Below are 72,089 nucleotides of genomic sequence, written 5' to 3' on the forward strand. Positions count from 1 at the left end.
TTATTTAACTTTTAGTGTAGCAGGTTAGATAAAATATATTCTTCGCGCCATTCACTTTCTCATCAGTAACTAGTTTAAGCTCTCCAACCTTAAACAAAACGGCATTACAAAATGAGAAAATATTCAATGGATGAAAACAAAAAGAAATTGCAAGATCGACTGAAGAAGGAGAAATTGAAAGGTAAGAAATTTAGGATTATATGTTTCTTGCCCTACTCTCTGTATTTTTTATTTTTGTTCTTGTGTAACAATTTTTACCTATTTGGTCTCCTCTTTTTCTTTTCAAATGAAGAAACGAATCAGTTTGCCTCGCTATAATAAGAGTAATAAACTAGAAAGAAAGGTTATTATATATGTCGAAACATCAAACAATTCGAATTCTTTTGTACAGGATAAATAGATTACGTTGATGTCAGTATCAAAATGTTATTGCAGACACTAAAATTTTTGAATTTGTTTGTTATTTGGATTGTATTTTACAAGAATTTGTTTACTAAAGTTCTTTATATGTCATTGTAACAGGTAAAGATAATAATTTTTTTACACTGAGAATTCACCATGGAGGTGAACTTTTAGATGCACCAGAGAGAATTTATTTGGGAAGCAAGATAGATTATATTGACAAGTGTGATCCGTATGAATGGTCATTGCAAACCTTGAATTTGTTTGGAACAACAAAATTAGGCTACAACAATGTTCTTGATTGGCACTTCAAATTACCTATGACGGACACTGGTATGGGTTATATTCAATGTTTGACTGATGCTGATTGTGATTTAATGATAAGCACTCTTCCAGCTAACAGGGTTGCTGATGTATATATTACAAGGGCTGGCAATGTGCAAGCAGATTTAGATGCATTTGAAGATGGTGGAGGTAATAATTTTTCCAAATCTGCAGTGACAGGTATTAACTTAAATGACATTAATTTTAAAAGAGCAGAACATGATGGGGATAAAAACAACGATATTAAGCATGAATTAGAGCATTTCGAAGATGATGAATATCATATGACTGAAAGTGAAGAAGAGTTCAATTGTTTGGAGAGGGATTCAGACAGTGAATGGCTTGGTGTATGGGATAATTCTGAAAAAGATGAGGCAACTGTGCAAGTGATAGAGAAGAAAAATCTAAAAGATAGTGCAAAATGGAGGAAAACAGAGGAAAAAAATAATAAAGCGATGGAAGAATCTAAGAACACCAATTTTGCAGAGTTGCTACTGGAGGACTCACGTTCGAAAGCTGAGAATGGTAATATTTCTTCTGAAAATGATGAATCAGAGGACATGGCGAATGTTAATAGTGATGATGATCAGGTTGAGAATATTGTATTTAGGGCAGATATAGACATGGCTAATCCAATATTTAGCTTGGGAATGACATTCATTAATGCAACAAAGTTTAGAGCTGCTTTGAGAGCTTACTCCGTTAAAAATAATAGAGAAATCTCCTTGAAGAAGAATGAATTTGGTAAAATTTCTGCAAAGTGTTCCGATGGATGTCCATGGCACATATATGCCTCTAGAAAGGCACCAGATGACCCTACCATCATGATAAAAACTTTGGTTGAGAAACATTCTGAGAATTGTTTGTTTGTTTATGTCAACAAAAATGTAAAATCTAGAATGATTGCCCAAAAATACCTACATCATTTAAGAAAACATCCAGATGTATCGATAGGTGATTTTATGGAGAAAATACATGAAGAGATGAATGTTGAAATTTCAGTGAGTCAAGCATTCAGAGCAAAGAGAATAGCTAAAGAGATGATTGAAGGTCACTACAATATGCAAGATTAGAGGACTATTGTGCAGAACTCAAGAAGAAGAATCCCGGATCGACTATATTGTTAGAAACAACACTTAATGAAGAAGATGGTAAACCTATTTTTGAAAGAATTTACATATGTCTTGAGCCCTGCAAAAGAGGTTGGAAGGCAGGTTGTAGGCCACTTATTGGGATGGACGGGTGCTTTCTTAAAGGTCCATATGGTGGTCAACTTTTAACAGCAATTGGGATAGATGCTGATAACGGTATGTTCCCTATAGCCTATGCTGTAGTTGATGTTGAAGACAAGCATAATTGGAAGTGGTTTTTGAATTTGCTGGTAGATGACTTGCAAATTAGAAATCATGATAACATATGCCTCAATACAGACAAGCAAAAGGCAAGATTCTTCTTCACTTATATGGTTTTATTCTAATCGCCGGGTAGTGTCCTGTTCTTGAAGTTTTTGGGTATTGTTTATGATTTAGGGTAGATTGTTAGTGATATAATTTGGTGATAATCATATTCTTCTATTGTCCGTTATTTTTTCACTACTTTTTTAAAGAAACCAAATCGGACAAAATCTGCATAGTTGAGCGACTTCAACTTTTCTTTTTAATGACCCTGCCAAATCGGACTGCACTTTATGAGAATGTACAAGGTATGTTATTGTTGTTCAATTATCAAAAATTAATTATATTTTCCTATTTTTCACTTTTGTAGGGTTTGGAGGGAGCTATTTATGAGACTATTCCTCAAGTCGAGCATAGACATTGTGTAAGACATCTATACAATAATTTCAAGAAAGTGCATAAAGGTTTATCATTGAAGACAAGAGTTTGGAAAGCTGCTAGGGAAAATTACGTAAGCAAGTATTTATATGAAATGAACATGCTGGAAAAGGAGGACGAAGAAGCTAGAAATTGGTTCAACGACAAACCACCAAAATTCTGGAGCAAGTCACATTTTAGAACAACAACAAAGTCTGATATGCTTTTGAATAATCTTTGTGAGTCATTCAATGAGTTGAAACCAATTTTAAAAGCAAGGAGGAAACCTATACTTGGATTGCTTGGAGGAATTCGAATATACCTGATGAGAAGAATGAATCAAAAGAGGAAGGTTGTGCTCAAATACAAAGGTAATGTTAGTGTAACTTGTCTAAAATCTAAAATACTTAACATGAAATTTAACAATTTCTTACTATAATAGGAACTTTATGCCCTCGAATATGAAAACTAGTAGAAGAAAAGAAAGAACAGGCAGCTACATCAATTCCTACTAGGGCTGGACAATTGCTATTTCAGGTACAAACTATGTACGGTGAGCAGTTTAGTCTTGACTTGAATGGAAGAACCTGTTCTTGCAGGGGATGGGACCTTACAGGAATCCCATTCTCGCATGCAGTGAACTGCATCTTCCATGTTAGAGGGAATCCGGAAAATTTCACAAATGATTGTTACAACAAGGCTACTCAAATGAGAATTTATGAACCGGTGATTGCTCCAATGGATAGACCTGCTATGTGGGAACCAACTGTCCTACTTCCCGTTGAACCTCCTAATTATGAGCCGAAAAAAGGTAAATTGGACAAAAATAGAAGAAAAGAACCTGTTGAAATTGAAGCCTCCAAGAGAAAAGCCGTTGAGATAAAAAAACATAAAATAAAGAGAGAAAAAACAGCTTGCATCAAGTGAAACACATGGTGTAACCATAGATGTTACCAAATTGAGTAAGAAAGGAAGGTTGGGAAGGTGTAGCAAATGTTTACAAACTGGTCACAACAAAACAACTTGCAAGAAGAATAGTGATTCTCAGAATTCAACTACTTCATTTCATGCTCCTCAAACATCTCAAGATTGGTCCAAAAATGATACAGACCAATTCTTTTCAAGTAAGAAAATTCATTTTGAGTCCACTTTCTGGGTTGGCCATACAAATGAACCTTCCAAGCTCAACGTAAGTATAGAATCTTAAATATTAGTGATTTAATGCAGTGAGAGGCAATTACAGTTGTTTGCGTTATTTTTATTTGTAGCAAAGAAGGACAATGGAGGATAATTACTGAGTGAGCATAAATGGAAAGTTTGAATTTTGATACAGCCAAGTATTCCCTGCTATCTAGAAGATGAGAAAATAATGGTGTCTCTTATGTTTTGGTGGTGAAAGTTGAGTTCTAGCGGGCTGGTTATTCTTCTCCTCTTTACATCTACAACTGGAAATACAATCGGATGCAGCATGGAGAAACATGTTGTCTTAGCTTGATTAGAGTACATTTATGTGATGTTTGAATTTCAAGTCAAGTTCTAGAACAATCTAATGCTACTTTTTATTTTTCCATCAATTCCCAAATTTGTGTCTCAAGGCTGAACTCTTTTTAGCTTCAGCTTTGTTTCTGTTAGTTTAAATCTATAAGAAGTGTGTTGAAGTTTGTCTGAGATTGTATATTTTTCAATGGTTAGACTTGGTGGTTTAACATTAGGAAGTTTTAAAGATTCTTTAAGATGTTCCTTGATAGCCTCATCTTTCAAGCATCCCGATATGGTCAAGGAGGGCTACAGTAGTTATCTCGGATCTTGAACTGTAAGAAGTTCTGTTATGTCCTTGTTATTATCTCTGATGATGGACGTCAAGCTATTGAAATGACATTTCATCTTTGTTGCACCAACTGAAGCCCCAAAGTTTGTGCTTTCCTTACTGTATCAAGAAATTGTAGGTGATGAATGTTTAGACAAATAATGTAAGTTTTTGCATATTGAAAGGTTTGAAAGCATCTTCTGAAGCCAAAGAAACCTGCTATAACTGGTTTTGCAAAGTTGGTTCCATCCGCGAGCTGCTACCACGCATGTGAGGTCCTCAGTTCTTGCAATTGCTATCCGGTGTCGTTTGAGCTCCTTATTCTACTTCATTAATTTATCTTTAGGTGTTTGTTATTCTTACTGGGTATGGGTATGTTGTTGTTGTTGTTATTGTCTATTATCATTAACATAATGTCCTTAAGTGAGATACTGGAATGTATTACGAAGCATTACAGTTGTTGAATATTGATATATAAGGAATGGTCTTTGGATTTTTGTTCCATCCTAAAGTGATAATCGAGGTTTAGTAGTGAAAAATTGCTTTAATCTCTGTACAAGCTGGACATTATACTGTATTGCTGGCATGGGGAATTTTAAGTTTCTAGGACTTTCATTGTCATCTGGTTTGTCTATGCAACTGCTTTCATCATGACATAAAAGAAAAGTAGATTCCTCCTTCCCCTCTCAACTGGGAAAATTTAAAGTTTTGAAGAGTACTTCGACCCATTACATTCTTTCCACTTAAAATGGAAATAGGATCGCAGAATAGTGCAAAGATTTGCTTAATGTTGAAAATAGTTACTCTTCTAGCAATATGATATTAATAGGAGCAGAACAATTCTCATCTCTGAAAATGATTAACTATCAAATCATTATTATTGTTATTCCTATTTTGCCCTCATGAAAAAATGATTAAAAGAGTGGTTCTATTATTTTGTAAGGAAATAAAGAGATTAAGGTGTAAATTGTAAAAAAAAATAGGATAGGGTGTAAGTTAAAAAAAAGAGCACACATATTAGGGTGCAAAATGCAACGGACCCCACCGAATTCCCTATCCTCGTGAAATACTGTTACAAAGTTTTCTTACTACGCAAGAATGAGGAATAAATATGGTCGGAATAATATTTGGTACTATATACAAACTCTATGACATGTTTGCTTTATCTTTGGATTTCAACTCTTTCGGCGGAATTACCAAGTTATACCTTTCACGAATCAATTAGATAGATTTTGTACTTCTCTTGCTCAATACCAAACCTACAAAGATTTCCAAGTTTACTTTCCAAAAAGTGCAAAACAACAGTGCTTGAACGTAATCTTGTCGCCATTGGAATGGAATGGACTTCAAGGGATCCCCTGGATGAAGCACCTGAAATCGGGGTTTCAAATAGCTCACCGTGTTGGCCAACCATATTGCCAAAGATCCAAGGGAAAGGCAAGGGTATAAGAAGAGGACAAGTAGAAGCGGATAGGTGTGAGAATTTGGGATAACTCATATTAGCGGATAGGACAATCATAAAACTCTCGTAGAAATAAGGATAACTCTTTTTTTTTTGTGTGTGTGTGAATTTTACACTTTTTCTAATGGTTATATTTTTTTATGACTGACTGATTTTTTTGATAGACATATTAACTTTGTACATATACTTTGAAAGTAGATGTAATAAGTTTCTCTATGTGCTATTTTTTTTTTTTTAAAAAAATAGTTGTATAGTATATAACAATTAATGAGCATATACTCCATCCTCACGTCTAGTTGTACAATATATAACTAGTTTGGAATCGAGGTAAAGTTGGTTGATGGATTAATTCAAAGATGAAAATGACCCAAGTATTAACTATAGATAGTATCCTCTCACGACATGGGAACACACTGTAGATGCTAATGGGTTTTGTATCATGTTGTTTGTGATCTGCTTGCCCAGGAATGAACCTTTGTCATCAGCTGTGGATGCGTTTTTGCTTGGCATCAGAGATGTGAAACATCAGCTGCAAATATCAGATTCATATCATGATCAATATGCGCCAGGATTCAAAACTAAGCTGCATGCTCAGATTCATATCATAATTAACATGCATTGAGAAATTCAAAACTAAATCACTTGATATAGCTGGAGTCACCTTAGTTCCAACGTAAAACGTAATAAACATGCCACCAAGAGTAGGTAGTCCTGAAAAATGGAAAATTTCATCATTCTAGCAGTTAACGACTGTCCAGAAAATTTTTTATAAACCATAGAGTACCTTCTTTCTGGAGAAATTTATAGAGCAACCAATTGATCCCCGATGATCCAATGACAAAACCAACAAGATTGGCCACCTTATACTTTTTTTTTTTAAGATAATCATGGTGTCCGAGCCAACTCCTGTGCACCTCGACTAAATCCACATGATACCTGCCACCAGCAGCAGGTTACCTGTCCATCAAGGTTAGGACAAATGAGAAGAATCACCTAATGTTTTTTTTTTCTCTGTTTGGATTTGAACCCGAGATCTCAAGGTTTCAACCTACTTCATTGACCACTAGGCCACACTCTTGGGTGCAAAACCCTCCATTGTTATTAAGAAAGAAATTTAACATATTCGTCCTTTAAGTGCTTCTAATTATATCCACTAACACACAATCCAATGGACTACAAAAACAGGTGTCCCATTCAGCTGCTTTATTCTCCCACAATGGAATGGTCAATCTGAAGTTTGAATTCCCCCATCCCACTTCCCAGAAGGCAACATGCATCTTTGTTGGTATTCCATACTAGAGCTGAATGCACTCTATGCACAATAATCTTGTGATCATACACGGGCACAAGACATAAAGCGACTTAAACTGTATCTTCAGCTATTCAATTGACTGTATGCATCAAAATCCAAAAAGTTGCTCTGTTCTCTTTCTTTTATTTAGTCTATGTTGAATTATCCATTAAAAAACTTTATCATTCTGAAGCACCAAGTGTGTTTCTTTTTCTTTTCTGTCAATTATCATGTTGACCTTCGTTTAGTACTTCAGAAAAAAATTTACTATTAACGTAGTTAAATACATAAAACGATAGGATAGTATGATCATGCATGAAGATAAGCAATCATTATTTTTTTTCGCTCCTGAAATATTAGCAGCATACCATTAGACAAGTGATGGTGATAGCCCCGTCAACAGCACTAAGTTCATGGAAGTTCATGGTATAGAAACTTGCCAACAGAACTTTTCACCTAGTGAGTACAATTAGATCAGTAACATGGCATGACAAAATATAATTACTTGTTGGGAAAACTATTCAGTTAATTTTGTAAAAGGAGTGGAATTAACATTCAAATGGAAGTACCTTCAAAGTATTTGTTGTTGACTTTACAATCATTTCTGGTATAAAGACTATGCAGGTCAACCATGCCCAAGAAAGAAGTTTCCTGAAGCCAATGACCAACAAGTAGCCAAATAAAGACAAAGTTTGATATAATAGTACAAGTGGAGGTTGATGAAATTCAGGAGCAGTACCACTCCAGATCATGCCATACAGCAACAAATGTCAAGATAACCCACACATTTAGCAGCTTCGTCTGAGTACCCCCAAGAGGAATATACATATATCTAGATGTAGAGACATCACACAAGATTTTGGCGTCAGTGCCAGATCATACAGACAAAGCTAGATGAGACTGAGAAAGCACCTAACAAGCCATTTGGTAAACGAGGCATGCCAGTTTCTCCAAAAACTTTCCAAGTTGTAGCAATTATTTATACATCTAGGTATATTCTCAGGGGCCTCAATACCATTGATCTACACAAACAAACATATATTAACATACTAAGAAACCCAAACAAATAAGCATCATCCCCCAAAATGAAAGAGAAGCAAAAGGAGCATAAGCTACAGAAAGTAATAAAAGTAATGGAGAAAAAGCACAAGTTCAACAAAATTACCAGTGACCAGAAGCGAAAGTAGCGCCAAAGGAGAAAAGACTTGAGCCACATGAAGTTCAATACCTGTTTTGTCATGAAGATTATTACATCAATCGTACATCCTATCGTCTGCAAACCAGCAATCCAAAGGATCATCTTATATAGAGGAGAACACAGTCAATGGCAAAAAGTGGCATGCGTTGCCACTTTAATGGCATTACGTAAAAGATGTGTGAGATGGATGGTGTCTGAATTACAGAGACTCATTAAGTGGATAATAGTTATTCAAACAAAACGTTGAAAATAGTCAAATACAGGATCGGCACTGTAAAAGTCAATGACGCAACAGGGCACAAAGTTCATATTTAAGAGGTTATAAGCAATTATGAAAATGAACAAATGATTTGTGACTACTCAAGAGAGGAAAGATGATAACACAATTTGAGCTCTATTCAGTTGATTTTCTGAAAAGAGCAAGCAATTGAATTATAGTTATCATTACTAAGGTCTAACCTACTGGAGAACATTTCATAGAATTTGGGGCAAACAATTACCCGTGGTGCACTTGAGGAAACTCCTTGCCGAGGGCCTGTGCACCCCAGGATTAGTCGGGACCCGAAGAGTCTCGGACTCTCGAACACCCGGTGCAAGTTAAAAAAAATAATAATATAGAATTTGGGGCCGCCGAGGTGGGTTTCTAAGAGGTATAAGTTATGCTTCAAGCAAATTTGTTACTGGACAGGGATTTGGTTAATGTTTCCCAACTTAAGTTGAACTATAGTTTACAGACATTGTGGTTCTGGGAGGCTCTCATTCATAGCATCTTGCACATCCTTAATCAACCCGTTGATATAGAAGGCAATAGTTACAAAGTGTCTGTCATGGGAGATGTGTGTTGCCCTAAATTCAGTCACCTGTTTGAATCGTCAGTCTGAGCCTGTTCATGTCAAAATGGTCCTCAGTGTGATGTGGCGCTTATACCTAGTATGAGACATGCTCACTATTTTGCTAGGATAGAACAAGGCTTTTAAAATGGTTGATACGTTACAGAGATAAAGAAGTCATACTGCTCACTGGTGCATGACTAAGTGTAAAACTATGCATGTGAACGAAAGGGCTGATTGGGCTTAGTTATCGAAGGGAGTTATCTTTCTTTGAAGGTCAATGTGCTTCTGATAAATGCTGCGTTTATTGAATCCCAACTTTCTGATTCTGATATCCTTTTGTGTTATGCATAACTAGCTAGTTGAATTTTCTCATTTCTATGTCAGATTCTTGTGGAGAAAAAATGAAAGCTTTGCAATATCAAGACACTACAGGCGCTTTGATGTGTTTGTAGAAGTAGAGGCTAATAAGGCTGCTTTTAAGTTTGACAATGCTTCCATGATTTCCAGGTTGACTTCTATAAGGAAGGTCTAACTCCATATACCAGAGCTAAACTTCCTATCACGAGGGGTTAGGGTGTGATACTCATGTATCTCATCTTTCTTTACGTCTAATTAATAATTCCTCTCTATTGATCCCCGCCATTTTTTGTTTGATAAACCAATTGAGCATACTATTATGTTTGCAGATGTTACAGAGGGGTGTGTGATTGTAAAAGAGCATATTCCAATCTCCAACCTCTTTACCTGTCTTTGGTTCAATGAAGTGGACCGCTTTACTCCAAGAGACCAAATTAGCTTTGCTATTGTGAGAGACAAAATCAGGGAAAAGACAAATTGGACTTTGAATATGTTCTTAGATTGTGAACGGCGAAATTTTGTGGTCAGGTGATCTCTATGTATTTACCCTTTGGATTGAGTTGATTGGTAGTCTCATTAATAGAAAAGGCCTGCTTCCATACCTGGACTTGGTCACTTGAGATGGTATCAGTGGGAGCAAATGCAATATGCAGTTGCTATTGCTGGTCCACATCTCTGTTAAAATTTGCTGTCGTCAAGCTGGCCTTTAGTTCTTTCTGTCTGAAAGGGCGACTTCCAGCACGGGTGATTAGGAATCCCTGGCAATGCTTGTTTCAGAATCGACTGACTAACTGATCAAAGTAATTTCTGCAGGGTTATCATAGAGACGTTCTTGAGCGCTGGCCTTCCCCACCTCCACCTGGTGCTATTGCGGTTGTTCATCCCCCACCGCCTGTAATTGTTGCAGCTCAGCCCAATGTCTCAACATCAAGTTTTGTTACTAGTCCAGTCAAAAAGATACCCACAAAGCGTGGGCGAGAAAGGAGATCGAAACGTCATAGGAAAGTTATTCCGGGTAGTAAAGATAGCTTCAGATAAATATTTCTTTAGTCAAATTCTTATTCTTTCCTTCCCCGAAGTCTTAGGATATCGATTGTGGGGTTAGGAACTGTACAAGATGAGTGTTATAGCTGTTGTTTACAAGAAAGGTGGTATCAAAATTTTCCATCATTTTTTTCAGAAAGGTGATCCAAAAAATTATTTTTTGTTGTATATATTTGGGAGTCTAAAAAAGTTATCACATTACATCCCATCATATATATTGGACATAGATTAAGCTTCATGTACTTTCTTCCCTTAGAACTGAGAAACGAAGATATTCATTTTATGGTGACTAAATCTTGATTAATAGTGAGTGATGTTTGCACCAAGCAATTCAGTGGTAGACATTTGTCATGCATAAAAGCTTTTACTACTCAACCATTGTCAAGTGATTTATAATCTGTCTTTAATTTGCGACATTATAGTTAATTTACTTGATTTGACGTAAACATGACTATTCTACGAGGACCAAAGACAGCATTTTGATATGCAAAATGCACTTGATGTGGAGTGGTTGGCCGTTCATGTAAAGCTTGTGACAAGAATTTCCAGTATACTCATCAGTCACCAAGAATCGATCAAACACATGGCTTATTAACGAAAAACTGACAGAGAAAATTTTTTTCTTAGTATATTTTCGTGGTACAAGACGATGAATGAGAAAATTTATAGCATGAATTTCGTTATAAATTAATTCTCCATCAAGTTATAAGTCATTAACCAAAAGCTGACACAAACATTAACTAGCTATATTTTTCATGACAAAATGGTGCACATTAGTCACTATAAAGAGTAGTCTTCTGTAAAATAATAGAAGGTCGGAGATCAAATTTTAACAACTTGCTTTAGTGATAAATAATGGGTATCCGATGAAATAATTAAAGTAAATGTAAGCTAATCGAAAGGTTTAGCTTGAAACTTAATCAACACTGTACCTAAAATGATACATAAAAGTTTTTATTACTCTTTTCATTCTTTATTTTAAAAATATTTATCGTTCTTATTAAAAATATCAATCTCAAATATTAACTAAGTATTATTTTAAAAGTTGAAGAATGAATATATTTTAGCCTACATCGATTTTTTGTTTTCAAAACCCCCACTACCCCAACTCATCTTCCCAGTCAATGAGAAGGAACTGATACACACCCCCAACCCCCACGCCACCCACCTCACTCTTAAACCCTAGATTTTCAGTAGTCCCCGTCACTCTCAATAAGCTGAATAGCTCAGCTAAACAATGGCGAATCGCCGATGCCTTCAAACCCTAAGCCGCCATTTATCATATCTTCTCTCTCCATCTCCACATTCCCTCAATTCCATTTCCCCTCAAACCCTAACCCCAAAACTACTCTATTCCCTAACTTCCTCTCCCAAATGCCGTCAAATTAACAATAAATTCTCATATTTGCACCGGCAGTTCTGTTCGAATCGAACGAACAACAGCGAAGAGGAGGAAGAGGATGAAAGTGAAGGCGAAACTGATTGTGATGATGACGACGATGACGTGGAGGGTTTGGAGTCGAGTAGTCAGCCCAGTAGAGAGTATACTCCCGAGGAGAAAGAAAAGGAAGCAGCAGAGATTGGGTATAAGGTGATCGGCCCACTTCAGAAATCCGACCGGGTTTTCAAACCATATGAACCCGTTTTTGCTGTTATTCAGGTTCTCATCTTACTATCCCTTTATGGTTTTCTATAATTCGTAAAGTTGTTGCCATGTGAACACGAGGTTACGGGTTTAGAAATGCAGGATAAGTAGCTTTAGTGCACCAGGCTGTCCTAAATATACCACAATCCTAAACTAGTTGGGGTTGGCTGCGTCAATCCGCAATATCCCTTATGATGCATTTGAATGTTTCTCTTTAAGTTATAGGTTATCTAAATTTCCTGACTGATATGCACTGCTAAATCACTGGTCTCGAGCCAGCTTAAAAGGCATGGCCAAGTCCAAATCCAAGTCCAGTACCATATCTTAGCACGGAGGAAAATGTAGTGACAACGCGGATGGTATTACACGTGTTGCGATTAAATGAAGTTGCTGTAGCTGTATGTGGATTGAAGATTTTTTTTTTGTGTGTGTGTAATGTAGATTGGTTCCCACCAGTTTAAAGTGAGCAATGGCGATTCCATATTTGTGGAGAAACTGAAGTTCTGTGAAGTCAATGACAAGGTGAGTTTGGTTTAAACTTTCTGAATGTTGTGTAGAAGGTTGATGTCTTTCTGTAATAAACACTGTTAACCGAGGCAGATCTTTTGAACCGAGGGTCGATGGAAACAATCTATTCCTCCCTCTTTCAAAGAAAAAAAATGTTGAAAACCAACCAAATATTCTGTCATTGACTTATTCTTTGAATCTTCAGTTTTCTTTTAAAGGTAAAATATAAATGCATGTTACAGCGTCCATCTAATTTTATTATACTGATTACAAATTCTTGTAAGTGTTTTTTATTCTGAAGACCCGTTATATCATATCAGCTAATCAGATTCTTTAGAAGAAGAGTCTACAAGATGTAATATATAGGTGTGATCACATCGGGAGGGTTCATAAGACTATTTGTTCCAATGGAGAAGAATTAAGAAGTTTTTATTATCAAAAGAGGGTTTTATGCATTTTTCCCCTGTGGTACAGAAAGAAAAAGGAGACTTGCATTCTATCGTTGAAAATGAACATCTTTTAAGATGGGCATGCTTATAGGTCTTGTTTTCCTTGTGGAACTACTAATTGTTTCTTAAATCGTAAGAATTTGTGGTTTCTTGTTGAAACTAATACTTCTGATATCATTCTATTCTAAGGCCCATTTTTTCCGCTTTCAAATTCTGTTAGAAATAACTGCTATCATATTCAAGCTTTACAAAAAAAAATCATATCAGTTTTAACAAAAGTAAGTGAGGAACAACTTTATCACCAATAAGTATAATGTGGTTCATGTTTTCTTGAGAGAATATAGTTCTAGTACAAGCTGAAGGAAAGGTCTAATGTTCGGAAATGATGCAAGATCAAAAGCTAATTTCACTATTTGGTTACATCTGCAAGACAAACTCCTGACTACTGACAGGTTCATCAAATGGGGAATCAATGTTGATCCATCTTGTGTTTTCTGCCGTAGTCACTGCAAAACAAGGGATCATTTGTTTGTTGACTGCGCTGAACGGCTGATACTTGAGAGTTATGGAACATATCGTTGCTTAAGCTATTTATCACACACATGTGATAATCCCTTGTAGTGGACTATTCAGAATGCCAAAGGATACTTGCAAGCAGCTCATATTTTTAAGTTGTTGTATGCTAAAACTGTTCATGCTATCTGGATAGTGAGAAATCACAGTGTTTTAGAAGAAAGCAAGAGACTTGGGAAAGTATTGGTAGGGAGATAGTCACCATATTCAATATCAGGGCAACTCTTAAAAATTAAGCGTACTGCAGTCTTTTCTTTTGTAGTTTATTTGTCTAGGTGTTGAATTGGTATGTGTCTTAGGTTTTTGTGTCTGCTTAAGGACTGGAAGATACTCTCCCTAGGAGGTGGGCTCCAAACCCTTGAGTAGAGACATACTTCTTGTTTGTTTGTTAGAGCCTGTTTGGATGGGCGTATACCTATTGGTTCATAAGCAAAGGCCATAAGTTAGGAGTTCTAACTTATGGCTTTTGACTTATTTTTGTCGTAAAATCAAGTGCTTAAAAACACTTGTTTATTTTACCTAAACACTATCAGAATGCTTAAAAAACTATTTTGACTTGGAAAGCACTTAAAATAAGGCAATCCAAACAGTCTCTTAGACTGTCCTGGACAGCTAAATGAGTTGGACTTAGCCGTGGTGTTCGTAAATATTTACTTTGGTAAGTAATAAAGAAGTTGAATTACCCCAAAAAAAGAGAGAGAGAGAAACAGGGTATAAGATACATGATGTAGGATCATATTGCCTATGCTACGATAATCCAGATGAAGCTTACTCTGTGGTTTCCTTTATCTACTTCTTTAGTTTGTGCCTGCCTTCTACTTGTGATAAAATGCTTGTAATTGGAATATCTGTTGTGTGAATACATTTTTGTCCCCTGAAAAACTCTGTTGTCTGAATACATAATTTATCCTGTTATTGTTCTGCGTTTAGTTGATTCTAAACAAGGTTCTGCTGCTGGGATCAAAGACACAGACAATCATTGGCAGGCCCATATTGCCCGATGCATCTGTTCATGCTGTTGTTGAGGAACATGTAAGATAGTTGTGTCAGGACTCTCTACCTTTTTTTATTGCAGCCTTCTACATGTTGATTTGTGGGTTTTCTGATCCTTTCTGACTAGTGTACTGTCATTCTCTTCTGCCTAAGCTTTGGTGGTCAGAGCTTAGCAGTACTTCTGTGATTAGTAGGTAGCAGGTACCCAATAAAATAGTTGAGATGCGCGCAAGCTGGCCCGGACACCATTGGCATTAAAAATAATTATACTCTCATTTTCATTAAGTTTGAGAAGTTGGATACAAAAATTCCTCAAACCACTCTTTGAATATAATTTTCCCCAACTTTAAAGAATCTATTTTTCATCACTCTTTCAAAGGCATCCAGTGAATTGAGGAAAGACTAGACACATGATTTTAAGATGAGTACGTATTTTTGGTATCTAGTGCACTTCTTCTTGCTTGTTGCAAGATTACTTCAATGTTGAATTTATACTGCTCTACCATCTCAGTTGATGAACAGCAAAAAAGCAAAAAAAATGCAAGCTTGGCAGAATGACAGTAGAAGGTCTTCAGTAGATAGATTATTACTGATATTAGAGGAACTAATAATAGAGCACTTGTTAACATGAAATAATTCTGCACCCTGCAGTTCTACTAAAGAACCATGGTCTAGATCTTAAAGTTCTATCCCAGTTGTTTATGACAGCTAGTTCTGTTGTCCCTTTGGGGGTTGTGACAATACAGAGAAGATTAGCATGAGCCTATGAATGGATGACACGAGAAGTCGGGGTACGGTTCCAATCTCAGTTTTAGTTTCTGTGGGTGGGAGGAAATACGTGTGCCGATGCATCAGCTTTCTGTCCTTAACAATGTTGGAAACATAGAGCAAGCGATAGCATATTCACCTGGAGTCCTGGAGGAGGATATCACTACTTTATTTTGTTTTGTTTTTTATTTGTTGACAGATACCGATATGCTTTGGGGTGTATTGCATAAATTACTTTTTAACTTGCCATATATGATAACCAGGTTAGCTTTTGTAATGCATTGATACATTGTTAGGGGTTACTGTGATTAACAAAATCTTCGTTTCTCAGTAGTTGTAACTCTATTTTTTGATGATATTACTTTTGGTGCTTGCTGAGCTGATTCCTTTTGTAGTGAAATACCTACATAGGTGTGAAACTAGATTCAGATCTTCAGGGTCTGTGCTTGGCTGTTTGGATGACCTAGTTTCCTTAAAATAAAATATCTATATGTACAAGCTTATCTCAATTCAGATTGATTAAGAAATTTAATCTGTCCTTATCTTGGTCCAGGCATTAGATGCCAAGGTACTGATATTCAAGAAGAAGAGACGGAAGAATTACCGACGAACCCGAGGGCATCGACAAGTTAGTCATCTATTCATCGATAAGAAGGTTAAATAAATATAAAATTTACTTTTAACTTGTCATCCTCTTTTCCTTCATTTTTAGGAATTAACAAAGTTGAGGATTACGGATATTCAAGGAGTTGAAAAACCTGAAGTGGTACCAATTCTCAAGACAGAGAAGAAAGGTGCAAAGAAGGTAGCCGTAACAGCTTAATAAAGATGATAAGACGGAAAAAGGAAGATGCTTGAGTAGGGGATTTTTGGCATATACAGCTGACACAACTCAGCTTTTTTCATTCGCGTTTTCTGTTATAAATCTTATGTTAGAACTCAGATGCCACATATGGTCCGATGTTAATCCGGCATGAGATGGATGGAAGGGAATGAATTTGTTGTAGGCTTAAGCTTAACATAGTCATATCTTGAGGATGTGTATTTGTTTATGAGAAGCTCATAAAGAATAATCCTTTCTAGTATTTCCTACTAATGCAAATGCTGAGGCCTGAGTTTTTTGCATCTCTTATGTAGTAGCTGGACAGTAAATACCTACCCATACTGGGCACTTACACTAAACCATGTTAACTTTGGTTTCTGCCTTACTTGTATAAACATTAGCATTGTTTCGTTCCAATTTTATCGGATGTTCTCAATGGGACACAACATGACCATGGTTTAGCTTCAAAACTACTGAAGTTACCCCCTCCATCCGCAGAAAAGCAATACTGAAGTGCCAAAGGAAGAGCTGGGTGAGGAACTAATTGTGCCAGTCAAGTATCAGTATAAATAAAGATCTATAACTAGGTTTGGGTCTTGGGCAAAGTTCTCGAAATACTACTGGTGCCTCTGTGGGTGACAAGTATTGAAGATTTAGGTCACTGCAAACTTGAAAAACGTTTTACTTATGTAGCTTAATGGATATGGACAGAAAACAGTATATATCCATATGATAGCTGCATTACAGACATCAAGTATCAATTAGTATATTGCTTTATAGTATATCCAGACAGTATTTTTCAACACATGTGGCATTATAGAATATCTGATTGTACAACTTGGATAAACAGAGATTCAAACAGTAGCCACCATAAACACTTTCCAACTCTACTCACTGCCCCACTTTTTGATAGAGAAGATCTTGGGTGTATGCAAAACCTAGCTTGCAGGTTTATCTTCTTAGTTGACTCCAAAACAATACTTAGGATTAGGATGAACTTCTCTCTCTCCACTTTTTGTCACCACCATGTTATATTAAGTTCATTTTCATTTTTCTTTTGCTGCACTTAAAAGCTTTGCCCTACCATTTTTTATTTTTTTTTAAATAAAGCATCCAACTTTAACTTTAACCCATGCATTTTTTTTTTTTCATTTTTCTTTGTTTGAATAATGGTGGTGTTCGAGCTAGTTTATGCACGCTTCAATTCTTACATCGGTTACTTCCAATTAACAAAGGTACCACGTAACGTTATCCATCAAAAATTACATCACCATACATGAGGAAAAAAGAAAGACAATCTCCTATCTTTTTTTCTTTTGTTTGTACTAAGATGCATTGATATGATAAGATTTTATGTACTAAACAAGTTCATTAAACATCCCTTTCTAATCTTTGTAATCATATTTATTTCCTCTTTAGAAACTCAAACTCATACAAAATCTTCTCTTCTACACCACTCTTTTTGCTCTTGTTTGAGTTGTGTTCTTTTAGAGCCAATGATTAAGCTTTTGGGATATAGCTCCCCTTATAATACAAAAGTACTCCAAGTGAACATTGCTTTATTTATTTTTTTCCTTTTAAAAAAACAGAAACAAGTGGATATCATTAGAATTGCGCACCTATTAACCTAAGTACTATTATTGATGAACAAATTAAAGCTGGAAAAGGAATACTAGGACCTCGCAGTGCTCCAATTTGTATTTAATTTTTTTTTTTAAAAAAACTAATAATGGAATCCTTTGTGTCAAAAATATAAAATAGTCCCTTCCACTAACGACGACTCTATTAGCCTCCCACTCCACTCACAAAACTTCATTTTCATTAACATGTGGACTGCTTCTACTTTATACTTTAGGCTTTTATAATTATCTCACAAATAAAGAGTATAAACATATTTTAGAGGAAATAGACACAATTAATATATTAGTCGATATGTTAATGTGTGATCTGAATTATTCGAGTTGATAAATACCAAACACCAGACGATTTTACTTCAAATTTAATATTTGTTAATTGAAGAAGAAACAACTTTGCAACCATGAAGTTCAAAAGAAAAACTTACACTTATTAAGGATGAATGAAAACTTTATTTTTATATTATCAAATTTTTACAACCACTAAATAGAAAGATAAACTCTAACTCCCTTTATCCAAAGCGTAATTGTTGGGTACGATGTGGTTTTGATGATTGACAAGCTGATAAAGTGATATGAAACATGTAGCTAAAACTTGTAACAAATCATCGATGATTAAAGACAAGGATGGAAGAAATCAAGAACCAGATGAGTGGTTAATTCTGATAAACTTAAGGAAATAAACATGTGTTAATTTGTAGAAGTTGAATTTGATTCAAACACTTGATGATAAGGGAAAGCAAAGTTGTGTTGAAAAAGGAGTCTTATGGAAAAAACTTAAGGAAATAAACATGTGTTAATTTGTAGAAGTTGAATTTGATTCAAACACTTGATGATAAAGGAAAGCAAAGTTGAGTTGAAAAAGGAGTCCTATGGAAAGAAGAAGTTTCACTTGTGAGCATATCCTGAAGAGTCATATGTGTAGAATGAGAAAGATTCTGCAGATTGAAGAAGTCTACACAAGATAGGAAACATACAAATTGAAGAACTCTTTGTTGGATCAATGAAGTTTTTGATGACTGACACATGAATGGGCCATGTTACTTGAGCTGGTCCAAGCATAGGAAGACAGGTTTCAAGTTTCACATGCAGACAAAGATTGCTTCAAGTCAGGAATAAATGAGCAAGCCTAATTCTTATATACTCAAGTTACTGATCACCTGAGAAATTAAAGAAGTTGTGGTTGAGTAAAATACTTGAAGATAAGCTGATTTAAAGAGTTGAAGTTTGACTACAACACTAAGGAGACAAGAGTTGGAATTGAAGAAGAAGTCTCACTTGAAGTAGAACTCTATGTAATGAGAGTTCTAATTAAAGGGGGAGTTTGAAATAAAGAATGACTCTTTGAAGAGCTGTACTTAAATAGAAGATGCATCAGTCAGAATAACTTATGCACTTACAAAGCAGAAAAGCACAATCGATAGATTGACTTCACGAAGTACTACTTTATCACTGAATAAACACATTGAAGAACCTGGTCCTAAGTATAGAATCCAGCTAAGAGTTTTAGCATTGATTTTTAGAGTTGTTCATTGTGTTTGAACTATTGATGTAATATTAGTTTCAGTGTGTTATAAACTGATCTAAGAGCTAGTTTCGAGTTGGGGAAAACTCAGAGACTTTGGAAACGCATACCTTGGGAGGTGTGTGTAGTTAGTAATTAGAGTTTATAATTCCTATTTGTTGGTTACAAGAGTTTTGTAATCAGTCGTTGTTGAGGCTCAGAGTTATTTAGTAAAATTGGGGTTAAATCCTGTAGAGGTGCAGGTCGTGTTTTTTCACACATTTTGAGCCGGGTGTTTTCCACGTAAAAACGTTGTGTTCTTTACTTTCTGTTTTACTGCTTCCTTGGAATACGTCAGACAACCCGTTTCATCGATAGGCAACAGTTTGGCGAACATAAGATAATCAGTAGGGCACGAATTCTTAACAATACTATTGTCTGTTAATGCTATAAACATAATACTCCCTCCCTCCTTCTTATTTTATCTCTTTTCTTTTTTAAAATCAAACGATACAAACTTTGCTCTCTTTTCTTTTTTTAAATCAAATAATACAAATTTTGATTCATTATATTAAAATATATTTTAAAATTAATTATTTTTTTTATATAATTTATAGTACTTTTCATATAGCTTTTAAATATCTAAATTTTAATTCTAAAAAAATTAAATTAATCTAATTTAATTTTAAAATTTAGTCAAATTGATTTACGAAAAATGAAGAGAGCAAATAAAAAGATATGGAGGGAGTAAATATACCCTAGTTCGCATGGTTATAGTTATATCTTTTCCTTAAAAGTAAATGTATTTCAAAATTCTCCATGACAATTCGAAAGACCAAAACAATGACAATAACAAGCATGTAAAATTTCTAAGTGGGGGATATTCCACCTTCACTAATTCACTACTTAAATTTGTTTCCACTTTTAAGTATTCCTTCCTTGAGGTTTCCTACTCAAGATTTGTATATTATCATAATAATGTATATATGTGTGTGTCCTTTTGAGTTGTGGCTATTACTCTATTTGGTTCCATTAGCTACCATCGCTTATTGAAGTCACAGAATATTTTGTGAAAGGAGCAAAAATCTTGAAAAATTGACCAGTTTAATAATATTCTACCAAAAAGACACGTGGCATGAGCACTTTTGCATCTCTTCTTTCTGAATTAAGAAAGATTTTTTTAAAAAAAAAAAAATCAAAAAAATCTACAACGTTACTTCAACAAATAATAATGTTATAGGATGAGAGTGTTTTTCTTTAACCTCAAGGGCCATATCAATGTTAAATTAATTGTCAGGGAGTGAGAACCGGTAAAATTAACCCATAAAAATAACATAAATATCAATTCTTTTTTGAAAATAATTACACTCTCTCCCATTTTTTATATTACTTTACTCTTTCTCCCTATTAATATACATAACATATACATAGCATTCTGTGTATATGTTGCAATTTTTGTAATATATTTAGGGAGTTAAAATTTTTTATAATATTAAAAATATAAGTTGTATATTTATATAATTTTTAGAAAATATAATCCGTTCAACCCATTCAAGTTCGGCTATGAACCAACTCAAGTATTTTTACTTCTCCTTATTTTGACTACCAAAAGAATTATATCTTATTTGGGTTATTATTATATTGAAAATTTGTTTTGTTACACAAAATCAATTACGTTTGGAGTTTGGTTTGATTATCCGTTGATGGTTGAATGAGTCTTTTTTGCTTTTCGGTGATTAGATTATTATCTGCCATTTTAGGTCAACTTAATATGATGGATTAAAAAACTGTTATGACAAAGAATTTCATGACCACTTTCACTTGTTATATATAGACACACACCAGATTTCTTTATTCTTAGTTCAAAGCGCACACACCGCCTAATATAAACGTGCAATAATCTATTGCCTAATCTAATACTAGTACTAGTTAATATGAAACTAGAAGACAAAATAATTTGGTAATGAGTAATGACGTAGTTATAAATCTTAAGGATATCCAAATCTTTTTTATTATGCATTTAGGATATGTTTGCAATAAATTTTATACTGCTAGAAAAACAATTTTCAATCACAAATAAAATATAAAGAAATAAATTTTTTATTGATAAATGATGTAGGTACAATTTTGTTGTTTGTTTGATTCTTCTTTTTGAAATTTTTTACGTGATTCAAGAGTCGTTAGTAGCGTATTTCTCGTACAGGATGATCTCTTTGTGAACATCCCATCATGATTTGTGGGCTATTCGAGATGGTTGATCTTTTCATGAATATCTTGTGAATTTGTGAGATATCAGAGATGCCTTTTTAAGGAAATATTTGTCCCTTTACATACGCATAATTCAAGGTTTAGAGTAAAGGAGTCACCAAGCTAGGTTTAGGGTGTAATAGTTGGAAACTCTAACAGAAAATGAATTCATTTTTATAGAATCCACAAAATTTTGATACCTACAAACGCCCCCTAATTCAAGGCTTGTCAGAGTGTAGACTTGATGAAATTCAAAGACAAGTCTTGAAGTACCCGTAGAATTTTCATCTTTATGATCTTGCGGCTACAAATTTGCATATCTGATTTATGAGAAAAGAGATGAAGGACAAATTTCATCCCAATGGGCGTGCCAGACTTTGTTAGAGAATAAATTTTTTATGAAGAAACAAATAACATATGAAAAAACAAGAATTTTAATTGCAATGAACATGTGGTACAAATTTGTTGCTCCCTTGATTCTTCTTTCTTGACTTTCTCTGTAATTCGAGGACCGTTAAAAGCATATTTCTCGAACGTAGGAAGATTTGGATATGGATTTACTCCGTAATTCGAGAGCCGTCGGTGATGTATTTCTCGAATGTAGGAATATTTGATTTTGCTCCATTTGCATTTTGATATTCCATGGGTTTATGAAATTATCGATTGTTGATCTCTTTATGAATATTCCGTGAACTTGTGAGATATTGGAGATGTTCTTTAAAGAAATATTTTACCGTTTAAATAGGTATGAATTAGGGTTTAAAGTAGAATAACCACCAAGTTAGATTTAGGGAATAATAGCCTCCAAAAACTTCAAAAAAAAAAAAAAATTCTTGTAGTAAAATTTCGATGTCATAATTTTTTGAGGAAAAATATGGAACACCCTTGATATTACTTAGCTATGGCAGTGGAGCTGCCAATGACTGAGGTGAATAACACGCGTTTGGAACTATTTACTCAATCGAAATGAGAAGTTTTTTCTTTTTTAATACTTTTTATATGTAAATGTATCTCTAACAAAAAGGTGTTTAATCATGTCTGCAATTCAGATTTAATTGGTGATTAGTGATTGGTGGTCCCTGCATGCGCATAATTAAGAACTAAGTACACAACCAAATGCAAATACACAAACCAAAAAAAATAAAAAAAAAATTGGATTAATTCAAGAGGAAAAAGACACAATCATGTAAAGTGCTGGACCTTTGAATTTGAAACCCACCAAAAACCAAAATAAAAATAAAATAAACAAAGAATTGTGGAAATCTTGATATGAGTCAATAGTTGGCTTAGACTTATTAGTGAAGTGGAAAGGGATTGAAAGTTAGGAAAATGTCATTTTCACTCCCCAAAAACATTCCACTTTGTTTAAAATGTCTTTCCAACAAATATTAGTGCATAATACTGTTGTTACCTTTGGACCTAATTCCAATATTGCATTTGCACCTGCAAAAAGAATTATCCATCTTTACTTCAACATATTTTATAAACAAATAATTAAATGAATGACGCAAAACATAAATCAAACAACTTTCTAATCACTTCGTATTTGGAAAGAGTCAAGTAAGCAAATGACAGTGAATAAATGACTTGTTAAAGTTAAACAAGTTGGCCTTTATGGATTATTCATATACTACATATATCTTGAATATCTCTCTCCATAGAATATTCCTATTGATGGTGTGTTTATTGTTTGTCTCAAAACCATTTCACATATTCAATGGAGAATAAACCAAAGGTTCTAATTTGCATGTGCTCCATCACAATATGGCAATTACCAAGTTATATACACTTTCTTCTTTAATTTATACTTTTATATTGTAACCACAAAAGTTGGGGAAAAATAATTTTCGCCCCCCTTAATAATATATTTGTTTAAATTGTAGTATATGTGGATAAATTAGTTTACCTATGAGGCAAGAGATTGATTGGTGCATCTCAAGAAGTTACAGATTGTGAAGATAGCATAAGATGTTGCCAACTAGGCAAAGATTTACGTTGTATATATGGACTTGTAAGTGTGAACAACAGAGCATCACGTGCAACATTTGCATATGAGGCAAAATTTGTTATCAATTGAACAGGTTTTATCGAAATATCACAAACTATTTCTCATATATGAAACTACGGACAATCAAGATCATGTTTTAGGTGGACCAAGAACTCAAGACCAATCTCATGGGGCCATTCTTGCAAATTAAATCACCCCTAACTACTTCCACCAAATTAATATGAGTGAATAAGCTAGTGTTATTACGTACTACATTATGGATTTCCCTTTTTGCCTGATAGATATAATAAGGAATTAACTTATTAGGCAAGACAAAGGAGGCATGTGCTTCTAATATTATGAAACAAAAATCTGCCAAAGAATATCCTTGGAAGATTCTTCTGACATTGGCAATTTGACACATGGATATATATATAGTTGTTAGAAGCTTGAGGGAAAAACCTAGGATGTTTTTTTTAGTTCTTACATTACCTAATAAGTATATAACGACAACTTTTGCTTGGTTGATAATGTGGTGGAAAATGTTGTAACCCAACATTGAATAATTATCAGCTATCTATCACCAAAGTTCTTCAAGAAAAGTGTTACTACTAATTAAGTTAATAAACAAAATAATGACTAGGCAAAAAGTAACACAAAAAGTGATTGCTTTTTGAATAATATCGACTCTTGGTAATGCTGAACAGTTGGAAGAGTTGCTAAATATATTTATTGGCCTCCATTTACCACTGCATTGAAAATTTTTCTTATATAATTAATTGATTGGATTATTTAACCGTCTTACGTAAAGAACATTCATTTATGCACTATATTGTTTTCTTTTTGGATATCAACCTTGTCATTTTAGGTATTGAGTCATAAATCTATTAGGATTTTTGTCCTAATTTTCTTATCAAATTTAAATTTTACTTTTCTTAAAAGAAAAATATAAAACTTTTCCATGTTTGACAAACTTCTTTTTTGGAGGAAAAATTTTGAAACTTTATAAATAGAAGACTCCATCTCATAACATAACATGATAGCATCCTCAATGTAGTCATTAAAAGAGTCAATTTAGGAGAGATTTCTCTCCTTTTTCAAAAAATAGTTTTTAATATGTAGATCTCATGATTTGCAAACTTTAAGGTATATTACAAATTAATGTTTATGCATGTATAGTTAATTGCGTACTGAATTGATTTTGTTTTGCACGAGTTATGAGAGAGGTAAAACGCATGAAAATAATTAACTAAAAATTACACAAATACAAAACTTATTTTTTTAATATTACAAAAAATCTCAACTCTCTAAACATATTACAAAAATCTCAACATATACACAAAATGCTACTATATGTCGACTATGTTATGTATATTAATAAGGAGAGATAGTAAAGTAATTAAAAAGGTGGAAGAGAATGTAATTACTTACCAAAGGGTTGTTATTTATGTTATTTATACAAAAATTAATAGTCTCCATTTCGGGGGTGGGGCCCGCACATTTTTGTTGTTTTGGCTCAATTTGTATAGAGCGACGCTATTCGCTAGTGGCGGACCTAGGATTTAAGAATAGTGGGTGCTTAAAAAATTAAAAAGCTGAAAAAAAATAAAAAATTACCTCAACAAAGTTTAAACCCGGGACGTCCCTTCAGTGAAGAATCAGCTTAAATGTCAGTGCACCTAACCAACTTTTATTTTAGTGGGTGCTTTTATATATTCTATACCTATTTTTATATATTTTCTATGTAATTATAATCATTCTGCGTCGAATTTACTTGATGTTGGAGCACCCCAAAAATATACTTAGGTCCGCCCCTGAACAACGCGGCGATAGAAGTTACATGCACGTCATATATATTTAGTTGTTTTAGCTCAAATTCTGATCTAGAACGCTAGTAATAAAAAAGAATTGTAATTAAAAAGTTAAAGTTGATAAATGTAAAATCTTGAATCCACAATCGAATCTGAGCTTGTCCCGCTTGCTTGTTTAGAGAAACTGTCTTTGGCACTAGCAGTATATGGAGGCAATTTACAACTAACCAACAAAAAAAGAGAAGAAGAGGTAACTTGAGTTTTTAAATTCTATTACTCCATTTAGTGTGATTATGTGACCTCTAGATTTGAAGTTCATTTCAAAATATATAAGTACTTGTTTATCGAAAAATTAGTTATTTTGAATAAAAATTAAATTTGTAAAAATGGAGTTAAAGACAAGTAAATCATGGTGGATCAAATTTCTTTTGACGGATGAATCAATAAAATATGAATGCATATTTCTGAAAAAAAAAAAAACACTCCCCAAATATAATGAAAATGACATGAGAAAAGTTTTAAAGGACTTTTGTGTTTTTATCCATACTAATGCATGCATTAAAGTACCTTGCATTGCTAATACTATGATTTTTCATATATTAGTAATACATAGCATAGCACTAAATATATTGCATAAATTAAAAAAATATATAATGCATGCATTATTTTTTCCAAAGTATATTACCAAAATGCATTACTCTTTGTTTTTTCCTTTTGTTTGTAAAAACATACCACTATAGCTACTCGAATAAGTATCGTATGAAAAAATTAATTAACCTGTATGTCATCACATCCATTATTCAAAGCCCACATGTTCCATTGACTTGTGTCCACCAGGAAAAAGTTGTTGTCCACCCAAAACCTTTTTTCCTGGCTTGCTGAGTTAATATAATTATGATATTCTAGCTAGGAGAATATTCAAGAACAAGAGACTAGTATTAGCTTTTATTAAAGTAAAAAAAAAAAAAAAAATCTTGAAAACGAAAGAAACAAAAATAAAATGCTTATCTCCTTGGGATCTCACTATTATATAAATTAAACTTAATTTAATTCAATTCATACCAAAAGAAATATTATTTTGACTCATACAAAGTTTTTGGTTTTGGCTTAGTTTCTCACAAAAAAAAAAAAGAGGGTGTTTTCAGCAATATAATTGCGAAAATCGTGTGTTAAGATAATATTTTGAGAAATTTACGTTTGAATAATTTTTATCTTAATGTTGTAAAAACTTAACAACGAACATTTTTTTCTCAATACTTCCACCATTCGCTTCTCACTAATATCCCAATTAGATTTCTACTTTTATTTGTCATTTTTGATCTATCAAGAAAAAATAATTTTTTTTTCTTTTTTTAACCTTAACATTGATTGTTTTTTCTATAAATTAATTTCAAAATACAATGTAAACATCATTTAATAGGATTACTATGGTAGTTGGTATGCCACATTAAAATATGACAAGTAAAGTCGAATGAAGGAAATATATTTGGAAAAAGGCATCGTTTCCACCCTAAACTATATCCAAAAAGTTTAAGTCACACCTAAACTATACTAGTGATCTATTACACACCTTAACTATAAAAAAGTGATTCTATTACCTCCCCGCAACCCCCATTCTAAGGCACGTGTGTTACACTTATTTTAACCGCGTTCAGCCTATTAAATAACAAAAGTAAACGGCTAAAAACATTAAGGGAAAAGTCATCGTTTCCACCCCAAACTATAGTCGAAAAGTCGAATCCACACCTAAACTATATGAGTGACCTATTACACACCGTAACTATAAAAAAAGTGATACTTCTTACTGACGTGGTGTTGACTTGGCAGCGCGTGTAAAACACTACACCACATGCAAGTGGTGGTAGCCTCGACTTTTCGGGTATAATTTGAAGTGAAAACGATGTCTTTTCCCAATAAATTTTGTTTAAGAACGGACGTTTTTCTCAAAAATTTTGATAGCCTTTTTCCAGATCAGACTTTCAAATGGATATATTTTACTTGCCATGTATCACACCTTTTCATATGGAAACTTAATTTTGTTAGATTTGTTAGAATATTCGAAAATTAGACTAAGGTTATTACTTAAGCTATGTTGGAATATTCGGAAGTAATCAGTGTGTTTGTGCTATTTTTTTTTTTTTTTCTTTTCAATATATGTGCGCTACTTTAATGGAAACTTTTGTGAAGTGTTTATAGAGAATTGCATTATTATAGACTTTATTAATCACGAAAAACCCTTTCTTGTAGTGCCATTTGTCAAGCCTTTGCAAATAAAGACAGATTTCTCACTCTGTCACCAAAGCAAATCCCACTTTGATATCTATTTTAAGAGAGTACAAAATGTTAGTGGATGCGGACTATAATACAGCAACAAAAAAATCCATTATATTTCCATATTGGGGAGGGTAGAATGTATGTAGTTCATACACTATTTTCGAAGAAGTAGAGAGGTTGTTTTCGAAAGATCCCGGCTCAAGATAGATGTGGACTATATAATATATTTGAAAAATAATACTACAACTTTCATCTCAATCTACGTGATATTATTTGAGTTAACGTAAAATTTAAGAAAATAATAAAAAAATTTATAATATATAGTCTAAAATAAATTTTAATTATTTTTTTAATCATTTCATAACAAATATATTTTTCTAATTAAAAAAATGATATTCATTTTAGAAATTGAAAGAAAGGAAGTAATTTTATTATACAAAAATAGACGACAAACGTAAGTTGATCCTTTTCACTACACTCATTTTCAATAATAATGACAATGACAAAAATGAATGTCATGGATATAGAGAAAACCAGACACTTATGACAAACTTTTATGCGTATTTGGATAAAATCACTTAACCAGATATGCCTAGTTCATATATGTCCATATCATGGAAGTTTAAATCAAAAATGATGTTGAATTAGAAACAACAATAACAAACCCAGTATATTTTCACCTCGTGGAGTTTGGGGAGGGTAGAATGTACGCAGTCCATACCACTACCGCTAAAGAAGTAGAGAGGTTGTTTCCAATTGACCCCGACACAAATGATGTTGAATGAGAAACTTCAATAAATTAATTTATTTTTTTTTTTCAGATTTTTAATAATCAAATTGTGATAGCGCACGAAAATGAAGCTTTCAGTGTGCAATTTTTACTCTACCAAATGAAGCTAAGATTCTAGCACCACTTTTGGAGCTATTACTCTTTACTTAAGGGCATTTTCGTAATTTGATTGAAGATGTATTGTCAAAATGAGCCTTTTAAGACATGGAAAAATTGTTTCTCTTTATTCCATCAATTCAAAGAAAGACAGATTTTTGAATAATAAAATTATATTGAACGTACATTCAACATAATAAGCCGTTCTTCAAAATGTAAAAGATACATGGAAGGCTTATGACTATCAAAGCATCATCTCTTCGGTGTAAATATATTTAACAAATTATCTGTTTTTTTGTATCAAAAGTCTATTTATTATATTTATTCGCCATTCACCACTATTTTAATCCAAAATTCTTTAAAACTACATAATTTCTTTGCCTTCCATTTTTTTTTACAGGACACAAAATGGAAATTATAGAATCATCACCTATAGGAATTAAGATATGTTAAAACAGCACTATCTTTTTCAAAAGAACAAAAGTGATAAATTAATTAACAGAACTCATCAAGTTGGATGAATGTGACAATTGATTATTACAGCCAGAGAGGGTTAGTTCTGGAAAATTGTGATGGTGACTGTTGGCTTGTACGGCAGAAAAAGAGTATATAGCAGCATACATACAAAAGAGAACGGGAGATACTATGGTATATTCTTCTTAATAAAAAAAAGTATATATGGGGTTTTAATAACCCCCTCTACCTATTTGACTATGTGAAAAAATAGTACACAGCACTAATCAAGAATCTTCCATTTAACATTCAAGAACTCATTTGTATTCACACATAGTATAAGATAGTTGATTAGAGAAAAAGGGGTTGGTGATTTTTGCTACTTTAATGCTGCCATGTTTGTGATAGTTGAATATGAGTGGATTATGGGAATTTAGGGAGGTGATTTGCCTCTCTGAATTCCCTTAATTGTTCTTTTTTCTTGGCTGAGGTGAGGTGAGGTGATCACTGTTTGTTTGGGAGGAAAAAGAAAGTTTTTTTTTTTTTTATGTGGGAAGTGAAGGAAACTGCTAGAAAAGTAAAGGAATTTGGTGTGTTTGTCAAAGGCTCTCTTCTGGGGTTGCTTCAATTTCCTTTACTTAGAGGTGCTTTTGGTTGATGTTAGCATAAGAGGGGAAAAGATGGTAACTTTCTCAAATTTTAGCTACTTATAATCTTATTTCCCTTTTCTCTCCTAAGGCTGTCTAACTTTTTTGTTTTTCCTTTTTTGTTGTTTGCTTTTTAGGCTAAAATTTTAGCCTTTAGTTGTCTGAGTTATTATCTAGCATCTCTGTATTTGAGTATTTGTTCACCTTGATGAAAATGCTTGTGAAACTTCTCTTTGTGGGAAGTATGTATGTTTTGTGCTTCTTATTTGTGTTCTGTATGTGAAGGTGTGTTTTGTGCTTTAATTTTATTGAACTTGTTGGGCATGTTTGCAGCTTCATTCAATTCAAAAGGATACTTTTTGGAGTTTTGATTCTGAAATGAAAATAGTTTGTTTGCATTGAAATTGTAGGACAAAAAAAAAAAAGAGTAGAACACCAAATGAATTTCTAAGAGGCAATATGCTTTATCCACTGTGCCTATCAGAAAAGGAAAAATGATATCAAAAATGAAAAGGGGAAAATATTGTTTCTTGATTACGCAGTCTCTTAATAACTGCCTCAAGATTGATCAAGAATAATAATCACACATTTAGTCAAGGTGCATGCAAGTTAACCCAGACACTACCACTATCAAATGGAAGGAAAAAGGAATGTAATTGCACATGTCTCTTATTTATTATTCCATATTACTGTATTTGCTGAGAGATTTTTTTTATTGGGAGAATTTTATCTACTAGTTTTGTTCTTTTTTCCTCCTTAGATGGAGGATGATTCTAGCTTGTACTTGTGGACATGCAATGATAAGAGTAAGTTTGCGTTGATATGCTTTAGAATGTTCATCCATTATATAACTGGAAAAGGAGTCACATAATAAATATTGACTGTAGCCTTTAACTTGGTTTCCGAACACATGCGCACTCAAGGAATTACATTTGGATTAGTGTCTATATAGTCGAAGAGGATAAAAAAGAAAAATAAAAGAGGGTGTTTAGGTTGAGGTCTTCAAGGATATGTTTAGTACAAGTTATAGTCAAACCAGTGAAAAATCTCTGTTGAAACTAGATGCACCACATACTCTATCTAGGAGCAAAAGCTCTGTTAAGACTAGATGCACCGTATACTCTGTATCTAGGAGAAAATGTTGTTTATTAGCGTGTGGCTCGGCCTACTTCTCAAGTGAGAACTGGAACAGAAGATAATAGATTTTTTAGACACTTCTCATGTATGAATATATTTGAAAGCTTAGCACCAGATTCCAAGGAAGCAAAAAAATCGATAATCAGAAACTTAACATTATTTAGCCACACAGAAATATTTAAGTTTGACGAATGAACTGAGAGAGGATAAGAGTGTGGTATGAGGTTAATAAAACTTAGGCTAATAAATTGAATTAAATTGCGAAAAAAGCAAAGTTAAAGCTGAACAAGTAACTCGTTGCTCACTTAGAGTGGATACTCGATGTAAAAGAGGTGGACCCTGGACAAACACACAGATAATACAGTGACAAATCATTGAAAAATCCTTGGAGTGTTATTCCAAAATTAAGATCTTAGATCTTAAGAGTTTCAATTTATAAAGAAGAACTCCAATATCTTCGCTGAGAATATAGTGCTTTCTATTTTCCAGGATAGAAACATTTGGTAGACATCTCTTCTCTCTGGGAAGTTCTCTCTGGGAAGTCTCAAACTAAGTGTTAACACAGAAAGAAAAATGAATGTTTCAATAAATAGATATCAAATGAAAACCTTTATGGAGATATATGTCATCGATGTAATAATTCCATCACCTAAACTTCTCAATGAATTTCAACTTGTTACTTTGAGGCCTTTTATTGAAGGGAAATATAATAAGTCTACTCTTATTAATTGCTGTTCAACGTCACTGGGAGTATAGATGATCATTTTTCCAATACCATGACGTTTGGAGGCAAATCTGTCCTGTTCATTGAAGTGATTGGAGGAGAACTGTGATCCTGATATGGCCTTCAATTCATTTTGAGGTGCTGAAGGGTCATGGATTTGGGTTTCAAAATTAGCTGAAGATAATTGTTTTGTAGTTGGACAAAAGACGCTAAAGCAATTAAATATAGAGCTTTAATTGATCTTATTGCAAGTCCAAAAAACTTGAATGAAAAACTAAGCATACAAGTTCATCCATCACTCAGTTAATCTTTGAATATCAAGTTTCACTTAGAAATTGGTCTTTTAGTGAACTATCAACACGCTGCCAATTATCAACACTGATTGACCACAAAAAAGTGAGTTTCTTTTTGGAAGAACCGAAAGTCATAATTTAAAGAACTTGCATAAATTGACTGTGTTTTAAGGAATTATTGATTCATTATTATGTAGGTTGTCTTGAGAACTTGTCATATTAGAATTTCTTGGCGTGTCTCTCTTGCATACTATGTATCTGTTGGCTAAAAGAAACTGCAGAACTGGTCTTCTTGTTGCTTTTGTATCCATAGCGTTGTGTTGAAATTAATATTTGTTCTGCTCTCAGGTTTCACAAATATCTTGAAACAGCGAAGTTTGATTCGACTCAGAAGAAAGTTGGCTTCCACGGTCAAGCTACAACATTTCTTGCAAGGATTTCCTGGTAGTTCAGTGGTTCAGATCAACTTAGATTTTCTAAGCAGCTTCCTTGGCTGACCATTACTAAGAAAGGATATCATTTTTCATTCTGAACACTTTATCCAACAGATCTGTCTATTTCTGGTTGATTCAACTATCCAGGACACCTCTTTTGGCAGTAAGTAGGCCTGACAGTATAGCTGTTCTACTTAGGGGGCAAATCTACTTTGGCAAATTCCTCTTGGCCTTTGAGAGGACCAAATTCCTTTAAAGCAAGAGCATATATTTATGTGTCTCTTATTGTCTCTGCTGGGCAAATCTCCTTTGGCAAATCGAGAAGTTCCGTGGTTTGGTGGTTCTTTGCCGTGGTTATTATCTTGGGGTCATCTTTCTTTGTTGGTAAGAAGTTGATCCATATTTCCAGCAATTTGGACTTCCTCTTAAATCTGTTAGGAAGAGCGGAAGCGGCACTTCGACTAGAACCGCAATTAATTGGAACTTTCTTCTCCACACAATCCTTCTACTGGAGTTCTTTGGGCAAATCTCCTTTGGCATTTTGGAGTATAGACTCCAAACTATTTTTTGTCTTTAGGGCAAATCTCCTTTGGCATTCATCTCCTCTTGGAGATACTATTTTGGTCTCTGTTTAAAAAACGGATTGACCTAGAGATCTTATTATCTTTGGAAGTATACATCAGTCGTCGTTGGCAGTAGGAAGATTGGTAATCGTCATCAGCACGTGCTCCATATCAATTTGTAAGTTCAGATCACGCTGCAAGGATTTGCAACTGACTTTTGTGGTACGTCGTTACTCATCATTTATTTGTCCATGTAATTTATATTCAGTTATATCATCTAAAACCAATAGAGATTGGGCGTATCATGATTGCCATTTTCTTCTATTCAAGTCATCCGAATCAATTGTTCTTGGTTCTGAATAAGTATAGTGCATTACTTTTTATGAGTAACGGAATAATTATAAAGCATCATAATGTAGTTTTAAGTGTGTTAATCTTTCAAGTCAAAGTTTCAGTCAGTTGTTTGTATCTATAGAAATTATTTGAACTATTAAGCACCAAGAATCACTGGCTGCGACTTTTATGCCAGTACTATGCTTTTTCAACCCTCATTTCTTGACTTATAAATTAGTGTTTCTCAGATTGCAGAATATATTTCGCTAGATTCCACGTCATGGATACATCTCTAAGTGACTTCGATAGTTTCAGCGAGAGCAGCAGTTATGATGATCACGATTATGTTGAAGATCTGTATGGTGGGCATGCCTGTTCTATTCTTTCAAGTCTTGAGGAAAGCATCGGTAAAATCGATGATTTCCTCTCTTTTGAGAGACTGTTCATGTATGGAGACATAGTATGCTCCGAAAAAGACCCATCTGGACAGATGGGAAAAGTGGTCAATGTCGAGATGACTGTTGACTTGGAAAATATTTATGGAAGCAAAATACGAGATGTTAAATCAAAAGATCTTTTGAAAATACGTCCAATTTCAGTTGGGGATTATGTAGTGATGGGCCCATGGCTAGGGAAAGTGGAAAAGATTGTCGATAAAATTAAAGTTCTCTTTGATGGCGGCGCAAAGTCTGAATTTTCAGCAGAAGGTTCAGAAATACTCACACCCATTTCCCCTGATTTAGTCGACGACCCACAATATCCTTTCTACCCGGGACAAAGGGTGCAAGTTCAGTCGGTATCTACCTCCGGGTCAACCAACTGGTTATGCGGTGTAAAAAGTGGCAAAAGAGAGCAAGGTACCATTTATGCTGTGGAGGCTGGAGTCGTGCATGTTGATTGGATTGGCTGTGGCAGTCTTGGTTGTGAAAAGATGCCTAGTCCTCCAAATTTGCAGGACTCAGAAAAGTTGACCTTGTTGTCTTGCTTTTCCCATGCAAAGTGGCAGCTTGGAGATTGCTGTGTACTTCCAGTTGCTGACTCTAAGAACATTTTGCGAAAGAGTATTCAAAGTTCACCTCCCTGTGAACCAATGGAAGAGGATAGGCAGCTAAACAAAGCATCTCAGAAAATTAATAGGGGCTCAACTTTTCCGCAAGTTGCTGTAATTTCAAAGACAAGGACAAAAGTTGATATTTTATGGCAGGATGGAAGTGTGACTACTGGATTGGACTCAGATTCTGTTTTCCCTGTCAATATTGTGGACGCTCATGAGTTTTGGCCAGAGCAATTCGTGCTTGAGAAGGGAATGGGTGATGACTCATCTGTTCCCAGTCCAAAACGGTGGGGTGTGGTGAGATCTGTTGATGCAAAGGAGCGAACTGTGAAGGTAAAATGGACAACTTATTCCTTGAATGAACCAAATAACTTTAGGGTAGAACAAAGTGAAGAAATTGTGAGTGCCTATGAATTGATGGACCATCCAGACTACTCATACTGTTTGGGTGATGCGGTTTGCAAATTTTGTGAGGATCAGGTTTTTAGTCTTGATGAGAAGAGTTTAAGTACACACATGTTCTCCAAGACTGGCATGGACAGCAACTCTGATCTTAAAAATGTTGATACTAGAAAGGATGATTTGGATTTTATGAGATATGATCATTTATCTTGCATTGGTATTATTGTTGGCTTCAAAGATGGCGACATTGAAGTAAAATGGGCTACTGGTTTTACAAGCATGGTAAGGGTACTCTTCTTTCTATTCTTTTATTTTTCAGGGGTTAAACCCTGTCTTTCTGTCTCTTTGGTTTCTCATATCTGAAAGTGACCATGGCATTTAAACTGATTGGAAATTTAAAAGGATACTTACTGTTTATTGACATTAACACACATTTTTTTGGCTTAAAGTTGACAAGAGGAAAGACCTTGAAATTTGCAACCAAAAGGGTTTATTTTTTTTAGGAGTATTGTTCACATGGTAAATGTTGAAAGTAAAAAATAATATCCCAAGGGCTAAAATGTTTTGAGAAACTTCTTCCTAATTTTTTGTTTATGTCTTGAGATGGCTCAAATCTTGTCTTTATTCATAAATACTCATCAGGTTGCACCCTTTGAGATCTACCGAATAGATAAATGTGAAGCTGCTGTTTCCATTACTGTATCCGAAAATTCTGAGCCATCAGGTTTGGAGATGAGTTCAAATGAAAGTCAACTTTCAAAGCATGAGGAAAAGGTCAGTCCAATTGCCTCCCCGTGTGTTGTGCCTTTAGTGTGATGGCAAGATCATTTGGCATCCATATTAAAGGCAGCTTAATATTGCATGGATTTTCATTAGATATTAGGTATCCGTATTTCACAATCTTCAACTTCTCGTATGAAAGTTTGACAGATTTAAATTTTGAAATGCAGGACTTGCTGAAGTTTGGTGGCAATAGTGAAAGTTGCAATGAGAGCTTGTGGGATTCTGGTTCCTGTGTGCTTTCTGGAACTGCTATTGGCTTTTTCTCTAGTATAGCCTCAAGTCTTTTTGGCTTCTTGAGCACATCGCTGTTTGGTACATACCAAACTGTATCAGAAGAAGGCCAGAAATCAAGGAATGTCAATGAGGAGGAAGTCATAGAACTTAGCCATCTGAATGCAGGAATTCCCACATTTGAGGTAGGAGACTTGAAGGCTTCGCCTGAAATGGAATTAAAGCAAGGACAGGAAACAACTGACAGCCAAAAAGATGATGCGTTGCCATCTTCCAGCATGCTGCCTGAACATTTTAGACAGTTTGATGTGGTCACCGATTTCTCAGACCACCATTTTGCAGATGGTGCTGGAAAGGCTCAGTTATACCAGGTTCAAAATATTATATTTGTTTTTCCCATGTGAAACATGTCTGCTTAGTCTTCTTTTTACTATTGTCTTTTCTGTTCTTTAATCTTTCTATTACTTTGCAGGTGAGAAGAGGTTGGTTGAAGAAGGTCCAGCAAGAGTGGAGCATTTTGGAACAAGATCTTCCCGGTGAGAATTTCAACTTATTTTTCTGTTCAAGAATGTCTAATGATGTGATATCTACATTCTGCAATAGTTTACTAGATGTACCTATGTTTTTGGCTGGTACAAGTCATGCTTGTTGAGCTCAAAGATGGTTGAAGGGGGAATAGAATGTCATGACATTGAGAATGGTGAAGCTATTCAAATATATGAAAACGAGGGAAATTTTGAAAAGTTATAAGCCTATCGCTCAATGAGAATTTGCAAAATGTGCACCTAGAATTTTAATACCTGAAATATTGTTCTTCTGTAGCTTATGGAATATGATAATATCAGTTGTTCTTTAGTTCATGTACCAAAGCAAATGGTAATTCCTTTGATAAGGCAGTAAAAAAACCTGTTTTTTGGGGGAGAGATACTATTTCACCAATCGAGTCACAGGTGTCCACAAGTTCTGTTTTGTCTGTGCATCATGCAAAATGATAGATATTCTATTCAAAATTCATTTGGTGGGTTATTCCATCAGATCTTTTGCAAGAACAATAGCCAACAAACTCAATTTATATACTTGGGCTAATATGAATTAACAAATTTAAAAGGGAAGAAAGAAAAAGTACCATCGTTGGTTTGACGTTTCTGCTATTATGTGCCAATCATTTAGTCTTTGCCATTTGTAATGGCCCCTCGGCCACTATCAATTTCTTAAGAAAGTTACCTTTTGCCTTAATTCACTGACTTTATGTAATGTTGGTTGATAGCTGTTAAAAGACAATGACTTTCACCCAGGAAGGGAGAAAGTTTCGAGTGATGATAAGTGGTATAAACATCAACCAACTGAAATAGTCCAGCTTTAAGTTGGGAAAAAACATACAAATTAATGAATTATTGCTCAAATAGGAAAACATCTAGGGGAGGGCCTGAGATGTAGACCCTAAATATACCACAACTCGAATGTGCTAAATCTTTTTCTTTCTGGGGTAAAGCTGCAAAAAATATCTGATTATATCAACAAGAAACCTCTTTATCATTGAATATATGGTTTACTGTGCATTGCTTTGGCTATTTCCACACTGATTTATTATAACTTAAAACAGAGACCATCTATGTACGTGTCTATGAGGAAAGAGCCGAGTTGATTCGAGCAGCCATCATTGGTGCGCCTGGGACTCCATATCACGATGGACTGTTCTTTTTTGATATTTACCTACCTCCGGACTATCCTCATGAGCCACCTGTAAGTAAATATCTATTTCTTGCGTGTTAATCTGTAACATGATGCACAAGTAGTTGCGTATTTCCACGATGTTCTGATTGATGGACATGATCCTTGCCTTCATTTGGAAGCTGAATTCATATCCTATGTATTAATAGATCTTACGCATTGTTAGGCATCCAATTATCCAACTCCACCATCCAATTGTGAAATCCATCTGTTTCGTGATTTATAAGATCAAGCATACACTTTCCAGATAAAGCTTATTTAGATTTTGCAAAAATAAAATTGTGCAGATGGTCTACTATCACTCTGGTGGGCTTCGTGTCAATCCCAACTTGTATGAGTCGGGGAAGGTCTGCCTTAGTCTCTTAAATACATGGACAGGCTCTGGAAATGAAGTGTGGAACCCCAAAAGTTCCACGATTCTTCAAGTTCTCCTCTCTCTTCAAGCTCTTGTGCTCAATGAAAAGCCTTATTTCAATGAGGCTGGATATGATGCACAGATTGGAAAAGCTGACGGTGAAAAGAACTCAGTCAGCTACAACGAGAATGCTTTCCTCGTTACCTGGAAGTCCATGTTATACCTGCTTCACAAGCCACCCAAGGTAAATGACTTACATTTGAAGTTCTCCAATATTTTTCATGGCGTGTTCAGATTTCAGATAAAGACTTCTTATATTCCAATGATAGAAGCTCCTCTTGTAATCTTGAGTTTCTGAATTGGTTGGTCAATTATGCCGCAGCATTTTGAGGCACTTGTGCAAGAGCACTTTGGTAACCGATGGAAACACATTTTGTTGGCTTGTAAGGCATACATGGATGGTGCACCAGTTGGTTCCGCATTTCAACCCAAGAAACAGGACCAAGAACCGATAAAAGGAAGCTCTACGGGATTCAAGATCATGCTTGGCAAGCTTTACCCTAAACTCGTGGAGGCATTTTCTGGCAAAGGTATCGATTGCAGTCAGTTGTCAGATTAAGAGTAAGCTATGCACCTGTGTAATAAAAACCTCAACACTATGTTAACTATTTCAGAATTTGAACTGGCCCTGATGTGGCTGTTGCTATGCTACTTAAAAGTGTGCAGATGTGTGTTGTGAGCTTGTTTGGGGTTGGGGGGAGGGGTTGTGAGTAATGAGTATTTGAACCATATTTGTGTGTACATATGCACATTGCAATTGTAACATATTGAAGCTTGAATAAATGATGGTTGAACCTTGTGATTGATGGTTACTATGTTCTCTATTTGTTTTGAACTCGCTGTCTTCAACATGTTTTATATCAAGTCTCCACCGTAAAAGGGCTGCCCGATGCATTAAAGCTCCCGCTATGCGCAGGGTCCGGCAAAGTCTCCACTATGTTTTCTTTAAATAAAATGCACAGTTTTGGCATTTGGATGGGCTACGTCACACCCCTTGGAGTGCGGCCCTTCCCTGAACCTGCTAACGTGGGATGCCTTGTGCATGGGCCTGCTGTTTTACTCGCCACAACTCCCAAGAGTGGAGGAGAATCCTAAGCATTTCTCTACCCTCTTTCCTAATCCCCTTGTAAAATGTTTATATTTAAATACTCCCTCCATCCCAAATTGAGATGACATATTGATTAAGAAAAATAACTAGTAACATGGCTAGTTTACCATACTACTCCTGTTAAATCATGTTTATATTTTAAATTGAAGAAAAAATAATTAATGCAAAAGGTAAAATATGGAAACAAAATTGTCTCTTTTTTATTAATGAAAAAAGACAGGTAAAATGAGAAATTAAATTAGGAAATTTGAAACGGAGGGTGTAGGTCTCTATCTTGTTGAAAATTTCAATGACATTATTACTGGTACTATTAGTTTTCCTACTGCAATTTTTAAAGCTAGACAAAATTGTGTTTTATAATATTTCTTATGTGTTAGATATGTTAAAATTTATTTCAGATGTTTACTCTTACATTGAGAATTATTTGGAGTAATAAAAAAGGCGTTGTGGATTAGATATTCCTACTGTAACAGTTACGGTTATTGCATTCTAATTAACTTCCGAATATGATAAAAAGCTTTTAAGTATGTTACGTTATCGTTGAAAAGCAAATAAAATTAAGTTACGTACTATTCTTTCTCTTTTAATTTTTCAACTATATTTAACCTTCTCATTTCCACTTTTAATCATAACTAGAATTTAACACATAATAATAAATACTCGTCAATTGAGGTGAGTAATCAGAAGAAAAAAAATTCCCTAAGAATCTTTTATAATTTACCTCATCTATTAGAATGCTATGCTTCAAGCACAATTAGTACTTGTGTGTATATTTTTCAAATACTTAAAATACTTACTCCCTCCGACTAAAATACTTGTCATATTTCATTTCGTGAGATCAAACTATATTAATTTTGATCAATATTTTAACATGTATTTTTTCACTATATTGACCTCAGAAAAATTCCTACTTAATAGTACTTTTCATATAATTTTAAAATATCTCTATTTCAATTTTAAAATAATACAAAATAACATTGTCTAATATAAGCTCTCACATAGTGATGAAATTATAGGCTCTTTCCGTCTTTCTTTTTGCCCTTTTCTGGGAACTTTCATGACTCATCTATGAGGATTTCGTTCTATGGTATCGTATCGTTTGATAGAAGTGGATATTCATATTCAATTCAGTAATTTCATTTTTTGGTAATTAATAATTAAAAATAGATATCAAATATTTAACTTTCAATTGATAATCGATAATTACAAATACATATTTAGCATTGAAATTTTAAAAATTTAACCTGATAAATCAAATTTTACTATAGTAAATCAAAACAACTTGACAGACAGGTATAGCAAAAAAACATATTTTGACTTGTTCGTAAGTCACGTATTTGACATGTTAGTTTCTAGGAAACAGATATAGAGGTTAGATCTCTACTCTTAAATTTTAACATTATAAATTTATTCAAATCACTCATCAACATGCCCATTAAGAGTGGACATCCGATATTTTCAAAGTTTGATGTGTTAATTCGTATTAAAAATTGATATCAGATACACAATTCAACATGATAATCAAACTTAAATACGACAAATAATTGTTATATTTTAAGAAAAAAATTATTTTATACATATATTTCTTATTTTTTTCTTAATAGGAGTACTAAATACATTCATAATTTTCAAAATATTGAATGACGCATAAATGATCTCAATTTTGTAAATAAAAATTAAATGATTATAAGTAATATGTACCAAATTTTAATATTTAATTACTATACTTTAAAAAATATATAAGAATAAATATATAGAATGTAAATTTTATTTATTGATTCTTTTAATTAATAATTGTGCCAAGTCCATATGCCAAGGAATACGAAATGAGAGGGTAAAAAAGGAGGAAAAAATAAATTACCTGTAATAAATACTTTTCTGCAGAGTATATAGTTATCAGCCATTGAAGTTTCTAGGGAGCTATGCTCTTTGAGCACCCCGTAACAATGGCGAATTCATCAGCTCAGTTACAAAACCCTAGAACAAAATTCAAGAATTCCGTATTTTCAACAACTCATTTTCTCAAATTCCGATATTGCCCTTTTATTCTCTTCATTTTCGTCTTCTCCGTTAACTCCTCCGTTATCGGTGGCGTTTCATATCCACCTGATGAATTCCCTAAGATCCCATATGCTCAGTACTGTAATGACGTCGTTTCTAGTACCCCTTTGGTCCAAACGTCAACCCCTTTTAACGGTTCATCGAATTTCCTCACTCTTAAAAACGCGTACATACACGCGCCGGCTGATAATGACGGGAAATTCAAGCCGAAAACGGTTAATTTCTTCACGGAGAATGTTTATCCGACGGAAAATGGGAAAATATTTAAGGTTGAGGGCGGTATAAGGTTTGCAGGACGAATTGGTCCGGAGTTTTTCGGTGATTTTATAAAACGGCGGCATCTCCGGCTAGTTTATCACCGACCGCCGAAGTTTCCTATAAGTGGGTTTGGGAATTCGAGGGAGTTTCGGGTTTCCGGGTTATGGGATTCGGGTACTGGAAAGCTTTGTATGGTCGGATCAGGTTTGAAGAAGTTAAGTGTTGTTTATGTTGTTCTAAAGTTGAATTATTTGAATTCATCTGATATTTTGCATAGTGTGGTTAATGGTACATTGGTAAGAATTGATGTGAATGATAGAGATGTATATAGTAAGCCTGTTGAAATAATTGGTATGTCTTTGAGGAATTATGTTTATACTTTGATTGATAAAGAGGTTGAGAATAATGTGTTTAATGAGTATGGTGATTTGTCTAATGTTTCGTTGGGAATGGACCGGGATTGGAGCTTGTGTTCAGTTATAAGTCGCGCTGGAACTATGGAAATGATGTATTTGGGTAATTGTAGCAATGGGAATTGTGATTTTCTTGGTGGAAATTCGTCGAATTTTAGGCCGACATTGATGTGGTTTAATGTGATTGAGTGTGGGGATAATGGAAGAGGGAGGTTCTTGTTAAATTTTGGTGATGGTGTGCGTACCCGGCCAACTTATTTGATAAATCAAACATTGGTTGCTGAAGGGAAGTGGAATGAGAAGACGAAAACAGTTCACATGATTGGTTGCCAGATTTTCAATGGAAGTGATGCAGCTGAAAAGGGTTTTGTTGGGGATTGTGTTGTGAGGCTGAGTTTGAGGTTGCCTAAGCAATGGACCTTGAAGGAGAGGAGTGTTGTTGTTGGGGAAATTTGGAAAAGAAAACAGTCAAATGAGTCAGGTAAATATGGTAAAGTGGCCTTGCACAGTGTGAGAAATCTGGTTAACAGAATTGATGGATTGACATATGAGTATACTGCGATTGATAATGTGACGAGGTCTTGCGCCAAGGCACTGGCTTATAAAGGGAAGGTAGGGAAGTATCCTGATGTACATTCATCTGATATGAGATTTGATATGACGGTGAAGAACAGGAAAAAAATAGATATTTTCAGTTATTCATCTCCTTTGTCTGTGGGGGAGAAGTTTTTCCGGGATGTATCTGATTCTTCTGTTCAAGTGAATGACAATCAAAGCGCTGTGGTCAATATAAGCTATGTGCTGCACTTTGTTGCTCCATCTCAGTTCTTGTACAGTGATGAGCATACTCCTTTGACAATTGAAATTTCTGCCGAAGGTTTATATGATTCGAAGAATGGGCATCTTTGCATGGTTGGCTGTATGTATTTTTCATCGCGTCATGGGATTGTACAGAGGAATTATTCGTCAGACTGTGAAACTCTAGTTAATATTCAATATCCACCTTTGAATGCTAAAGTTGCCCATGGTGTTAGAGGTACCATTGAGAGCACGAGAAAAAAGTCTGATCCTCTCTACTTTGAACCCTTGGAGCTTATATCAAATTCCGTTTACATTGACCAAGCCAGAAATTCCATGTGGAGAATGGATCTGGAAATGACCATGGTACTAATTTCCAACACACTTGCATGCATCTTTGTGGGTCTGCAGCTATTTTATGTGAAAAGAAACCCGAGTGTGCTTCCGTTTATATCTGTTGTCATGCTAGTTGTGCTCATACTGGCACACATGATCCCTCTATTGCTGAACTTTGAAAATCTTTTCTTGGTCAACCGGAAGGAGCAGAATGTCTACTTTGGTAGTGATGGATGGATTGAAGTAAATGAGGTTTTAATTAGAATCATGACGATGATAGCATTCTTGTTGGAATGCCGTCTTCTTCAACTCACATGGTCTGCAAGAGCAGGTGATCAGAGCCCCAAAACTTACTGGATATCTGATAAAAAGGTTCTGTATTTGTCTTTGCCGATGTATATTTGTGGTGGATTGATTGCTTATTTTATCAATCTGTCAAGAAAGCCTCACCAGTTGAAGCTTGGATTGTCGCCTCGCTTTCATCACCAACAGCACACTTTCTGGGTTGAGCTTAAATCATATGCCGGTTTGATCTTGGATGGCTTTTTGCTTCCTCAGATTCTGTTCAATTTATTCTGCAACACTACTGAGAGGTCTCTCACCCCTGGCTTCTATATAGGAACTACCCTTGTGCGCCTAATGCCACACATATATGATCTTTACAGAGCTCACAGCAATGGGTGGTCATATGATTACATTTATGGAAACCCAAAAATGGATTACTATTCCACTGCTTGGGACATCATCATCTGTTGTGGCGGTCTGCTGCTTGCTGTTCTTGTTTTCTTGCAGCAGAGATTTGGGGGCCGTTGTTTTCTTCCCAGAAGATATAGAGATAGCTCTACATATGAGAAAGTACCCGTAGTCAGCACTGAGACAATTACAGAAGAATAAACTGTCAGTAGAAATTTTTACCCTCGACTTTTGAAGAAAACTTTCATTTGTGCTGTCATTAGTTTCATTAGCTTCCAACAGTTGCAGTTTACATGTCAAAGTTTGTATAGATGAAGTATTTACTTGAATCTTGCTAAAGAATGATACATCTGTCGTAGACATAAGTTTTCTATACACACATTGTTAGTTAGCTCTTCTTTCAGACACTCTTGTTACTGTACTGGATAGTGCAAAAACTTGTATACCTATCGGTTATTGCGATGAATATTTTGAATCCTAGTGGGACTTGTTCATGTAGAATACTAATCTTGTGGAATCTCTCTGCGCTTTCTGATTGGCCCTCATATTTTCATTTAAATTTCCTCCCCTTAAAACAAAATTACCAATTTCCTTTGCTGGGGAGCTTAATTGCTGTGTCTAGGCCTTGTTGAGACAACTGTGATATTGTCTGGCCTTGAATGTTTCGCCTCAGATGCATCAACAGGTTTCTCCAGTAAACTGTGCAGTCAGGTTTATCACATAACAGGAATATAAACTGAACTAGTCAGTTGCTTCTGTAAGAGATTAGATGGCCCCTCTTCTTAACAGGATGCTTAGGACTGGGTTAGGGAAGGGAAGGATATGTTTTAAGAGATTGATTACTTGGAAAATACAAGTGCAAGTGAGTAGATTTTACCCCATTTCAATATTATAGCATCCAAGTGGTCTCTCAGGATGTTTGTCATTTTTCTGGAGGAACCCCCTGAAATTCAGTTAAATTAGAATTACGGCGTAGGTTTAGCAGAAGTAGGCTGCTCTCTCTTTCATATGGGTACCAATACAGGAAAGAGAAACAAGGCCTAGCAATGAGCAAAGTGCTGTTATAATTGCAAGAGTCACCGTAGACGGACAAAGCCCACATTCCACAGAAATGCCAAAGCTACAATGATTGTGTTGAGCTGCAATACTAGCTAGATATGCAGATGTCTTCCATGGTACATAGTAAGATTGGTGGATACCCCCCAGAGAAAAATGAAAAAACAGCTGCAAGCTCAGAAACCAAACCACAGTTGGTGAAAGGCTCACTGTAGTCCCTTGGCCCATAAGGAATACACATTATTGTGTTATTATCAGAAGCAAATATGCCATTTACATGCGGCCATATGTACATAACTCAAAATTGGAAATCGTGGTACCATCTAACCATGATTCCTGAACCTATCCATGCTAAGACTACAACAAAGAAGAAAAGCCCCAACTGCTCCATATCCGCTTAGTTAAAACTGGCGAACAAACCTGCAATGTCACAAGTGGTAATTGAAGTACATCAGGCTTCATTAAATGCAACTTTCTAAACAAAAATGCCAAATATGCTGCACATAAAGAGGGACCCTTCATGGTTATTGGTGTCCACTTGCTGAGAAGAATCAACAGGGAATATTTTCAGGAAAATGCGTTTTTCGTATGTAGATCAGAGGATTGAAGACGAAAGATGGTAGTATAGCAGAGAGAAAAGGGGAAAGGCTAGGTCCGGAGATGTTTCAACTTGCAAAATTTGTAGCTTCAGGTAGCAAATGGCCAACAAAATGGTTCATTGATTACACACGACTACAGGGGAAACTAGAAAACTGCATGAGTTACTCTGTCTAGTAATCTTTTTAAAAGGTGAGATGGATATGTAGGAACATTACAAACCTATAGCAACCAATGAGTGTGTAACCAATTGGTAAGATATCTCTTATGTTCTCAGTTTTCAGTAGTTTGAATCATCTACTCATAGCTTTTGAGTCTATGTTGATACCGATTTTTTTCCAAAGAAATACAGTGCAGCATGAGACAGTCTAGAGTCAAAAATCAATACCCGGGGGGGGGGGGGGGGGGGGCGCGCAGATGTTCTTTGAAACAATATATCATGTTCTTACAAATGCTTTTGGAAAATACAAGCCCAGAAAAGCGGGTAGAATAATAAATTATCAAGTAGTATCCTCAAACCCTCTAGCTAACTGAGAGGTTGTTGAGTATCATGATGTCAAATTAGCCAACTCTTTATGACATTATCATCAAGCAAAGAATGACTTGAACATTAAGAGCTGATCAGTCAGATCAAAGTTTTTAGCCATCAATGTAGAATTTCTGGCTAAAACATATACACCCAGGAATAGATAAAAAGCAATAACCACGCGTTTGTAAGTAGCAAGGGGAGAATACACGAACCAAAAAAAAAAGAAAAAAGTAGTACTAACCTCGTCGACTTGGTAGACTTAAGGATGAGACGGTACTCAGTCTGTGTAGTAGTCACAAAATCAAATTCACCATCCAAGAGTCCACGGATAATGAAGGAGCTTATCAGGAAACAAGCCTATCTAACCTAATCTAGAAAAGAGATGCACATACATCTAAAATTAATCAACTCGTTCCTGCAATCAACAGAAAAATAAGTAACTAAAACATGAATGATCATTAAAAATCATAATCCCAGAAGCATTAAAATACATTCATAAGAGAAACAGCACATGCATTATCTTGAAAGTATGACCTTTTACAGGTATACCAAAGATTTTATTGATGTACTTAGCTACCAGTGACGATGTGCTGCATCCGGACATTTACAAAAAGGAAAAATTTAGCTCCTAAACTGTAAGAATCTGACCAATTGTAACATTTTCTCAGCTTGGTGTACATCATATATCTGTCACCACAAAGCTTAATATGCATAATTCTTTTACCTCGAAGCAGAGGTCATGAAATAAAATGTATCTTTAGGCCCCTCTAACCATACCCCACCATCCCTGCCTTCTCTCCACCTCATGTTTTTTTCCTTATGTTCTTTTTCTCTTTTCCAGTGAGAAGGCTGAACATTCTAGAGTCATTTTCATGATGTAAAGATTCTAGAATTGTCTTCGAACAAGCAAGGAAAATTACTAAAAGAGTACAGCGACACCATATTGTAATTTCCCTACTGAATACTCTCTTTGGTATATCAAATACAGAATTTAGATGTGACAAACTGTCATCTAAAAAAGGAAATGTTGAATGAATTGGTCATAAACTAATAGTTCTGAAAATCTTTTTTCGTTTGAAAAGAAGATACTAATCAAAGAGAAAACAGAATTTCCACAATAAATGCAGATACCTCTGCAAGTAATAATCTTAGGCCATCTCACAAAAACTTTGAAAAGATTTTTTTGTTGTTGGGAGAGAGGAGGGGGGGTGATCTATTAACGGGATATAGATGTTATAAACATCAACATTTTGCTTTGCTATCTACGGCAAAAAACATTTCAGGGCAGGCCTAGTAATTCAAATTATTAATTAAAAGGAAGAAAAAAAGGGGTAAATTAAAACGTGGAAGGAACTTGTGATCTTAAACATGTCACGACATTGTGTAGCTATAATATCATGTCATTAAGGATAAAACAGAAAGTTTTAAAGTTAAATGGTTCCAAATATATAAATAGGACATTCTCTTTGGAAATTGAAACAGACCAAAAAGGGTATAGTGTCACATAAGATGAAATAGAGGGAGAAGTACTTTATCTACATGCATTACTCTTGCAATGCAAAGAATTTCTAACCGCATTGGCATTCATCTTAGACTGTTTCACTAGAAAAGCAATTAAGGCATCAGATATAAAGGTAGCAAAACATTCGCAATAGATCTGTTCCTACATCAGCACTTCCAGAACTATCAAATCTCTGCCAAGAAAGCACTGAAGATAATCAGTCCAAAACAGCCAAACAAGCTGTGGACAAAATGTCAAAAGTAAGAAGTCTGCTTTATCTTTGGTCCTTTCTTTAAGAAATTCAGTCAGTTGCATCGTGTGCATGACTCTTTGTTTTAGATGGATTCGAGTTGCTGACCTCATAAACAACAGGGCACCAAAGCCCACTCTTCCTTCTGTTTGTTTTATTTTTGTGGGGAGGAGGGTTTACAAGAATAATCACGTATATGAACTTAAGAGAGTGCGTGTTGGATCCGAGACTTGGTGGATGCAAATGAAGTGCCAAGGAGCACCTAAATGGACACCAAAACCGTGCATACATAGCACTCCAAGGGCGCCTACTAGAAGCCATTCATTAAAGGGTCTTTTTGGTCATTTCACCTCACTTTTGTAATAAGTCTATTTAGTTTAGGTCTTTAGTTCTTTAGTTGATGGTTATTGTAAGTCTTGAACTTTTGAAACACCAAGTCCTCTCTCCTTGAGGCACAAAACCGAAACTTGTAACTAGGATAGCATTCAAGGGTGGAATCTTTTGTGATTGCTTGTTTGTTAGAAACGTTGGTGCTCGAGTGGTGGACTCCACTCTTGTGTCGTCGTAAGAGTTAGGTGATTGTGTGTGTAGGTGTTAAGGGTCTTAGAGTTTAATATACTCTTTGGTTCTTAAGATTTATACCACCTTTGTCTAGCTATCTATCCTTTTGTTTGTTGTCATCTTGTAGTAGTTTGTGTCTTGTGTTGTAAGCCGTCTGGTGTTGTCTTGTTATAACATTGTTGTTGTTCTTCATTGTTCATCATATTGTGTTGTAACTTAGTTTGGTTGGCTGATTTGGTGTCACCTACACCTTGTTAACTTGTCAAACTCATATTCTTGTTCTTGGACGAAACTAGCTCTCAAAGGGACCTCGATTTGTACCTTGTTGAATGGATCGTATTGGTGTCATTTCGCGAGTTCCTTGTCTTTTTCGTATCATTTGGTATCAAAGCATGGCTTGATCTTGTTCCTACAAGATCAATCTTGGACTCGTAAACTTGAAAATAAAAAAAAAAGGTGTTAGAAAACTGAAAAATCAAAAAGAAGCAAATCTGTCCATTTTTGTGTCTTGGCCGAAATTGTGTTGTTGTTTTGGCCAAGATTTGTGTCTAGATTTGAGTGTGTTTTGTTGTCTTAGTTTGTTTCTAGTGTTGGTTCTCTTTCTTCTCAACACTTATTGAGTCTACCACCCAAGTTCTTGAGCAAGATTCGAGTTGTGTTGTGGTGTTAAGTGGACGGTTTTGTTGGTGGTGGTGGTGGTGTTCATCTTGTGTTCTTGTGTTGTGTTGAAGAAGTTGTTGTTTGATCTCGAAGAGAGAAAAGAAGTACAAGACTGTGTTTGTCTTGAAAACAATTCCAAGACAACACCAAAGTAATAAAAGAAAAAAAGACATTCAAAAAGCATACTTACCAAAAAGGAGTAACAACACTTTTCAAGAATAGGCAAAAGAGGAAAGAGACAAGGCTACTCCAAAAAGATGTTTTGCCAAAAGAGTGTAAGTTGGTGAAAAGTTGGTAGAAGACTTTTTGACTCTTGAAAAGAGAGTCTAAAATTCTTGTCCACCTACACCATAGCCGAAATATCTTCCTCAAAGGTGTAGTATTGAACATCAAAGTGTTGGAACAAATTTTCTTCAACGAAAACGTGTGTTTTGTCTTGTAAGTTTGTGTTGTATTGTTGCTTGCGGTTCAAAGACTTGAACATTGTTGGTGTGTTGATGTTGTGAATCCGAATCTTGAAGGTAATTCCTTGGCCATAATGGAAACCATTTTGGCCCTCCTTGATGCTACGTCCCGAGAAATTGCTAGGGCGAATGCGGGTCTTGAAAAGATTGACTCGGATATGGTTGCTATGATTGAGAGGTTGGATCATATGGAGAGTCGAAGGAACTCTCGTGCTTATACTCCTCTACTTCATGTTTCCTCAAGTGGGCATGACCAAAACACTTCCACCACCAATGCCCCCGAAACTTTACCTCAAATGATCAATCCTCCAAGATCACCACAAAATGCCATAAGCCAAGCTCCCAATTACCCTCAAAACCGAGACCTAAACACCACCTCCCCCTTAATTTGATCAAGTCCAACAAGAAGGACTTGGAAGCCAAATTTCTCCACTAAAATCGAACCCTCCCATCCAAGAACCACTTAACCAAAGGCGTCAACCTCCACCAAATCAAACTCCTCCCTTCCAACCTCCACTTCTCCAAAACCGACTCATCCATATAGAGGAACATGGAAGAAAGAAACATGAAGGATATGGAGTCTATAATGAGGCTTATATGATGAAAGAAGAGTTTAGAGGAAGACCTATCAAAGGAGATACCGAGGGCATAGAGGAAGAGTTGGTCAATGGGACCAACAAGGAACCCGCCACCAAGTGGAGATATGGGAATTGAAAAAGATGATATTGAAGGAAAATCTCAAGATGGAGAGGAAACCGAGATTCAAAATGAAGAAGTTGGCCGAGAATTGTGTTAATGAGATCCCGTATTCCTCATGTTCTTTGCGGACTGTTTTGGTGTCATCTCATGTTTTGCGGGCTGTTTTGAGTGGTTTCTTTTGAAGTGGCCAATTGAGCGAGGTGAAGCCAAGAATTTGCGGGCAAATTCCTCTCAAGATGGAGAGGATGATCCAAGAATAATCACGGATATGAACTTAAGAGAGTCGTGTTGGATCCGAGACTTGGTGGATGCAAATGAAGTGCCAAGGAGCACCTAAATGGACACCAAAACCGTGCATACATAGCACTCCAAGGGCGCCTACTAGAAGCCATTCATTAAAGGGTCTTTTTGGTCATTTCACCTTACTTTTGTAATAAGTCTATTTAGTTTAGGTCTTTAGTTCTTTAGTTGATGGTTATTGTAAGTCTTGAACTTTTGAAACACCAAGTCCTCTCTCCTTGAGGCACAAAACCGAAACTTGTAACTAGGATAGCTTTCAAGGGTGGAATCTTTTGTGATTGTTGTTTGTTAGAAACGTTGGTGCTCGAGTGGTGGACTCTGCTTTTGTGTCGTCCTAAGAGTTAGGTGATGGTGTGTGTAGGTGTTAAGGGTCTTAGAGTTTAATATACTCTTTGGTTCTTAGGATTTATACCACCTTTGTCTAGCTATCTATCCTTTTGTTTGTTGTCATCTTGTAGTAGTTTGTGTCTTGTGTTGTAAGCCGTGTGGTGTTGTCTTGTTATAACATTGTCGTTGTTCTTCATTGTTCATCATATTGTGTTGTAACTTAGATTGGTTGGATGATTTTGGTGTCACCTACACCTTGTTAACTTGTCAAACTCGTATTCTCGTTCTTGGCCGAAACTAGCTCTCAAAGGGACCTCGGTTTGTGCCTTGTTGACTGGACTGTTTAGGTGTCATTTCGTGAGTTCCTTGTCTTTTCCGTATCGGGGGGCCGTGGTGTCCGGGCTAGCTTGCATTCACCTTGACTAATTCCAGGGATACCTGCCACATCCCACCAGAAAAATGTACCACGTAACTTTGTCCACCAAGACTAGGACAGATGGAAAAAATCAATAGTGTATTGTCTCTGTTGAGATTTGAACCCGAGACATCATGGTTCTCAACTCACTTTATTGGTCACTAGGCCACACCCTTGGGCACCAAAGCCCCTCTCATATAAAAAGATTATTATCACCTTTGGATATAGAAAAGGTTAATTAAATTGGGATTCATCTAGCCACCTTTGAATATAACGAAGGTTAATTGAATCGGGCCACCATAAATTTGGACAGAAAAACAAGTCATTTAAAAAGTACTAACACGTTTATGTTTTTTTTTTGACATGTCGATTAAAACCTGTACTTCCGATCATATGATAAATAGAACAAATAACCACCTAAAATTAGAGTATCACCTCACATTACGAAGTTTTGCCTGTGAGGATACGAGAAATCTGAAGGCCCCTGCTGAAAGCTTCATTAAACAATATCCTTGTCTGCATGGATTGAAAACCAGGCATCCATGATAGAAATGCCAGAGGAGCCATAACAATTAACCCAAGCATCATGTCATATAGCCGAGCCAAGGACACAACAGTGCTCCAAACCAAAGTAGACTCCAAAAAGGGCCGGAGCACTAAGGCAATTTGGATTAAGCCCCATCCAGTAGGAATAAATGCCAACAAACTTGTGATCAAGTCAAGCAGCGTAAACAGGGTGAACTTCAACAATATAACAATCACCAATACTGTGACCAGAATGACAAGCAACTGCACCAGTCGGTAATATATGTGCTGCTTCATCGCATATTTGTCCTTGGCATATGCAATTGCAATGTAAATTGCCACAACGGCAACCATAATAATCCAAGACAGCAAGTAAACACCAATACTGGTTTTACCAGCAGCAATGCGTAATTGATACACAATTCCATATTGAAAGAAGAAGAAACGAAGATCTAAAATAATCTCAAGCAACTTTCCCCAGAGACCAGTAGTTCTCAAGTGGTCCTGTTCTTCATACCACCATGTCTCCCAACTGTGATCTGCTTTTACAAAAACTCCTCGATTGTACCAAATCCAATGCATGAATTCATCAAAGTCGTACACAGTTTTTAACCAGTCAAACCCAGAGGGATTGAACACAAAGGGAGACGTTATCCATGACACTACAAGGAACCAACTTGATATAGTCATAGCTAAATACACAAATGTATCCTTAAACACGGGGCTACGTGAAGAATACACAACCAGGATCACTCCAAGTTCGATTGCTTTGATAAAGTGGCTGCGAGCATATAGTCGATAGTTTTCACCAAAGCTCTTGCGCTGCACAACAAAACCACGCCCAGTTGCTCGGTACTTTGCTCCACCATGCAGAATGGTCCTACCAAAGAAATGTGCACGGGTTCCCATTGAGTATGTGAAAAATAGTGAGGCAAGCTGCAATTGCATAGTTATAAAATCCCAGACTGCTGGAAGGAAACCATGCTCCAAAGAGTTCTCCACAATCATAGGGAGGGCAGTGAAAACACCAAGCTGGATAACAAACTGCTGATTCAAAATTGAACCAAGTGCTTTGTTGCTGCTGGCATTTTTGCTGGCGTGCTCCTCAACACCACTGAGTGCAAAATAAAGGCGGCCCCACAAAAATGTATAGACCATTGCCACCACTATCATGTTGTTAAAAAAGAAGCCAACAGTCGTGTAGAAGAACGAAAGCATGCGAAAGAAATCAAGTCTATGACCCAACCTGTACACATCTCTGCTCAAAGCTTGTTCACCGTTACCACTAGCAACCTTAGCCTCAAACATGGCGATCTGATTCAATCCAACATCCCTTCCCTTACCCACTTGTATGTATTCATGGTGGGTAACATTGCCACCTCGCAAGGTACAATTGAATCCAGCAAATATATCCTCACTTATATTGATCACCTTGGAAGCCTTGCTGATGCCACCTCTGGACAAGAACCAAAACCTATCAAAGACATCTGGATGACCATAGTGCATCCGTACCTTGAGAGGATTGGCAAGAATGCGTTGCCCCAGAGTCACAAAACTTGTCTCCTGGGCAGACATGAACCAAGCAAGAGATGACACAGAACCAGTGAAGATATTTTCACGAACTCCCAGAATGGTGGGCTTCCTTATACCATAATTCTCCTTGAATTCCTCCAATAGATTCCGCATCTTAAGTGCCTCTTCAAAGTAATTGTCTTGATTCATGTCTATGGTCTGAACTGCATCACCTCTGGTGAAGATAATGGCATGGTTCTGATTCTCCGGCTTACCCTCCCCAAGTTTCAGAGGACCGGGCAATTTTATGCGATAAATTTCCACTTCTCTCTTCAGTTGTTGATCATACTTCACTAGAACAGAAAAGTATTCCACTTCATTTCTTCCCAAGTAAACCTCATCTACATAAGCAATTCGAAGAGCCTCATTATGCTTCATCAAGTTTAGGATCTCCTCAGCACGTGGATCACCCTTCCTCTTCTGAGAACCATACACCTGGCAGGTCACCACATAAGTGAATTTCATTAGAGCAGCACCAAACTCGGGTCCTTTGAAAAGAAGGGTGACACTGCTACTCGATCTGTGTAGATTTCGAGAAGTTTGTAACATGCCAGGGTCTACCCCGTTCAAGTGACCATTTTGGTTCAATGAACCAAGTGAAGTAATTTCTTGTGAGCCATGTCTTATATCAACCTCCGAAGCAGAATCAAGGAAGGAAAGCATCTTGAGAGCCCTGTAATAATACATCATGCCTCTTACAGTGCGGGACAGAGTCTGCCCCCTGTACGATGCCCAGAGACGGATCTCCCTCGCTTTAGTGTTCCATATCTCATTCTCATCCTGCAGTCCTTCTCTTCGCATCCGTTCCATGAAATTCTCCCACTCATCATCATAAATCCTTTGCAAATAAAATATGGTGGATACTCCATCTTCATTTGGACTCCTAAGACTTTCTTTGCCAAACACAACTTCCTCGTCATAGTAAGGGGTCAAGACGCTAAAGGCCATCATCTTCTCTACCTGGGGAGCTCGTGGCATATTCATAAAAAGAGAGTTACTGAAGAAAGCAATACGCCGTCTTGCTTCTTTATTTCTTGGAACATAGTGCATTGAATCTCTGGAAGTAAGAATTGTCTGCAAACGGCGCAGCTGCCTATAGAAGAAAGCATCTTGGACATCAGGAAACCTTATTGCATTTACAAAAAGAAGCCCTTGATTGGCATCTGGATTTGAAGGACAAAGACCTTCCTGTATCAGTTGTTCTCTTCTCTTCTTCACCCTTGGAAATTCCCGAACTGAAACCTCATACAAAGCCTGTAATACACTGACCATATCACGCAAATCCGGCTCTGGCCTGAGTAAAATCTCAATAAGAGACACCAACTTCTCATGAATGCGTGGTAAGACGGTCATCTTGTAGGCTTTAGTGAACCTTTCAAAGTGAATGCAATCATCAGTATCATGGAAAAGTGCAGTGACTATTGAATGCTCTTCAGTGTCGTATTTTATGATCTCTAGCAGCAAGTATTTGATGCTGTCATAAGCCTCAATCACTGCACATCTCCTATACTCATTCTTGCATATCCTAAACCAAACCCATCTATCAGGTGCATCTGCCAGCTCCCTTGCATGGCTGAGAGCAAGAAGCAACTCGTTGCACAAGAGAAAACACGGCCAGCGAATAACCTTAATATCCCAACAGTTTGGTGGCAACTCCATCAGCTCCAGCTCATGATCACTCACGAGGTCTTCCTCCCTCAGAGTTATGATGATCTCATTCCATATTAAGGCAAACCTAGTTGCGTCCACCTGGCTCGATTCAATCTTCTTGAATGGCTGTCCAAGGCCATATCTTAACTTAACCCGATGTATTGCATTCCGAAGCTTGTGAACCAGGGTGGTCTTAGCATCAACAGTTTGATTCTCGGGCATCAGATTGAACTGCAATGCACTAGCAAAGAACTGGAATCTAAGTCTGAGCTGTTTAATGTTCCTAATTTCACCTATATGTGAGAACAGTCCCACTGTTCCTCCTACAATTGAGGAATATATAGTATACCAGATCTGCAGGTCAACTAGATAAATAAGAACAACTGGAATCCACAACAAAACAGTTGCTACCTCATTGGTGCTACCAAAAAATTCATGCCACTTATACTTCACATTATTCAACTTCAAAAGAGCTCGAGTAGGACCAAGCAGAGGCCTTATTTGAAAGAAATAACTGAAGATAAATTTGGACGCCAATACAGCAATCCAGAACAATGTGTACTTTATGTTATTAATAAGCCCTTCTCTGAGTCCGCGACCAACAAAAATCCTGGTGTGAAACCACCACGTTATTAAGTAAAAGATTGGCCAGTCTGTGTTTTCAATCAAATTTCGTATCCATGGGAGAATGAAAAGAACAAGAGCTAACAACTCTGGGATGATAAACACCAGAGCAACCTTAAGAAAGGTGATGATCCTTTGGTTCGCCTCGTATGACCACCTCCTATCAGAATTCTTCTGGACCCAAATTCTTGCATAGAACACTCCAAACACAACAGCCCATGTCACAGCAACTACACTTTTCAAGACCATTCTCACACCAATCCACATTGTATCCCTGGTAACTAAACTATACTGAGTTCCAGCATCAAGGATTGACTGAATAAACCTCAAACCAGCCCAAGTTATGAAGAGAGTAAGCAACTGCGCTTGCACATCCCTCCTTTCCAAAGCATCCCATGGATAATCTGTACCTTGCCAAGCAACAATAACAGCAGCCTGAAAGAATAGTATCAACAACACCCACAACCTATCAAAGCTCCTAAAAATATTCCAGAACGTCCTCTGCTCCACAAACCCTGTCTTACCAACTCTCCTACCTACAGTAGTATCAAGAAAACCACTTGACAAGTCCAGAGGCCATTTCAGCCTCCGGAAACACTTCCTACTCCAAAAGAACTCATTAATATCATCATAATTCCTCCAAGCTGAATGAGGAGCAGTGCCACTTCTACTCCTCTCAACTTCACCCTTAATTGTCACATAAATGGGAGTAACAACTTTATCCAAGAAACCAAACTGCTTACAAGTGGAAGGAACAAAAGGGTGTCCAGTATTCTCATCAAAGTGACCATCAAGAATGTAATTTAGCTCCAACGCCATATGATGATATATATAACACAAACATTCAGGAGCAAAACGAAGATTTGCAGCCTCACCCCAAACCAACAAATACATACATACATACAACAACTCACGACGAGTAAGTTCTGGATTTTGGCGTCTTGACAAGCGAACTTGCGACTTCTTCCCCAGATATGAACACCAAGATGAGTAATTCTTCAGTAACTTTTGCCTGAACTGCCGGAGGACACCATTGTCAAGGCGGTCCGGGGCGGAAGGCGGTGGTTGAAGGCGCATTTGAGAGTTAGCCAAATGAAGAACCAAGTTTTCCCTTTGATTCTTCACGTTATCATCTTGGAAGCCAAAGAAGAGTCCAAGCCAGTCCATGAGGTCCATGGAGTCACGCCATGGCATGAACGGCGGTAGCCGGAGATCCCCGACGGCGCGTAGAGCAGCTGAAGCAGCACGCACTTCTGGGTACCTTAAAGAAGGGTGGTCAGCCAACAAATTATTGATCGGTATAATGTTGAAAGGCTCGAAATGGGGTGGCTGAGGCACCGGCGACGCGTTACCGCGCGTGAGTGGTGGACGCTGCCGGAGATTCATCGCATTTGCTTCTACAGCAGCTTTACACTAATGGGTAACTCTCTAAAAGCCTCTTTTTCCCCAATATTTCAAACAACAAAGTCTGACACTTGCAAACAAGCAAACACATGTATGTGCATGTACTATAACAAAATAAAGCAACGGGTATATTCGAATTTTGAGTGGGGGTTAAAAAGGGAATCAACAGTTATTTTTGATCAACAACTCTGTATCTTTAATTAATGGAGTAAAAGGTGGGAATTTTTAATGAGAGGAAAGCGGAGGGGGAATCCTTGGGAGTTACAGAAAGGGAATGTAGTGACGTAAACCACGCGCCAACAACTGCGAGTGACGAAGTTGAGTGTTGAAAGTAGCAGCTTTCTATGAGAAACCTACAACACAACGTGAGAAGGGCATTCAACACAAGTCCATTATGAGGATAACTGCAAATTTTAAATACTATTAAAATAAGATATAGTAGTACTTTTTTACCTTATCATATTTACTAAGTTAATTTTACTAATCAAACTTTGCTTCTTAAAAATCAACTTACATAAATCTACTAATATTTATAAAAAAAAAAAAAAAAAAAAACATATATAACTATAGGTAGAATTAAAATTTACACTATTTTTAATAAAAAAAGAATTAAAAAATATTTTGACAATAAATTAAATTAAGTCTCAAAACAAAACAGAAAAAATAGTCAAATATCCCCCAACCTATTATCGAATTTTTAACTACACATTTCATCCTCACGGGAGTCCTATTATCCTGAATTGTTTAAACCTCAAAATATTACTCCCATAAAACTCACACCCAAATGTATATTGAAAAATGATCAACACGCTATTAAAAAATGATCAACACGCACTTATCACGTAATTTTCACGTAATATTATATTTTTTTATAAGAAAGTAATTATTTTTCTTTAATATATCTTTTTTTTCTTTTTTTTTCCTTTTCCTTTCCATTCTCCTCCTTTTTATCTGTACTTCCTCGATCGATTTATGCTGATGATATTTATGCAGAGTTGTTTGAGTCTTCTTTATTAGAGGCAGTGACAGCAGCAACAAGGGAGAGTAGTAATGAGAGGATGAGTAAAGGTGGGGATATGTTTTTTAGGAGTATGGCGAATGTTAGAGTGGAGTTTTTTGGTGGGGGGAATTCGGGGATCGGAGGAGGTGGAATGAGAAAGGCGGCGCTAGAGAATGCATTACTGTGTAATTTGGAATAAGATCTCATAAAGTTTGAGTGTGTAGTTGAAATTTCGGATAAAGATTGAAAGGTTTTTAGGTTATTTTCTCAAATAAAATATAATACGTTAAAATGAACGAAAAATAAAAAAATAAAAAAAATAAAAAATGGAATGTTTTTTGAATTGCCAATAAACCATAGGAATATGAGTTGGGGCATAATTTGTTTTAAAAGTAAAAGGGGATGTCTAGAAGGATATATAATATCACACGTCTGCGAAAATTGTTTATAGGTAATCAATGTCTCACTTGAGTAGTTCAAACTTCAAAGTAGTATCTTTTGCTTCTAACTAATTTTGATTTATTTCAATTTGTTATGGTACCCATTTTTAATTTCATCACATATTTTAATAAAGTTCATATATTAGAATTGACATCAATGAGAAAAAATAGTTTAGAAGGAATTAATATTTTTAGAAAAGAATAACCTTGTGGTTATCATGTCTATCATGGAGGAAAAAAGAGGTTTAGAAGTGATCTTAATTTGGAATTGTAGCATCTCCTTTCTTTCCCTTAATAAGGATGTCTTCAATGTTTGAAATTCCCAAAGCATATATACTTTTTATTAATCCACTTCAAATTTGTTTGTTTGTTTGTTAACTTAATCCAATTTTTTATAATTTTAAAATGAATAAGCATAATATATAGTAATAAAATATTTTTAATCTTATAATCTGTAAAAAAATAAAATAAATGAATTGAAATGGAATTGGTGTTTTATAGGAGCGTGCAAAAATCAAATTAATCGAAAAAATTGTTATTGATTTATCGGTATTGGGTTATTGAGTTAGCGATTTTTAAATGATTTTAGATTTTTTTTATTAGAATATCGATTCGATTTTCGATTTTAAGATTTTAGTCAGCGGTTAACTGATAACTCAATAAAATTATATTAAAATTCTATTTTTATCCCTACTTATATAATAGTAGCATTATATTTTAAATACAAATCCTATTGTTTTGTTATATTTTATAGTTGTTGTCTTAGCATTGGTCTTTTCTTTACTAACTTGTTGGCTATCCATTAATATAAAAAATTATAAATCTACATTGATTTTCTTTTTTGAGAGATCGATATCGGTTGGTACTGCATTCAAGTTCGCTATCGATGGCTTGTTTGGTTATTTGAATTTGCTTCTATTTATACTTTATGTAGGCTTTTATACATGAAAGTAACGTGTGTGTGTATATCTATAATATATTAAAAGTGCGAAGGGCCTTAGAAATGTTGTTTGAACTTTTTGTCTTTCATTAAAAGACTCTTCTTTAGACAAAATTGTCTTTTCACTTTTTTTTTTCAATTATTACTTAATTTGATTTATAATATTAAGTCCTAAAATATATGGGATCAAGGCCTTGAAAATGTTGTTTGAATTTTTTGCCCTTCATTAAAAAACTCTTATTTAGACAAAACTATCTTTTCACATTTTTTTTTTCAATTGTTACTTAATTTGATTTATAATATTAAGTCCTAAAATATATGGGATCAAGACTCTTAAATATATGGTAAGACCTTTTTCTTGTCAAATTAGGATATCATCTTTTTACTTCTATTTTTTATTATTATTTTAAGTAAACTAAATATTTTTAAAAATATTTTTTTTGGTACAAAAACGTAGAATAGAATTTTTTTTGTTTTTTGGTGTAACTTTTTTTCCTTAATTATTTTAATTAAATTAAATATTTAAGAAACAATTTTTTTTGGTTATAAAAACGTACGAGTAAAGGTTTTGTGCTTTTTGATGCACTCCTAATCCTAAATATGTGGAAACTCAAAACTCCTACATGGGAGCTTTTGTCCTCTTGCCTTTTCCTTTTCTTTTTCTTCCCCTACAAAATTCTAAAATATATAAATTGTTTTTGTAAACTTCTAAATATATAGAAAGTCTAACTCCAAAATATATAGTAAGTTTTCATACAACTTCTATACGTTTTTCTTTTCTTTTTTTGTTTAAGTTTTTTTATTACAAGAGGAAAATATATGGTAAGAGTTGTATGTGAAAAGTTAAATACTCTTAAAAAAATAGAAAATTTATAAAATAAATATATGTCATTAGATTTTCTAGCAGCACACAGACGGAGGCTTTCTTGAACCCAGCAACACACACATGGAGGCTTTCTTGCAGCACACAAACTACTACACAATGCACACAAAATATATTCATGATCACAGTCAAAAAGTGGAGGATATAATCACAATTAGACATACCAATTAGAAGAATCTATATTTTTAAGAGAACATTTTCAACACGATTCTACTTTTTCATAGAATCAGGTAAGATTTTCAGGTCATCTCTAGAAAGAGTAGTGAAAATGTAAAGAAGGCGACATTGAGGGGAAAGAAGTGCAAATTGTTTTGTTGCTACTTCGAAGCGTAACTTCTTATATTTCAAATGTTGAATGTTTGAGTGAGACTCTTATTAATTTGTCAAGAGCATGAGGAACTTTAACCATTTATTTCATGTGTCAGGATTGAAAATGAATATATAATAAGAAGGTATGTACATGACGCATAGTGCGAGAAAATAAACTAAAGAGTAGCTTTATTTTGTATTAATATGTTGAATTCTTCATTCTTCTTTTTTAAATAATAATAATAATAATAATAATAATAATAATAATAATAATAATAATAATACTTATATAATTGAAAAATATACATAGATTAAGACAGAAAAAATGTTGAGCAATCATAGGAGTCGGGGAAGGGTGAAAATTTAAAAAGACAATAAGACAAACAAAATGATAAGGAATATAGAGAATACTTATTATTTGTCCCTTGAAGTTTGCGTATACTCTTAACAACACACATAATATTGATCATAGTTATCTTTTAATTAAACATGACATGCGTGAGTGAGAGAGATAGCGGGAGAGGGAGAGAGGGAGGGAGAGAGAGAGAGAGGGGGGGGGGGGGTGGGGGGCAAGGGTACAATCTCTCATGATTTTTGTAGATACAAATTTCAGTGTAGAAAAAGAAAAAAAGAGATGTGGTTGAAAAGAGTAAAAAAATTATACACAAATATAACATTTTAAATATAAAGCATTGAATCAAATTTTTAGGTATCTTTTGAAAATAGAATTCTTAATTTCTTAAACGATAAAATTACAACTACGATTAAATATTTTAATATTTGAATGAGTTAATGATAAGAATATTTCTTTCAATTTTGAAAGTCTTAATCGATAAAATTACAGCTACAGTTAAATATTTAATATTTGAATGAACTAATTTTAAGAATATTTCTTTTAATGTTGAAAGCAAGCGTTATACGCTCTTTGAATTAACTAATTAACAAAAAAGTACAATTCAATTATTTTTCAAAAGATTCTTATTAGAAAATAAATTTTAAGTTAAAAATTTGTTAGAGTATACATAAATTTATTTTTCGAAGGGTATTGGCAAAAAAGAAATACCATAAATAAAACAAAATTGACTATAGTAAAACACTATAAGTCAAATTGATTAAATTACAAATTTGAAGTAATAAAAAAATATTAAAAAAAACAAAGATATGAAATATATTTGTAAAAAGTTGTCATTAATTTTTATCCTTTATTCTTGAATTAATTTGAAAAAAAGGATAATCTCTTATATTTTTAAGCTTATCGAGTTGCTGCGTTGAAAGAGTTCACTTTTATTAAAGACACTAGAAAAACATGAATTTCATGTTCCTTAGGCTATGAACTGCAGATGACATTATGTGATGTGATTCTCGAAATAATCGTTCACGTTGTTATTTATTTGACAGAATATCAGGATTACTAATTGTAATTTGTGCTTTTACGAAAAAGGATCAAGTTGAGCTTTAAAGTTTACCAAGGGGGGACTTGAAATACATTCATATTTTGATGAAGGTACTAAAGATAAAGAAGACATTAAAATACAAATGTCAACAACTCGAGTCCTGCAGTTGACGTAGGAGAATGAGAAACATCAAGCTAGGGATAAGCATGACGATACTAATCATCAAGTTAGGAATGAGCATGATCTTGAGGACGAGGGAGAGGCCGGGTCTAAAGATGATGCCGGGCAAGTAGAGTAGGTGCTCATCGGTCGGTTCTAATTGATTTTGTGTGTTATTTAGTTTTTGATTTTCATCACTTCAACGTTAAGTTTAACCAACTTAATTCACCTACTGATATGAGAAGCCAATTTTTCATCGTGACATATAAGGATGAATTGTTCAAGATGTAAGTTTTGTTCAATATGAGATCTTAGGGATTGACTAATCAACTTGACAAACTTTTCAAGATTTGCATGGCTAAATTGGTGTTGGTTTGTGGTCTACTGAGTACCAGATTAGGTCAATTTTGTGATTAAACAATTTAGGTGCAAATAATATTAGACATATTTTGACAGTATAATAATTTCTTTAATGAAAATAAATTATGAAAAAATATTGACATTATGATACTGATTTAGTGGCAAAATTATTGTGTTGTTAAAATATTGAATTGATGTATTATTTTTTCAATGTCAATTGATACACATAGTTAATTCTTATAATACTTTTTATACATTTTTTTAATAAATGTAAAACTTACGTGCAACGCACGTGTCCTAAACTAGTATATATTAGAAGTGTGAAGGGTCTTAGAGATATTGTTTGAATTTTTTGTCTTTTATTAAAAATCTTTGTTTTAGATAAAATTATCTTTTTACTATTTTTTTTAATATTTAAGAGTTAAAAATTAATTAAATATATTTATAGCAAAACCTTTTCTTATTAAATTTCATGAATTAATGAAAATTAATATATTTTATTAGTTTAAGAATTCCAAACCAACTAATTTGATATTAAGAAAATTTGAAAAATCTAGAAATCAATATAAAAGCGTTGGAATAAGAAAAATTTTAAGAAGTATCAAATTTTAAAAAGTTTTGAGTAAAAAAAGAAAAATAGTTGTACGACAAATATGGTTCAAATTGATGTGTCTCTAACAAACACAAAAGTGATGATCCATCAACCACTTAAAGTTTTTGATGGTAAAATATATATGTGTTTACACTAAAATATATGTTTATGTTTACATTATTATATTAAAGTGCGAAGAATCTTTGAAAAGTGATTTAAATTTTTACACTTTATTAAAAATCTCTGCAATATATAAAATTATTTAATTTTAAATAATCAAATATTACACGTGCAATTAAACTAGTATATATAAACATATAAAAATAAGAAGAGAAGGTGAAAAGATAAATCAAATCGTTAAGATCCAAAATCGATAATAAAATATCTTATTAATTTAATATATTAACAAATTAAAAATTATAATTCAAATTAATAAAACATAAAAATCAAATGGAACGGAGCAAATAGTTTTCTGGTTGGTGGTACAATTAGAACGAGGGAATATGGTGTCGTAACCACGCGCCAGCAACAGCGAGTGAGGTAGACGTGTACGCAATTGAAGTTATTGCTGCTGTCCATGTGGATCCTACTAGATAGGCAAACATCAGTATTCGGCACAGTACCTTTTATCTCTAAAATATAACTATGTCATGTTCTTCTGTTGACATCATTCATTCAGTACTAATCCACTTCTTTTTTCTACTAATATAATACTAATTTCGAAAATATTCGATTGAATAATATTTGATTACTGGGTTAAATTAAATAAACGAAGCTTAAGCAGCATTTAGCAGGTTTTACTAAACTGCATGATGTGAAATATTTATTCTGGTAAGAAAGTAGTGGAGCAGTAGTAAGTAATTATAGCTCATCATCTGAAAACACAAAAAGGGAAGAGACAAACTAGAAAAGAATAAAGTGCTTTAATTTTACTGGAAAATAGAATCTAAAGAGCATAGACATGCATCATGGTGATGAATATTTGACAAGGCAGGATTAGCTGTTGGTACAAAAATCTGGTGATAAATATTTAAGGCTTCTCCAACTTGGTAAAGGGATCAAATTTCCCAGTGTTGTGAATTTATTCAAATTTACTCTTAAACTAAAGTATTAAATTGTCTAATTTGTCGCTCAACTTAGATGAGCATGGTTAATATTGAACTTTGATGAGCATGGTAACTAGTATTCAACTAGTGGTGTGACCATTTTCTTCAACACTTAAAACTTACGACGTTAGATGTTCACATCAAAAAACTCAAAATACTAAAACAAATCCAAAACAAATCCATATGCACAAAATTAGCTTTTAAATTTTTCTAGCACCATGTGACGGTCAAATTTATCTAAACAAATTCATTTAGGATAGTGGTATAAACTGCTTACACATTATCCCCCAAGACCTCATTTTACGAGAATATATAAAATATATTGTTGTTGCATGTCACTTGTGACACTCAAAAGTGTAATTATAGCGATACGTTGGTCACTTTAAATGTAAACTCTAATAGTAACTTAAAATATTCCAAGTTTCAGTCAGTAAATTAATATATTTCCTTAATCGTTCCTGTTTTAAATTATTTTAAAAGTACATCTTTAGTGTAACTAAAAAGGACAAAAGAGGTGCTGCTCGTTTTGCTTGTGATTCATCATTCATCTTAATAAGTTCAAATTCAAATGTTAGGCAGCCAACTGCCCAACGTAAACCTACAACAAGTACACTGGTAAGATTTAGATCAAATAAAATACAATGTCAGTTGGTGAATAATTTATTTAGGAAAAATATATAAATTCTATAAATGTATTTACATTATAGTGAATGTCTATCAAAATCTATTAACATCTATTTTGATATCTATTAGGATTTGAAGTATCCGTCTTTTACTCAAACTAAGAGTAAATTTTCCCTATAAATAAAGAGGTTTTGTTCATTGTATTTACAATCGGAAGATCTATAAATAAAGAGGTTTTGTTCATTGTATTTACAATCGGAAGATCTCTCATCCCCCATAGAAATAAGAACTACTCTCTTTTTCTCTCTCCTCTTCTTCTTTATTCTTTATTATTTTATAACACGTTATCAGCACGCGACTCTGCCAAATAAGGTAAGATTATAAATCTGAAGGATTTCAAGGTTGGTAATTTTTTATGTTATCTTTCTTTTACTACTACTAATATAATTATTATTGGATTTGGGAGAAAATAATTGGTTTTGAACCATTTATATTTTAAATTTATTCCTCAAGAACAATATTATCAAAAAGGATGATAATATGTTGGGTTCAAGTCCCATCGATTCATGTCTAAGACGTCTTTATATGGATCAAATATTGAGTTTGAATCTTAATACACCATATTGATGATATTGTGATGGCTAAGGCAAAATAATGGGTGTTTGATGAAAAGTCAGGAAATTCGACCCATTGAATATGCTCCATTCCATGAAGTGAATATGGTAGCAATATATGATAAGTCTGAAAATATAACAAATTACTTCATTCTTGAGGTGTATGTGGTAGCAGTGCATAATATGTCTGAAAGAAGACAAGTGATTGAATGCACGAATATACGCGTGGAGGGATAATATGATAATGATCATCAAAAGTGATGATATTTTCACACGCTTATATGATTATAATATATGCTAGAGAAAAATTTTCTACGTCATATGTATGACTCGATTTGCTTCTGAAGTAACAAAATCTTGAAAGAGGTTATAAGCTATCATAATTTGATAGGCTTAAGGCACGATTATATTCCATTCCTGGGGAATGAGAAACTTATTAATGCAAACGTGCACTTGATTGTGATTGTATCACAACTCACCTCCGAAAGAGGTTGAATAATTTTGAAATCTACTTCTAGAGTAGTAAATCTAAAATTTATTCATGTAATAGTAAATCTGAAATTTACTAAAGAAAAAGTACATGTCATGGTAAACTTGGAGTTTACTAGAATAAAAGTTCATAAATTGATATGAACGATTGTGACATCTCGAAGATGTGCATGTATTGAAGAACTAGAAGATTCTTCAAGAATTGTTTATGTCGTTTGTTCTCATGACAAGTTGGTTGGACCAACTAATATTGGGATTGGATCCCTTCAAATCTGAAAATTATAAAAGGTGAATAAGGGTACGTTCACCTATCATGTGATATGTTGAAAAGATGCATCAATAAGATGATCACATGTACATTCATGGTCAACCTACGTTTGACATTCATAAAGTTACTTGTTCAATATAAATTGAGCATAATTTTCAGATTGTGTAATCAAGATAATTCATCTTGATGATGATGGTTTAGCATTGAATGTTTTCAATAAATATCTAAACCATTGTTAATGAGAACAAAACTTAATGTATTGGTCTGAAATATGATATATTGCAATAGCATTTGTATGCATTAGACCAATAAATTTTGATTATTTTTTCCCCCTCAATTGGTTCAAGGTCGGAAACCAATTATTTTATCTAATAATTTTGATGTGCGGTATACGATTAATGAATATACCATAATGCACAACGATGGATTCCTCAAAGAAGTAGAGGATGTATGTTAGTTTTCCTAACATAAGGGGGAGATTATAAGCGCTATGAAATATGTTAGGAATTATCACCATATCCTCATCCAAAAGATAATTCAAGTCAAATGCTGAAAGCATCTCGTATTAAGCGCAAGTGCTCTTATTTTGTGTTCCTAAAGGACAAAGTCTATGCATGCGTGAAATGTGGTAGACTGATTGGTTCCAAATGAAATAGTCCTTGAAAAATAAGGAGCAAATAATCATAATAAGAAGGCAATGAGCTCTTGAAGAGCCCACGACATAACACTTCATGTACCTGAAAATAATGAAGTGATGAGATCTCAAATGTTATGTCGCATTGTGAACCGATACAAAATGATATATCATCAATATCTTTGACACAATATTGGTGCAATATTGTGAAAGATTACGAGGATTTGAATTCTACGTTTATTTAAGCATGCTGACGTAGAAACATTTATCAAGTGACATGAAAGGATCCATTTTGGTAAGCGTAAAACTTATTTGATTTGCAGTCCAGATACTTGAAGATGTCACTCATGAAATGTTAAATATTGTCACTTGACAAAACTTATGTGAAAACTTTTAAGGATTCAAACTGCTTGAAGCATATAAAAGTTTCTGGAAAACTTATTTATAATCCTTATATTGTATGAGCTTATTGCTTGAACATCATTAGAACTTTTGGAGAGTTTTCAAAGCAATAGATTATTTGCTGAAATTCAAAATATATCGAATTGAATTGGTTATGAAGTACCATATCTTAGTGCAATTGATGCACTCATGTACCTTACAAATACTACAAGGCCTATAGCCTTTTCAGTCAATTTGTTAGCAAGGTATATTTTTGCTCCTACTATGACACATCGAAATGGGATAAAACACATGAGCTTGTTTTATTCTAAAGATTGCAGTCCCAGTCTTATTGGTCATGCTGATGTTGGGTACTTATCTGACCCACATAAAGCTCGGTCTCAAATAGGTTATGTGTTCATATGTGGTGGTACTGTCATATCTTGGAGATATACAAAGCAGTCTATCGTAGCCACTTCATCGAATCATGCTAAGATAACAGCTATTCATGAAGCAAGCCGAGAATGTGTATGGTTGAGGTCTATGATACATCTCATTTGAGAAAAATGTGGTGTGAATTATGACAATCTACCCATAATTTTATACAGAGATAATTCAGCATACATAACACATCTTAAGGGAGGATTCATAAATGGAGATAGAACGAAGCACATTTTGCTAAAGCTTTTCTACATACATGAGCTACAAACGAATAATGATATTAACGTGCAACAAATTCATTCAACTGACAATGTGACTGATTTATTCACCAAATCTTCTCCAATTGCAACTTTCAAGAAGATGCTGCACAAGATCGAGATGCAAAGGTCAAGGATGTTCTCATTTAGGGGGTTAATACGCGATGTACTCTTTTTCCCTTATGATGTTTTGTCCCACTGGGTTTCCCTTGTAAGATTTTTAATGAGGCAGCCAAAATGCGTATTATTAAAGATGTGTACTCTTTTTCCTTCACTAGATTTTTTTCCTACTGATTTTTTTCTAGTAAGGTTTTAACGAGGCACATTATCTACCAATTAGACATTCAAGGGGGAGTGTTATAAATGTATTTACATTATAGTGAATGTCTATCAAGATCTACTTTGATATCTATTAGGATTTGAAGCATCCGTCTTTTACTCTGATTAGGAGTAAATTTTCCCTATAAATAGAGGAGTTTTGTTCATTGTATTTACAATCTGAAGATCTCTCATCCCCCAAGAGAAATAAGAATTACTCTCTATTTTCTCTCTGCTCTTCTTCTTTGTTATTTATTATTTTATAACACAATAAATAAATAATAAATAAAGAGAAGAAAAGAATAAAATAAATTGCTACATGGGGAAGAGGAAAGTACGTTAGCGGAATTTGGTTTTGTTTTCTTTCGATGTAACCGTAATTAGTTTTTAAAAAAGTTGGGTGGATTTACTTTACTCCCTCCAAGTTTGGACATTACATGTCTTAAAAAAAGGATAATACCCACGAAGATACCTGAACTTTGATCGAATTTTCAGTTGAGCATACTGAACTTTGCGGGGGTCCTATTACCCCCTTGGACTTTTTAAAGAGGAATTAACTCCCCCCAAAATGCTATACCCAATTTTAAAGTGGAAAGTGTAATACACACGCCAATGACATATTGACACGTGTATTTTTTTAATTTAAAATTAATTTTCATTTAATTTCTTTTCCATTCTTATTCTTCTCCATTTAATTTCTTATTTTCTTCTTCTTTTTTATTCATCAAAATCCAGCAATGGTGTTGTTCTTCTCCTTTTTTTATTATCCAACAATGGTGTTGTTCTTCTCCAAAATTAGCAGTAGCAGCAGACCAAAACAATGGTGTTGTTCTTCTCCAAAACAACACTATTACAACCAAAACATTGACATCCAACATCCCAAAACAACCCAAAACTCAGAAAGATTCAATCTTTACACTCCCCAAGTTAATTTAATGGAAAAAATAGCAAGAATATGCTTCAGAGAATCCAAATCACCAATCTTGAAAGAAACTTCAAAATGCATCATTAAAAAAAAGAATAAAAAATTCATAATTTGAGAAAATCATCTTCACAGATTTCTTGAGAATTCGAAATTTCAATTACTATCAAGGTTGAAGAAGACTTATTTGGTGTGTGTATTAAAATTGGGTCAAATTGATGTAATTGAATTGGGTGTGTTAAATATAACATAACTTATTTGATGTGTGTGTGTGTGTGATGAAATTGTGTTCGATTCAATTCCAAGTCAACAATGAAACACGCATGAAACACCATTGAAGAGAAGAAAGAAAGAAACACCATTGAAGAGAAGAAAGAAATAAAAGAGAAGATATAAATGACAAATAAATAAAAAGTCATTCAATTTATAAAAAAAAATAGAAAGTTAAGGGTTGTTTTGACCAAAGAAAAGGTTTTTAATGATTTTTTAACACTTTCACGCGCCCAATGCGCGTGAATTACACGCGCCTAATGCGCGTGAATTACACGCAATGGTCCAAGGGGTCTGATATATGCCATTAAAATGCAGAAAAAAAGTCTACGGGGTAATAGGACTCCCACAGAGTTCAGTATGCTCAACTGGAAATTCGATCAAAGTTCAGGTATTTTCGTGGGTATTATCCCTAAAAAAAATATTAAATTATATACTTTATATATTTCATTTTAGTTGATCCTTTTTCTAAAAATATTTGTTTCTAATATTATCTTCAACATTAAATGACTAAACAAAGTATATTTATTCATATTTATATTTTTAAAGCATAATTAATAAGATTAATTTGGAAAAATAAATAATATTTTTTATGTCTCTTTTTTCGTATATTAATTATATTTGAATCGTGCTAGGCATTATCCTAAGAAACAGTTTAAGCAGCGTGAGATATTTTTTCAAGATTAAACAAGTGCTTTCTTGATTAATTAGAGGATATTTAGGATTAAATAATTCTTTCCTAACTAACGAGAGGATACAACAATCAATAAAATTATTAATACAAATACCAACAAATTAAATTATAAAATAGTATAAATATTATAAATCTTTAATTAAATATATACTTACTATATATAAGAAACATGAATGTGGAGCAGCTTAGGGTCGTCCTAGCTACTTCAGCTGTTTCAGGTGTAATTTTACTATATCACCCTTAATTAATTATTATAAGTTATTAAAGTATTATAATGGGATAATACCCACGAAAATACCTGAACTTTGATCGGATTTTCAGTTGAGCATACTGAACTTTGCGAGGGTCCTATTACCCTCTAGACTTTCTTTCTGTATTTTAATGGCATATATCAGATCCCTTGGACCATTGCGTGTAATTCACGCGCATTGGGCGCGTGAAAGTGTTAAAAAATCGTTAAAAAACCTTTTTTTGGTCAAAACAGCCCTCAATTTTCTAATTTTTATAAATTGAACGGTTTTTTATTTATTTTTCATTTATATCTTCTCTCTTCTTTCTTCTCTTTTCTTCTCTTCAATGGTGTTTCTTTCTTTCTTCTCTTCAATGGCGTTTCTTTCTTTCTTCCATTGTTGACTTGGAATTGAACTGAACACAATTTCATCACACACACACACATTAAATAAGTTATGTTTAACACACCCAATTCAATTACATCAATTTAACCCAATTTCAATACACACATCAAATAGGTCTTCTTCCATCTTGATAGTAATTGAAATTTTGAATTATATCTGTGGAGATGATTTTCTCAAATTATGAATTTTTTTATTCTTTTTTTTAAATGATGCATTTTGAGGTTTCTTTCAAGATTGGTGATTTGGATTCTTTGAAGCATATTCTTGCTATTTTTTCCATTAAATTGAACTTGGGGAATGTAAAGATTGAAACTTTTTGAGTTTTGGAATGTTGGATGCCAATATTTTGGTTGTAATGGTGTTGTTTTGGAGAAGAACAACACCATTATTTTGGTCTGCTGCTACTGCTAATTTTAGAGAAGAACAACATCATTGTTGGATAATAAAAAGGGAGAAGAACAACACTATTGCTGCTACTGCTAGTTGTGGATAAAAAAGGAGAAGAGAATAAGAAATTAAATGGAGAAGAATAAGAACGGAAAAGAAATTAAATGAAAATTAATTTTAAACAAAAAATACACGTGTCAATATGTCATTGGAGTGTGTATTACACTTTTCACTTTAAAATTGGGTATAACATTTTGGGGGGGGGGGGGGGGGGGGTTAATTCCACTTTAAAAAAGTCCAACGGGGTAATAGGATCCCTGCAAAGTTCAGTATGGTCAACTGAAAATTCGATCAAAGTTCAGGTATTTTTGTAGGTATTATTCCTATTATAATATTAATAATATTTAATAAAATAATAACTTTTAAAATGACTGCAAAGCTCCTCAAAATTTCACTTATTATTATTTGAGAATTCTTTTTTCTAGCTCCTTCAATTGTTATTTTGATGTATCACCTCTAGTTAATTACTATAAGTCATTTAAGTATTAGAAAATTAATAATATTTAATTAATGTTGAGAAACTTAGGGTTGTCCTGGCTGCTTCAGCTGCTTTAAACGTAATTTTTTATATCACCCCTAATTAATTATTATATGTCATTTAAGTATTATAATATTAATAATATTAATAAAATAATAATTTTTAAAATGACTACTAAGCTCCTTAAAATTTCATTTATTATTATTTGAGGATTTTTTTCTGCTGCTTCAATCTTTATTTTAATGTATCACCTCTAATTAATTATTATAAGTCATTTAAGTATTAGAAAATTAATAATATTTAATAAAAAATAAAATAGACATTTCTGACATGTCTGCCTCATCTGGTTCGGCCGTTATTTTACTATATCATATTGTCTCTAATTAATTATTACAAGTCATCTAAGTATTGATAATTAATATTAAAAAAATAGTATGAAGTCATCTAAGTATTAAAAAATTAATAATATTTAATGTTAAATTAATTTGACGTTTTATATGAGATCAACTTAATTTTTTTGCACAAGTATTTTTTAATAACAATTTAGTTATATCACTTCTAATTAATTATTATAATTCATTCAAGACATGTTTACTTCACTGCTTCAATTGTGATTTTACTATATCACCCCTAATTAATTATTATAATCATCTAAGCATTGTGCCACTTAAAATAGAATAGAAGAAAAAATATTATAAATCACTGAAATTAAAAACTTAAAACTTATTTTTAAAATATAAATTACTATCAATGTCACGCCCTTAGCTTAGACGTGACGGACAAGAACCATGTAAGCATGAGTT

At 34.4% G+C, this 72,089-nt stretch overlaps 5 protein-coding genes, 1 long non-coding RNA gene and 1 other non-coding gene across 8 annotated transcripts; 4 read left to right on the top strand and 3 right to left on the bottom strand.

Annotated features, from left to right (window-relative positions):
- The first annotated feature begins 1,960 nt into the window (after nucleotides 1-1,960).
- On the top strand, nucleotides 1,961-4,618 carry LOC107858035. The gene is made up of 4 exons (XM_047407815.1): nucleotides 1,961-2,107; nucleotides 2,491-2,908; nucleotides 3,010-3,348; nucleotides 4,530-4,618. Exons 1-4 carry the CDS (start codon nucleotides 1,961-1,963, stop codon nucleotides 4,616-4,618), a joined length of 993 nt encoding a protein of 330 aa, XP_047263771.1.
- A 1,096-nt stretch (nucleotides 4,619-5,714) lies between these two features.
- On the bottom strand, nucleotides 5,715-10,064 carry LOC107861133. Of its 2 annotated transcripts, XR_007052355.1 has the most exons (7): nucleotides 8,263-10,064; nucleotides 8,010-8,119; nucleotides 7,837-7,929; nucleotides 7,466-7,748; nucleotides 6,591-6,763; nucleotides 6,468-6,517; nucleotides 6,134-6,335 (listed from the first exon to the last, which is right to left on the bottom strand). It is a non-coding gene; the product is annotated as an uncharacterized LOC107861133 (long non-coding RNA). The 2 variants fall into 2 exon arrangements; XR_001671746.2 differs by lacking the exons at nucleotides 7,837-7,929; nucleotides 8,010-8,119; nucleotides 8,263-10,064 and having other exon boundaries at nucleotides 5,715-6,335; nucleotides 6,591-6,666; nucleotides 7,466-7,502.
- A 1,446-nt stretch (nucleotides 10,065-11,510) lies between these two features.
- Nucleotides 11,511-16,589, top strand: LOC107859105 (50S ribosomal protein L21, mitochondrial). The gene is made up of 5 exons (XM_016704002.2): nucleotides 11,511-12,189; nucleotides 12,616-12,696; nucleotides 14,634-14,735; nucleotides 16,018-16,092; nucleotides 16,177-16,589. Exons 1-5 carry the CDS (start codon nucleotides 11,767-11,769, stop codon nucleotides 16,285-16,287), a joined length of 792 nt encoding a protein of 263 aa, XP_016559488.2. The 5' UTR covers nucleotides 11,511-11,766; the 3' UTR covers nucleotides 16,288-16,589.
- A 12,673-nt stretch (nucleotides 16,590-29,262) lies between these two features.
- On the top strand, nucleotides 29,263-38,642 carry LOC107859104 (probable ubiquitin-conjugating enzyme E2 24). The gene is made up of 9 exons (XM_016704001.2): nucleotides 29,263-29,766; nucleotides 32,233-33,103; nucleotides 33,463-34,952; nucleotides 35,313-35,444; nucleotides 35,621-36,055; nucleotides 36,157-36,220; nucleotides 37,288-37,427; nucleotides 37,703-38,014; nucleotides 38,153-38,642. Exons 3-9 carry the CDS (start codon nucleotides 33,495-33,497, stop codon nucleotides 38,387-38,389), a joined length of 2,778 nt encoding a protein of 925 aa, XP_016559487.2. The 5' UTR covers nucleotides 29,263-29,766; nucleotides 32,233-33,103; nucleotides 33,463-33,494; the 3' UTR covers nucleotides 38,390-38,642.
- A 1,723-nt stretch (nucleotides 38,643-40,365) lies between these two features.
- On the top strand, nucleotides 40,366-43,998 carry LOC107859103. Its single transcript, XM_016704000.2, has one exon. It carries the CDS (start codon nucleotides 40,861-40,863, stop codon nucleotides 43,696-43,698), a length of 2,838 nt encoding a protein of 945 aa, XP_016559486.1. The 5' UTR covers nucleotides 40,366-40,860; the 3' UTR covers nucleotides 43,699-43,998.
- Nucleotides 43,999-44,544: 546 nt separating this feature from the next.
- Nucleotides 44,545-57,039, bottom strand: LOC107859102 (callose synthase 11). Its single transcript, XM_016703999.2, has 3 exons — nucleotides 51,292-57,039; nucleotides 45,921-46,094; nucleotides 44,545-44,973 (listed from the first exon to the last, which is right to left on the bottom strand). Exon 1 carries the CDS (start codon nucleotides 56,611-56,613, stop codon nucleotides 51,298-51,300), a length of 5,316 nt encoding a protein of 1,771 aa, XP_016559485.2. The 5' UTR covers nucleotides 56,614-57,039; the 3' UTR covers nucleotides 44,545-44,973; nucleotides 45,921-46,094; nucleotides 51,292-51,297.
- Nucleotides 53,576-53,654, bottom strand: LOC124896436. Its single transcript, XR_007052799.1, has one exon. It is a non-coding gene; the product is annotated as a small nucleolar RNA J33 (small nucleolar RNA).
- Nucleotides 57,040-72,089: the final 15,050 nt, after the last annotated feature.

This window comes from Capsicum annuum, chromosome 2, assembly GCF_002878395.1.
Source record: "Capsicum annuum cultivar UCD-10X-F1 chromosome 2, UCD10Xv1.1, whole genome shotgun sequence".
Classification (NCBI taxonomy): Eukaryota; Viridiplantae; Streptophyta; class Magnoliopsida; order Solanales; family Solanaceae; genus Capsicum; species Capsicum annuum.

Coding starts and splice junctions, on each gene's coding strand:
- LOC107858035 (XM_047407815.1), top strand. CDS start 1,961: ATGGACGGGTGCTTTCTTAAAGGTCCATATGGTGGTCAACTTTTAACA. Junction 2,108..2,490: donor AGTGGTTTTTGAATTTGCTG/GTAGATGACTTG, acceptor TCACTTTTGTAG/GGTTTGGAGGGAGCTATTTA. Junction 2,909..3,009: donor GGTTGTGCTCAAATACAAAG/GTAATGTTAGTG, acceptor TATGAAAACTAG/TAGAAGAAAAGAAAGAACAG.
- LOC107859105 (XM_016704002.2), top strand. CDS start 11,767: ATGGCGAATCGCCGATGCCTTCAAACCCTAAGCCGCCATTTATCATAT. Junction 14,736..16,017: donor ATGCTGTTGTTGAGGAACAT/GTAAGATAGTTG, acceptor ATCTTGGTCCAG/GCATTAGATGCCAAGGTACT. Junction 16,093..16,176: donor GAACCCGAGGGCATCGACAA/GTTAGTCATCTA, acceptor CTTCATTTTTAG/GAATTAACAAAGTTGAGGAT.
- LOC107859104 (XM_016704001.2), top strand. CDS start 33,495: ATGGATACATCTCTAAGTGACTTCGATAGTTTCAGCGAGAGCAGCAGT. Junction 36,056..36,156: donor GAAAGGCTCAGTTATACCAG/GTTCAAAATATT, acceptor ATTACTTTGCAG/GTGAGAAGAGGTTGGTTGAA. Junction 36,221..37,287: donor TTTGGAACAAGATCTTCCCG/GTGAGAATTTCA, acceptor AACTTAAAACAG/AGACCATCTATGTACGTGTC.
- LOC107859103 (XM_016704000.2), top strand. CDS start 40,861: ATGCTCTTTGAGCACCCCGTAACAATGGCGAATTCATCAGCTCAGTTA.
- LOC107859102 (XM_016703999.2), bottom strand. CDS start 56,613: ATGAATCTCCGGCAGCGTCCACCACTCACGCGCGGTAACGCGTCGCCG.